This window comes from Lissotriton vulgaris, chromosome 4_1, assembly GCF_964263255.1.
Source record: "Lissotriton vulgaris chromosome 4_1, aLisVul1.2, whole genome shotgun sequence".
Lineage (NCBI taxonomy): Eukaryota > Metazoa > Chordata > Amphibia > Caudata > Salamandridae > Lissotriton > Lissotriton vulgaris.
In genome coordinates this window covers 514,003,560-514,075,648 of record NC_141691.1, presented here as the reverse complement: position 1 = coordinate 514,075,648, position 72,089 = coordinate 514,003,560, and positions in this window count along the sequence as shown.

Genomic DNA, 72,089 nt, shown 5'->3' with positions numbered 1-72,089 from the left:
AGTAGCGTTTCTAATGTGACGCCCCTAGTGAGAACGCCCTAGGTGCACTTCTCTCAGTGAGACCCCCTAGTGTGAACGTGCTGGGTGTGCAGCTCTCAGTGCGGCCCCCTCTGTATCCAGAAGTCTGTTGGATAAATTAAGACAATGGTCAAGCATTAGTATGCTCACAAACGCAATATGGTACAATGCATTGCACTTGGACAAACCGGAATGCTTACAGGTATGATCAATCCTACACAAAATGACCGTAACAGAAGTTTATTTGGTCGTAACCTTTGTAGGAAAGAAAAGAAATGTTACAACCACACAAATTTCTATTACGGTCTCATTATGCAGGATTTATCATACCTGTAAGCATCACGGTTCGTTCCAGCTTGATACACCTGCATGTTCACTTCACCCACACTGCGCAAGAACAGCTGGTGACCAAGCATGGTAACCACCCCTTAGCAAGCTTCCTGCACGTGTTGGGGCAATTGACTGCACACATATACTACTTGTGCCCCCTGCTCACACTGCACACAATCACCCCAAAAGAAACCACATGCATTCCAATAATGTGCGGGCAAAAACTGGACCACCGGGGCCTGTACACTAATGTCATTGCAAACTTCTCAGAAAGTCTGCATGATTCCTACATCTTTTGCAAGCATCCCAGACCTGGTACGAAGACCAGTCCACTGCCCAGTGATGACTGCCCGACCCTGCTCACCCAGACCTCAATGCTCACCTGCCGACACCAGCGTGTCTCCAAGAGGGCCTCTCAACGTGCTGAAGCAACCTCCTCAGCCGTCACTGGATTCCTTGGCACAGGCCCCCAGGGCATTCTACTGCACCGCGCTGAGCAGTCATGTCTGTACAGTCAGCTGCATTTAGCGTACACGCGGTCCAGCTGAACTCACAATTCAAATCGGGTCTTGATTGCCCGGATGGCATAGCAAAGCCTAAGCATCATCGCAGGCTGCAGACCCGTTCAGCTCTGGTGGCACTAACCCAGTGCAGCTCGAGTCATCACCATATGATGGAAGGCCTGTGCCAGCCAAAATGCCTTGGCTTCCACCAGCTCTGTGTATCTCAAGTCATCACCTCGTTGCGTGAGGCCCATGTTGGCCAAAGTTCCTCGGCTGCCACCAACTCTGTGCCCCTCAAGTCATGGGCCCTTTATGATTAAATATTGTGGTGCAGACGCCATCATGTCACCTCTGGCAGTGGGGAATGTTATGTGGTAGGTCCCTAGGTGTAAGAATCCAGATACATTTTGGATCTAATAAAAGTAGGTTTATTCTAAGGTAAGTATCCCATCCATGAAAGTCCTGTCAACAGCATAACATCCAGGCTCCAACTGCAGAGCACAGTAAAAAGGCATTCACAAGATAACATTTTGGGGCAGATTTATGTTAACTGGCGCATCCCCAGGGATGCGCCAGTTAACATGCGCCACAGTGCGCCACAGCTCCGCCAGCCATGGTGCTCCGCATTTATAATGCGGCGCACCATGGTGCAAAAACGGCACAGATGCGTGACGCATCTGTGCCGGAAATGTGGCGCATTGCTGGAGCTGCGTCGCAAGCGCGACGCAGCTCCAGCAAGGCTCGGGGGTGCCCCATTTTAACAATGCTGCGTCAAGACCTACGCCTGCTTCAAGCAGGCGCAGGCTTTTGACGCAGCATTGGCTTAAAAGTGACTTAGTGAAATCTCATAGATTTCACTCAGCCACTTTTGGCGAGGCGGACCTGCCCGGAACGCCCACCCTGCGCCGGAACGCCCACAAGCGGCGCAGGGCTTTACAACGTTACGCATCTGCCTAGATGCGTCACGTTGTAAATCGTTCGTAGGGATGCGCCATGTTTACGCCGCCTTGCGTGACGCAACAGCGGCGTAAACGTGGCGCAAGGGCCTCATAAATCTGCCCCATAATGTCACCTGGCACCACATAGAATACAGAGATGCTATACATAGAAAGCAAGGATTCCACACATCTCCCTTTTTTACTATTAAAAAAACTAATTAAATCAAGGAATAAACTAACATTAACAAATGTAATGAAATGCAAAACATGAAGACCAGAGCTTAACAAATATTTTAAATACAATATATGTGGACCACTAATTAACAAAGTCTTTTAAGTAGATTAGTGGGGATGAGATTCTTAAAGATTTTTGTACTTCACTTGAAGCATCAGACTTAACATCCATTTTTCCAGGAGATTTTTCTGAACTCCTTCGTACATTTTGTGGAATATTAGAAGCATATCCCAGATCACCAGAGGATTCTTTCGATCTAGAGACAAAATCTTTTCTAACTACAACAACTCTGTTCAAATTCCAAATGCGATGGTCAGCAGTTTTAATGGCATTGGAAAAGATTTTAATGGCTCGAATAGGTTTCAGAAATGCATCTCAAGAATTACTCTTACAAGGATTCTTAATCAATACCCAGTGACCTACATTTATGATAGTTTTCTTTACACATTTTTTATATCAAGATGTTTCTTTCTGGCATCAATCCTTCTAGACTCTGCCAACTTCCAATCACTCTTATCCTTTTCAATGAGTTTATTAGGCTGTAAGTCATTCACTCAAGTAGGTGTTACAAGAGTGTTGGCACACCCTCCTCTAAACAACTCAAAGGGAGTCCTTTTGGTGACAGCATGAGGAGACAACCTATAGACTTTCATTTTTTTAAACACAATATCTAAACCGACTTCTTTTCATGGGCCATCAGGGTGCTCTCATATGACCATGGGTTAAACCTTTGGTTTAGCTACTCTCTCACTCAGGGTACACTGCACATAATCTCTTATTTTGCGTTTCACCTGTAAATCCATCCCTGACCACCAATAAGACAATCTCAATAATTCTTTAGTCTTGCAAATTCCTAGATGACCATTGTGTGCTATAGAAATAAGCTCTTCTCTAAGAGAACTAGGAGCATCTAGTCTCATCCCTCTGACAAGTCAACCACTTTGTTCTGACAGCTGGTCCCTAACATGCCAACATTTATCAACTTGTTCATCTTCTTTATGTTTAAAGCTCCAGCCTGTTTTGATGTACTCAAGAACTTTTGACAAAACACTATCTTCACTCAAGGCTTTTAACCATTTTTCTTCTTCAATGATACAACCCTCAATGATGCGCACCATTTAACGATCATCTTCACAATCATCATCAGTTACAGTATCAACATCAACTACCAGACGCGATAAGGCATCAGCTACTTTATTTTGAACTTCAGGTAGGTACTTAACTTCAGAATTATAGTCCTGAAGAGCCACTACCCACTTTGTTATTCTGCTGGAAACGGCATTAATACCTTTTTTAAAAAAATTCGCACAAAGGTTTGTGATCCGTCCTAATATCAAAACTCCACCCCATAACACATTCTTAAGTTTCTTGATTGACCAATAAACAGCCAGAGCTTCTCTTTTAAATACAGAGTAACATGTCTCAGCTCAAAGAGGGCCATAATTAAGGCCCAAAGGAAAGGGAGGCTTTCCCAGGGAGGGTGTGTGTCTCCCCATCCCTCCTTTTTTCTTTTCTTTTCTACATATTTTTTTTTTTTTTTACTAAAAACTCACCAACACGAATGGCTTTCAGCCATTTTAAATGGGGAGGAAGGTGTTGGGGGGGAGCACATGGGGTTTGGGAGCAAACTAGGGAAAAAAACAAAAAATGTCCTCATCGCAAAATAGAGAAGAAAATCGGGAATCAGATGATCAATAAAAAGCGCCATAAACCTTACAGAGGGGGATGGAAAAAAATCTAATCTGAAGAATATAAAAATAATTACCTGGAATGTTAACGGGTTAAGAGTCAAGAGCAGAAGAAGGAAAATCTTTGAATACTTAAAACTTGTCGATAGCGAAATACTAATCCTACAAGAAACTCATCTAATGAAAAAAGAATGGGAAGAGATTATTAAAACTCTTTATTGGGTTGAAGATTACGTCTGTACTGACCAACAATGCGCCTCAAAGGGGGTTGTTATTCTTATAAAAAAATCCCTGAAAGCTAAAATACTATCCTCCGAGATAGACCCTAAAGGGAGATGGGCCATGGCCAAGATAACTTTTTTCAACAATACCTTTATTTTAGCCGGATATTATGGCCCTAACATAGACGACCCCACCCCATTACAATCTTTATACTCTCAATTAATCGCGGTAAATTTTCCTGTGATCCTAGGAGGTGATTTTAATATAATCTTAAACCCAAACACAGATCGGATACCAAAAGGGAAACAAAACACCTTGCCCAAAATGAGAGAATGGCTGTCAATATACAAAAGAGATTTAAATCTCATTGATGTATGGGATCAAAAGGGCTCCAAACAGGATAGATTTACTTTTAATAATAAAAAATTGAGAACACAATCAAGAATTGACTTTTTCTTAATAGATCAGGGTCTGGTAGAAAATACCTATAAACTGACTTGCCTTCCCGCCCATCTCTCAGACCATTCGGCTGTGCAAATGATATTAAAAATAAATGATGTTAAAACTATATCAAGATGGACTTTAGATCGCTTGACCCTCCTGGATGCTACAATAATTGATTTACTTATACAAGAGACAGATCAGTATTTTCACGATAATACTGGGAGTACTTCACCCCAAATGATCTGGGATGCATATAAGGCTGTAATCAGGGGCAAGATCTGTAGCCTGGCAACACATAAATCAAGAGAGAGAAATAAAATAAATTACATTCACCCAACAGACAACTCTCAAAATGGGTTTGAAGAGAAAATAATAAAAGAAGAATTCTCGGCTTTCTTTACTAAACTCTACACTGAGGATTGTAACCCAAAAATTGAAGAAATAACTAACTTCCTGCAAACACAAAATATGCCAGTTTTAACCCCAGAGGAAAAAATAACTTTAAATGGTGAAATAAAACCAGAGGAAGTTGCCCAAGCGATTAAGGAGCTGAAAAGAGGAAAAGCAGCAGGGCCTGATGCCCTCCCCAACGAATTCTATTTAAAGTTAAAAGACACGCTTGTCCCCCATTTAACTACACTAGTTAACCAGATTTTCATAAACAATGCTAAAATCCCGGAGTCATGGAATGACGCCATCATCTCAGTCATACTAAAACCAGGAAAAAATCCAAAACAAAGCGAATCTTACCGCCCAATATCTATCTTGAATTGTGATTACAAGATTTTTACTCAAATCCTGGCAAAAAGGTTAGGGAAAATAGCAGGGACCTTAATAAACTCTAACCAGAAAGGCTTTATGGCAGGAAGGCACTTACAAGACCTCACTCACGAGTTAATCGCAGCAATTGACATCTCCATAACAGAAAAGATTCCTCTATCAATAATTACAATAGACGCTGCTAAAGCTTTCGATAGAGTAAATTGGTCCTATATAAATGAAGTACTAAAGAAATTCAATCTAGGGGAAAACATCGTAAAAGCAGTAGTTAATATTTATAACTCGCCCAGAGCTAAAATATTAATTAATGGTCACCTTACTAACAACATCCTGATAGGTAGAGGTACACGCCAGGGTTGCCCACTCTCCCCTCTGCTCTTCAACTTTTATATTGAGCCGATTGCAGAACACCTTAGGAACCTTCCTTTAATCTCCCCATTCTCTTACCAAGGGTGGCACAAGAAAGTCGCATTATATGCGGACGATCTCATGATCTTTACCGCAGACCTAAAAGAGGCTCTCAAAACAACAGAAGAGACCTTGTTGAATTTCGGTAGGATATCTGGTTACCAGATAAATCAAACAAAAACTGAAACCATAAGCTGGAATGAAAACTTCGTATCCCCCTTTAGTAAAGACAAAATAAGATACCTGGGTATTGATCTGGTAAAGGAGATTGATAAAATTACACAAATAAATCTACATAGGGTAGAGGTTGAAGTAAAAAAATTACTGAATGTCTGGAGAGCTTTGCCCTTAACATTCCTAGGGAAATCAAATATCATAAAAATTGCAATTCTACCAAAATTCACCTTTATTTTTAATGCTATCCCGCTTGAGTTCAATAGAGATAAGATAAAAAAGATCCAGGGAGACTTATCCAGCTTCATATGGTCATCTAAAAAACCAAGAATTGCATGGCGTAAATTAAGAAGATCAAAAGAGCAAGGAGGAATAGCAAGCCCAGACCTGTTAGAATATTGTAGAGCCTTCCAATTTAAAAGTAGTAGGGTATTGTTGGGTCCATATGAAAATTACCCACTATTCTTATGTGCATTAACAAACAACACCAGCCACTTTCTATACAAATTCGGACATCCAAAGTTCTTCAAAAAAATTAAACTAAAGGTCCTGAAATCTGCCGCAAGAGTATGGTACTGTATCAGATCTACGTTGGATATCCCCTTTTACAGTGAAAAGGCCCCGATCTGGGATTCTCATACTACACCAGACTGCCTCAAGGATAGTTTAGCAACATCACTAAGATCAGCAGGAATAAAGGAATGGGGTCAACTTCTGTTTCAGAATAACTTGCTTGACTGGGATATATTATCTCAGAGCACAAACTTCACTCTTTCTAAATTTAAATACTACCAACTACAGAGTTGGAGTAAGTCTCTTAAAGAAACTAGAAAAGGTAATATTACACTGGAGATGAAGATGTGGACGTCTAAATCATTTTTGAAAGAAACTTCCTACAGGTATTGGGCCTTAATCTCGGCCGGGGAGGATGACTTCCGAATCCCAGAAGACATCTGGGGAAAAGATCTACCGACGCTGGATACAAGTAACATATGGCAAGTATCTATGAACATGTGCTGGTCAATTGTAACATCTGCCGCTCTTAAAAGAAACCATTTGCTCACTGTACACAGAGCCTACTGGACTCCGAAAAGATTATCCAAATTTAACGGGGCCACAGTGAAGAACTGCCCAAAGTGCGGTCTGCAGAGGGCTGACGATTTACATATGTTTTGGCGTTGTCCCAGCCTGGATGCCTTCTGGAATGAAGTGGGTACTACCTTAGAAGGGGTATTTGGAAGACAACTCCCTGTAAGTATGGACTTAGTTAGTTTTTGGGATCTCAAGAACAATTGCGGGAAGGCCTCTTACTAAAGCCCAAGAGAAGTTACTTTTCATTCTGATTCTCTTGGCAAGGAGGGAGTTCTGTGTAAAATGGATAACTCCGGTTGCCCCTACTCATAATGAATGGTTGACCTCAATCTTGAAAGTGTTTAACTTAGATAAAAATAAGAGGCATACCTCAAAAAAATATAGATTCTGGGACCTGTGGGAAGATTACCATAAGCATTGAACTAAAGGGTGTGGTAAATAAAATGTCTATTTGAAACTTGAAGGCATTACTACTGGCTCTCCAAATCACCTCCTCTGTTTAAGGTCCAATGATTACGCTATCGCAACAATGATGAGAAAGGCTTGTAAGAGTAGCAAAAATGGCTAGCTCAACCCACTATGAACAACTATGCCTCCTCCCGATAAGTATGTGGACGTAAGGGGTTTCCTCTCTCAAGGGTGTCACGAATATCGAGAAGGATCCCTGAAAACTCCTGACTTTTAAATGTTGCGTAATGAGGACTAAAAAAAATAAAAAAAAAAAAACATGTCTCAGCTCCTTTTAAGATCCTAGACCAGGGGTCTCCAACAAGTAGCTCTTGAGCTACTGTAGCTCTTAAGCTAACTCCTGAGTAGCTCACCTGTGTGCAGCCCATCTTATTAAATTGGAAGGATTTTGCTTGGTTGAATTAATATACATATAAAGAAATTGAAATTATACTGCACTAATAATATTAGTATCTGGTAATGTGTTTTATTGAACATAAGTAGCTCTCAATACAGAAAAGGTTGGAGACCCCTGTCCTAGACAAAAATAGTATCACCTAATCATGTCCATTGTTTTCCTATACCAGAACAGCTCCTAAGCCCTTCATGCTAGCATCAGTTATTGAAAAGGATTTCTTTTGAGGATCAAAGCTGCTCAATTTAGGTGGCAATTTTAATTTTTCCTTTAGAGTGCAAAACTCCCGTTCACATTTCTCATCTCAAATAAACTCACAACCTTTGTGTAATAGAGCTCTCATAGAAACACATAGTGAACCAACATTTTGAATACAGTTACTATAAAATTCGGATATTCCTAAAAAACTTAACAATTCTTCTTTGTTTTTTGGAGAAGGCATATTTTGTATAGCAACAACCAATGTCTCTTTTTGTGAAACACCATCTTCACCTATTGTATGGCCTAAATATTCAATAGACTTTCTTTTAAATTTGCATTTATCAATTTTGACTGTTTATCCAAAATCATTGAGGTTATCCGAAATGCACATCAGCCTCAACTCATGCTCCTTGTCATTCCAACCAAAAATCAAGATATCATCTTGATACACTCTTACCCCATGTAATCCCTAGTCCCTTTAGAACAGTCTCTAATGCTCTCTGAAAAACCGAGGCTGCCGAAACTATGCCAAAAGGTAGCCTACAGAAACAAAACATCCCAAAAGAAGTTACACATGCTGTCAAGTCAGTCAAGTACACTTTATTCGATTTGTTAAAAATCATAAAAGGGATAAAACAAATCATAAAAGGGATAATTCATTGTCTGAGTTCAGTGAAAATTTCCAATATGATAAGATACATAAGATACATATAAAAACATATAAAATGTAATTCTTCAAAAACAGTCCGTGCAAGAATGTGCATAGAAAAAGTGCTTTATAGTACAGTTGTAATCGCGTTTTGTAGTTTAATTCTCGAAGCTGCCACCAGAAAATTGGCCACACTTAATATAATGTAAGGGGTGCTCAAGGACTGAAGATAAACTAAAGCTGGCCTCACATGAATGAAGCCAGCTGCCCTTAAAAAGGGCAACAGATATGTTTTTCTTATTTCTGCAAAATGGACGCAAAACATGATAAAATGCATTGTATCTTGGGATGAATATTATCACAATTACATGGGGCCCCACCCTCTGGTTTTGCCCATGATTGATAATTACCCAAATAAAAATGGATCAGATTAAATCTGAACTTCGTCAACAAAAACCTGTGGAATGGCCTGGAAAAAATCTTAAGGTATGGCTCAATTGCAGGGGAATACAATAAAATATAGTGTGCTTTAACTGTGGGTTTCAGTAATTCCCGTTCCTCAAGTACCATTCCCGCCCTATCCATGAAGTGCGTTCTGGTCCAGGTGACATCCTCTCTCCTGATACTGGATGGTGATGAGAAGAGCTCAGGCCGACCCAGCTGGCCAAAGGTCTTTCTCAAAAATTCCAGCCAGGGGACTTTTTTAGCATGATCTAATGACAGGAGGTCAGACATGATTGCATGATTGAACGTTAATTCCTCGTTGAGCCATGTCTTCAGCCAAAATATTAAAGGGGCCAAACTAAGTCTGTTGGTGACATGGGCCAAACCCACCTCTGCATGGATGGAAAAAGTCGGGGTGGATTGGGGGAAAGACAAAAGTGAGTGCAAAAACCTATGTTCTGCCCTCTGGATCGGATTATGATGTGTGTAACCCCACAGGCAAGAACCATACAAAGCAATTGAGATGCACTTAGAATTATACATTTTTAAGAGTGCCTCCATTGGCCTAGCCCCCAGCCTTTTTGCAAACCCCAGTTAGGCACAAGAAGATCTAGCCACCATCAACCCTGATGCCTTGATTTGGGGGCCCCTGAACCATTCTCGTCAAACAGGACCCCCAAGTAAGGGAAGGTAGCTACCCTGGAAACCACCTCACCCTTTAACGAAAAGATTTTAGACGTATTCTTGTTTTTATAGCGACCAACCATCGTGTGGGATTTTTTTGCATTTATTTTCAAATGCAGCCTGTCCATAAAAATCCCAAACGCATCCAGCAATCGCTGGAGGGCCACACCAGCGCGAGCTATTAGGACTGCGTCGTCCGCGTACAGGAGAGCCGGTATCCTTGCTTCTCCTACGCGCGGAACGTCCAGATTCACTGCCTCCAGATGGATTCCGAGGCCATTTATATAAATAGGTAATAGGAGGGGGCCAAAATACAGCCCTGGCGTACTCCTCGCTTAGATCTAAAGCGGCTCGTGCACCTTCCCTCTTTGGTGACTCTAACTGTAGCGAATAGCTCCTGGTGAAAAGATGCCACGTCAATCCCAATTTCCAATAGCATGGCCCATAATTTGGCCCTATTCACCAGGTCGAAGGCCGAGGAAAGGTCCATAAAGGCCAAAAATAATGACCCCTCCATGGCTACAGTATATTTCGCAATCAGGATATGTAAGTTAGAGCATTGCTCCAAAAGTTCCTCTCCTTGCTCTAAACCCGTATTGGATATTTGATAGCCCCACGCTTTTCTCAATGCTGTCCCTTAGTTTTGCCATCAAATCTCTACCTAGTATCTTAACCCCCGAGTCTAGGAGTGAGATGGGTCTGTAACACCCTGGGTCTTCTCACTGACCTTTTTTAAAAATAGGCACTATAATTGAGGTAGCCCAGGAGGAGGGGAAATGTTTACCATTGGCAGCAGAGAAGACGTTTGTTAGTATCCTAGGCTAGAACTTTGGTAGATGGCTATAGAGATCGGATGGGACACCGTCCGGCCCAGGGGCCTTGTTTTTTGAGGACTCCAAAATGGCTCTCTCAACTTCTGTTTGGTCAAATATTAGGGGGGCAGACTCCGGTGCTACAAAAGGGGGGTCTAGGTGTTCCAGGTCCATATCTCCATATACCTCTCTAAAATGGCACAACCATTTTTCATCAGGTATAACACAGTCCATGGCTGTGTTATCTACCTCTGAGAAGAAAGGCTGATTAATTATGGCCCAGAATTGGCCACTGTCATGTAAGACGTCAATAAACTGTAAGTTATCCCAGGCGGCTTTCTTTATATCATTTTTCCTACCCTTAATAATTTGCTTATACTCCTTCCAAAGGGAGGCAATGGCAACCTTGTCTCTTGGGGATTGTTTTAGGGCTCGAAAAAGTGCTCTATGGGCTCTGCAGCAGTTTGAGTCAAACCATCTATGCTGCTTTTTACCTCCCTTCCCTGCTGTGGTCATTCGATCTTTGGAGATTTGTATGCATACGGATTCAAAGGCCCCCATTATTTCATGGGAAGAGGAATTTGAATCCTGACAAACCATGTTATCCTCCCTGATTTTTGGCAGTAGAGTTTCCATAAAGTTCTCAGGGACTACATTTGACCATTTCAACCTTCTCCCTTGGTCCACAGGGCGTAATGCTGATCTTGGGTTAGCAGGGCAGAGTTTATGAACCACAGAGTCGCCCCATAACACCTCGAGCAGCACGGGATTGTGGTCACTGTATATGGAAACAATTGCTCTGTAGGAAGCAGCCCTATATAAAATGCCTGGGGACAATAAAATATAATCTATTATTGATCCTGGATTAGAGCCCTTATAGGTAACTGTTCTGGCTCCCCCCTCAGACTGAGTTGGTTCAAATAAATTGAAATTCACCAACAGCGATTCCTGGGCCTCCCCAGACTTAGCGTGCTCGAAATGGGGAACCTCCGCGCCACAAGGGCCTCATGCTCTTCAATGCGACACAAATCGCTGCAGGGATGAATATTAAAATCACCCAATAAAATGAACTCAGGATTAGTGCAATTATTTCGACTGACCATAGATAAGAAATTTTCCAAAATGGCAATATGGTCATGATTATTCTGGCTTGTCCAGGAATTATAAAAATTAATCAGAATTGTTTTACGGGTAGGGGATACCACCCATACCACAACTAGGAGGTTAAGTTTGAATGAAAAAAGAAAGATAAGGCCTCCCTTTGCTCTGCCGGCAGAACTGGGAACAGCCAGGATACAGAAGCTGGTATAGCCATCCATCCAGTAGCTAAAGGAAATATCCGATGATTCCTAGAATGCTATAATGTCATGACTACTAATGAATTTAACCCATGCATCATCTGCTCTTTTGGCTCAGATTCCGGCTATATTCCAACTGATGATTTTACAGTCTGCTATCCCGTTTGTAATGGGTGCCCTAGCTGAGGGGGATGACATAGGGGCTGGAAGTCAATCAATTTCCTCGATGTCTGACAGAGGGGAAAAACGGTTACTCAGGGCCAAACCACCACCCTCCTCAAGTCTGTGTACTAGTTGAGAGTAGGGTGCAGCCTGAGGTACTTGCTTTCTCCTTAGGGATTACAAAGTGGGTTCCTACCTAAACTTTCCCTTCTCGTAGTTTGGCTTGTCCCTTGCCTTATCATAGATAAAGGGTGGTCACGATAGTTCTTAAATGGGGGTGGGTAAAAGAAACCCAAAGGGACCAGTATCATTTGGGATGTTTCCAGTATTTCCGAACCATCCCAAAACAAACTTTCTGCCAAATCACGACTATCAAAGTTTATTATCACGCAATCCCCCTGTACAGACTTCACTTGCTTACCAATCCAGCCCACCCGCCTAGCCATGATAATCCTGTTTGAAATATTAACCCCGCCGCTACAGGCATCAGCACACCAGGATCTAGCCTTTGCTATTAGGTCTAAGGTAGGTTCACACTCTCCCTCTTTGAGTGGAGGAATGCCAATAAAAATTGCTACTAAAGGGGCAGCTTCTGGAGGTAGATCTATTTTTGCTCGGCATCCCACCGCCCCTTTGTTGGAAAGTAGGCCGAGAGGTTTGGCCGGCCTACCGGACCTATCGTGTTAGGACGATTTGTCGCTGAACTGATAGGGGCTGGGTGTAGGCTCCCTAGCCCAGCATTTGCAGCCTCCACCCCACTACTGGGTAACACAGTAACAGATGACCTAGCGTCCTTTTGGGTACTATTCCCTGATGTAACTGTACATGCTCCTTGATGTTCTGAGGAAACAGTATGTTCGTTGACAAGTCTGTCAATTAGGGCACATTTCTTTAATAGGCCCGCAAGGCAAGTGTTCATAGTGTCCACAATGTCTTTTGCTATCCCCAATAACAAGGGCTCAAATCTTGCGACGAATAGTGCCTCCAGCTGTTCACCCAACAAATCGTTATCCCTCGGGGATGCAGCTACAGTATCCTTCATTTTTCTCCGCTTTTCTCTGTTCTTTGTTGGGACGTAATCATTCAATTGGGCCTTCGTTGACAGATGTAACCCTTGAGTGGAACCCAGAAGAGGAGCAGTGTTACCTTGTGTGGGTTTTACAATAGTCACCACGGGCTCTAATGGGATCTGGGCCACAGGGACAATAACCTGGGAATCCTGGGGGTTAGGAGTGATTGTAGGAGGAGAGGGTTCCAGGCCCAACTCTTGCTCAGCAGTTTCGATTTCCTTAGTAAGGGCCCCCACAGCTGAAGAAAGATAGGAAATAATGCTCTCTGAATGTCTGGTGACCTTTGCCCTTTTCCCCCTCTCCTCTATATTGGTTGGTTTCTTGCGCTTACCCATGGTTCGGCCAATGTCAGAGGGTTAGCCCAGCCCTGCCTCCTCCTGCCTCAGACGGCCACAGACGGCCCGCCCTTTGCCCGGGCTCAGCCCGGCGCCCGCCCGCGTCCCACGTGGGGGGAAGCCATTGGTGCCTATAAGGATGTGACGATGTTGGGGCAGAGCTACGATGCTGGTGTTGGCCCTGCGGTCTCCTGGGCCTCAGAGTCCTGCTAACAGCCACCAAACGTTGTGCCTGTCCTCCTAAGCGAAGTGTCTCTCGCGAAGCGGGAGGCGCAAGCAGTAGTGAAAGCCCTGGTGATGTGGGGGCAGAGCTACGATGCTAGTGTTGGCCCCGAGGTCTCCTGGTCCTCAGAGTCCTGCTAACAGCCCCCAAACGCTGCGCCTGTCCTCCTAGGTGAAGCATCTCCCGCGAAGCGGGAGGCGCGAGCAGTAGTTAAAGCCCCGGTAATGTGGGGGCGGAGCTACGATGCTGGTGTTGGCCCTGCGGTCTCCTGGTCCTCAGAGTCCTGCTAACAGCCCCCAAACGTTGCGCCTGTCCTCCTAGGTGAAGCGTCTTCCGCGAAGCGGGAGGCGCGAGCAGTAGTTAAAGCCCCGTGATGTGGGGGCGGAGCTACGATGCTGGTGTTGGCCCCGCGGTCTCCTGGGCCTCAGAGTCCTGCTAACAGCCCCCAAACGTTGCACCTGTCCTCCTAGGCAAAGCGTCTTCTTTGAAGCCTCATCTAATCTGATCTGATGGTATGCAGATTTGAGATCTATTGTGCTAAAAACCTTTGTACCTTTCAAGAGCATCAGCATATCAGCAATTTTCGGAAGAGGATACTTGTCAACCACTACATTTTTGTTTCACTCTCTAAGGTCCACACACAACTGAAGAGACCCATCAGCTATTTTCGCGCCCACAACGGAGCAAGCCAACGAGTTACCTCCACCTCTTCAATAATTCTGTCATTTTTTAAACGTTCTACTTCAAATTGTACCTGTTCTTTGACAACCACAGGAACATTTCTAACTTTGCAACAAACAGGCTTGGATCCCTCAATCAGACGAATATGATACACATAGTTCTTTAGGCAGCCCAAGGTTTCACAAAATACATTTGGAAACTTTTCCTTTAACATTAATGTAAAACTGTTCACATCATCAGTATCAACAGTAGCAATAGTTTTAGAAATAACGTTTTCTGTAAGCAAATTAGGAGGAGATGCATTAGGGTCTAAAATTACACCTAGATCTCTCTGGTGGAACCAACTTAATATACTATCACTTTTTTGTGATATATATATTTTAGCACTTGCTAATCTTTTTTTGTAATCAAGTAAACCCCAAAAATATCCATTTAATTAGATCGGTTCACCATTGTAAGCAAAGGATCTAATATAAGGGGAGTAACCCTAAATTGTCTCCTTTATGTTTTTGAGGTAAAAATCTTTGGACATTATGGTGATCTTAGCATCAAAATCAAAAAGAACCTTTGTAATTTTCCCATCAACAAAAATTTCATCGGTTGGACAGTTTTTGCTTTTTTCATTTTGAATTACCTGAACTTGTATTTGACCTCAATCAACATCATCACTAGATTAAAATGTATCACTCATATCATAGTAAATTTTGCTGACTTTTTTTCCTTTATAATTGCTACCTTTACAAGCAGTCCTGAAGTGACCCTTTTTATTTACATTTACTGCAACTAGCTTTCAACTGAGGACAATGTTTGTCGTTAGCCAAATGACCTAACTTACCACAGCGAAAACATTTTGCTTGAGATAAGTTGAATCTAGTGCCACTTTCAGGAAATTAACCTTTTTTTAAAACTCTTTCTGCCCATTAATTTCCTTACCACTTTGTTTAATGACTTGTATGGAACTCTTTTCTTTTTTCTCAGAGTCTTTTTTTAATTACCTCTGCGCACTTTAAAGAATGTTGTATTCTTTTTAGCAATGACTAGTACATCATCGAGAGTAGGTTCATCTTTTTGCCAAAGTTCCTCCCTGATGCAATCAATACTGCATCCTAGCATTAACTGGTCTCTAATTCTTTTATCAAGAGTGGGACCAAATTTGCAAGATGACACAATAATTCTCAAAAGTTTCATCTTCTATCTGTAATTTACGACCATAGTGGTATCTCTCAAGAATGGTACTAACCCTTGGCAAGTAATGCTTATCAAGTTTAGCAATGCAAATTTCATACTCATTGAGGTTATGGTCATCATAGTCCGGAAGATGGTCAAAGACCTCTTGGCCTCTGAACTTAAGCAATGTAAAAGCAAAGCTGTTTTTCTCTCTCCATTTAGAGAAGATCCACAAACCCTGGCGTACCTCTCAAACGCTTTACGCCATTTTTGCCATTTTATAGGAGGATCCCCCGGAGTTGACAAGAAGAACAGAGGTGCGGTTACATTTTGCATTGTTGAAATATGTAAAAAGTGAAGACCTGATATTTTAACGAAATAAACACCAGCTAATCTGTAAAAAGTAAGTTTCAAAGAAGGTATATTTGTAGCTTACAATATAATAATGCCATCACATTGTACTAAATTACAACCCTACAATGCATAAAAACAGTTTAAAATGTAGATGCTAGATTGAATTTAAAAGAGTCTTGCAGAAAATAAAAGTGTCACAGTCTTAAGAGTAAAGTGTGCGCATCACAGACAAGAAACACTAATGATGGAAGCCCCAAAAGTGTGCTTGTCACCGATATTATATCTTTTATAATTATTTTTCAAAGTGTGCGTGCCACTGAAATGCACGCTGTGAAAAGCAATTGAATTTTATATAATTATTCAAAGTGTGCATGCCACAGAAATGACACACTGTTGATAGTAAAATAGTGTGCGTGTCACTGCAAATGCACACTGTTAATAGCAATTGAAAGTGTGCCTGTCACTGGAGAGACACGCAGGCAGTTGTATGACATGCAGTTGTCAATTAAATAGTGTGCGTGGCACTCAAGAGACATGCAGGCAGTCGTGTTTTATGTGCCGCAACTGTAAACACACTCATTTAATAGAAATAGAAGGTGTGTGTATCACTGGAGCTATACACAGGCAGCTGTGATTCCGTGTTATACGTTTTTCACAAATTCTATTTCAAAATGGCCGCTACGTTTTGCGCTATGACTAGGGTAATACAGAAGCAAACGCGTTTAGGAAGGAAGAAGGAACCACGGTTATCTTGGACGAGTGATGTGCTCGATGAGCTACGGAGTCGAACTCTCAGCACTTCATGAGGCAAACGCACTCGGGTAAGACAAATGATCTTCTTTAACTTGAAAGAAGCTATATGAACGATAACCCTTATGTTATGGCAGCTCAAATAATAACAAACTTCCAATGGTGGACATATCCGTAGTCAAGCACGTTAACAGTCACAAATCACCACTGTGCCACTTAAAACAAAGTACACAGCACTGACTTTGCCAAAAATCCATAAAAAAAGCACTCCAGCTGATCATGCAAGCGATCACGTTAATTTTAAAGTGCTTATTTCAAGTAAAGGTTCAATTGCCCTTTCCAAATTCTAGCGCTTACATCGATCGTCAAGCGTTTAAGGTAATATTAATCATACATCCAAAGTGTCACTTTTAAAAGTAACTAAGGATTATTCTTCACTTTATACACACAAGATGAGAGTATTCCTTGAAGAAGTTAGATGTTATGGTCCTCATAAAAAAAAGAAATTCACACAGTCATTATCAAAAATTAAAAGATAATACCTTACAAAAGTAGAAGTAACTTTCCTTTGAAGTAGAAGTGGCTTTCTTTTCAAGTTTAAATGGATGTGATGTTGAGATCCTTCCTAATTCTCCCTTAGAAGGGTAGAGCCATCCCATCCTTCATCGCAAAATGTAAGAATCCAGATACACATTGGATATATTAAAAGTAAGTTTATTCTAAGGTAAGAATCCCATACATGAAAGTCCTGTCAACAGCATACCATCCAGGATCCAACTGCAGAGCAAAGTACAAAGGCATTCACAAGATAACATTCTATGTAACCTGGCAACACATAGAATGCAGAGATGCTACACATCGAAATCAAGGATGCCACACTAGGCCCTCATGCATAAACAATAACCACACAAACCCACCCAGATAGAAAGTGGAAATGGCATCGAGCACATGCACCAGGCCATTTTTATTGGCAGGGTCACATGTTCTGTGATGCCTGTACTGGATGGGTGTGGTTTTAGTGTAAACCAGCCCTGAGGGAGTGGCAGAGGCATGCTGAAAGCTAGAGCTGTGATCACATGATCACTACAGGGCAGACCTGGACCATGTAGTGTTGTAGCTCCCTCCCTGTAGGCGTAAGCAGAGTGAGCTGGCTGAAACGTGCATCCTTCACGAATTTACCATTATGGTGGTTTGAATCTGCGCACCGACTAAGATAGGTACCAGATGGGTGCGCGACTCCACCTTTTTCTCAAAATAAAAATAAAAATATATATAAATATTAAAGAAAACAGAAGATATTCTATTATTTTAATAACAAACAAAAAAAATTACAAAAACTATTTTTAGGATATTAAAGTTACAAAATGTTACAAAAAAAATTCAAATTACTGAAAAAACAATAGGTTTAATGAACATTATAATTTGAAATTAGCATTTAAAAAACCTTTGAAATTCACAAAAAAACATTGGTTTCGGGGAAGTTTTAGTTACAAATTAGCATTTAAAAAACCTTAGAAGTTCACTGAAAAAACCATAGGTTTCAGGCACGTTATAGTTAGATGGAAATTTCACTCATACAGAACCAGTGAAATTCCGCTGTTATGCTAACTATAACTTGCACCCCTTCAATGCACTGCTGATGAGGTCACATATTACATCATTCATGATATGGTCAGTGACATCCCTGATGACAACACTGATGACATCTCAAATGACATCACTGATGATATCACTGATGACATCATCCATATGATATTCTGATGCACCTCCTCATACCCTAATATAACCTTTCATATACCCACTCTAAAATACAGACTACCATTTTTAAAAATATAGACAAACAAATACCAGTTACTACATACCCATTCACTGATTCCTAGGTCTACACACACACATTCACTCATTCATCCATTCAGTCACTCATACATGCAGTCACTCATCAATACAGCACTTTCATGTGCACTCATAAACCGATAAAGACACTCACACACCGCCACTCATCCATAGAGTTACTCACACACCTAGTCAGTCATGCAAAGAATCAATCGCACTCATATTTACTCACCTATTCAGTTATACCCACTCCACCTCACTTATTCATACTAACACATACTTACTCTCTTATACAATCACTGATACAAGCACACACTCATCCATACAGCCACTCTCATAATCACTCACTCTCACATTTAGTCATTTATATACTCCAACACTCACATACATTGCCTTTCACATACATAGTTATTCACAAATGTACAACTGAGACAACTGAGACTTCCATTCACTCACCAAAACACAAATACACACACCCACCCACACATACAGCCCTTCATACATGAAGTCTTGAACCCATACACCCAGTGAATCACCCACTCACACTCCCCACCCACCCACACTGACACTCAGGCATCCATACAGATACTCAGACATCCTATCAAAAACCCTTATAGACACTCATGTGGCAACTCTCCAACCCATACAACCGCATACAAACCAACTAACAGACTGATACTGACATTTACACAGTTTAGTCACTAACCCATGCATTCCATAAGACATGTTTAATCACTCACTCATACAGTCAGTCACTAAATCATCCATTAAGACACTAATACACCCACTCATTCTTCAATACAATTTGGCATATATTTAAAACATTTTAAAACTTTATAGAAACATAGTCACTGGATGATGTCATTAGTGATGTCATCAGTGATGTTACTGTTCAAAATTGGAGAGGAGCCTGCCCAGAGGTTTAAGAAATTGGCCTATAATAGATCCAAGTTTAAGTAGAACTCTGAACCCTAAGTGGATATCTCATAAATGCATCACAAGTAGGTTTGTATCACAAAAGTTGACTATGGGTTATTATAATTCATTTTTTTCCTTTTCTTTTTTAGTGTTTTTTCAATACAAGTAAACATGTGCAATAATGGCAACAATAAATATACAATAAAACATTAGGATTATTTCCTAAACAAGGCCCATATTTCCACAAAAACTATCACCAAGCATACAAACAGTCATTCTCAATGATTCACTTTTTACTTCACACAATAGCCATAGATGAGTTTGTGACAGATGACATGCAGTCCCAAACAGGTTATTTAGTGGGTTCCGAGGATGGAACAAACGCCAAAGCGCGTTTTGGTATATAGCCCGGACCGGGCTACACCTTCATCAGGGCGGAGGTGAAGAGGAGGGAAACTGGGGCCACAGTAGAAAGGAGATTTTCTGTAAAGTAAATTTAAAAAGGCATTTATTTAGAGGATATCCAGGAAAGGGTATTTCGAGCTGCATGAATTCAAATAGGGATATTTTACACAAAATATACAATATCAAAACAAGGACAACCAGGAGTTCCCGTGATCAGTGTGGCCAAGATGAACATAGTGACATATTATTTACATGGAATATTAACACATTCAAGGGGTATGAGGGTCTCCTTCCTAGCGGGTGTTATACCTAGATGGAAAAGGAGAAGGGCTAATTAGATCTTCCAATTCGCTAGGATCAGATTCAGGGGGAAATTAAATAAGGAGCAGAAATGAAACTCTCAAGGCTAGTAACGGAGTTCCCTTCAGGTTATAGTGCCTAGGATGGTAACAGGCAAGCTCGTACCTGGACAGATATATGGGGCTTCAGACAGTGGGCAGTCCGCCGGCTGATTCGTATTCAAAGTCCGCTTTTAAAAGAAATTAGAATTGCTGAAAGCAAAGGTCTAACGATTAGTATGGGAGTTCCCTTCAGATTATTATGCCAAAGATATTAAAGGGCATATTTGTACCTAGAAGAGTCTGAGAGGTTTCAGATAGTGGGCCGTCCGCCGGTTAGGTTGGTATTCGAAGTCCGCTTTAGAGAAGAATAAGATAGCTGAAAGCAAGAATATAGGTATCAGTTAAGGAGGATGGATAGGATAGCAAGCCAAAGGAGGGTCAAGCAGGCAGAGCTCTTTTTCAATTAATACATAGACAGATGTAACAAAAAAATAGCGAGCACGCATTTACGTCGGATATTTAAATGTATCTATTAGCTACGGGATGTATAGCTCAAAGAAAACTTTCTGGGACAGACGATTTCAGAAGAATAGGGGGCAAATGGAGGGCATACATTTAGTGGTATTTACCTGTTTAATAAGAGGAGCACCGCTCTGCGAGGGACTTTCAGGGGCCGTCAAGATTAATGAGGTCAGGGGCGATAAAGTCCCAATGATAGAGAACCGCAGGTGAATGGGTTGCTCTCCTACGGGCTCCCGAAGGGATCAAAAAGAGAGGAGATGGCGGCTCCTACAGGGGTGGGGGAGAGGGAAACGTAAACACGGGTAAGACTCAATCTGAATTTAAAGCGCTAGAGTAAGGGTGCTACAATAAAGCGTGGGGGTGGACTCTCTTACCTGTGGGTAGTGTCACGGCACGTTTCTTAGGATTCGGTGAGCGGATAAGATATCCGGGGCGGGACAGGAGGCTGGAACTCAGATAAGACGGAGGTCCTCATCCTGGGCTCCTCGCCCTCCGCCTGGGACGACTCCTGGTGGCCCCCCGCCCTGGGCACCGCACCCAAACCAACGGACCACGCACGCAACCTGGGCTTCATCCTGGACTCCTCCCTCTCCATGACCAGGCAAGTCAACGCCGTCTCCTCGTCGTGCTTCAACATCCTGCGCATGCTGCGGAAGATCTTCTGGTGGATCCCCACAGAGACCAGGAAGACCGTCACCCAGGCCCTCGTCACCAGCCGACTGGACTACGGCAACGCACTCTACGCCGGAACCACCGCCAAGATCCAGAAGAGGCTCCAGCGCATCCAGAACGCCTCGGCTAGACTCATCCTCGACATCCCACGACACAGCCACATCTCCGGACACCTAAGAGACCTACACTGGCTCCCGGTCAACAAGAGAATCACCTTCCGCCTCCTTACCCACGCACACAAAGCTCTCCACGATCAAGGCACAAGCTACCTCAACAACCGCATCAACTTCTACGCTCCCAAACGCCACCTCCGTTCTGCCAGCCACGCCCTCGCCGCCGTCCCACGCATCCGCAGAGCCACCACAGGAGGAAGGTCCTTCTCCTACCTGGCCGCCAAGACCTGGAACTCCCTCCCGGCCGACCTGCGCCTGACCCAAGACCACCTCTCCTTCAGGAAGAAGCTCAAGACCTGGCTGTTCGAGCATTAGCGGCACCCCCCCTCCCAAGTGCCTAGAGACCCTACGGGTAGGTAGTGCGCTCTATAAATGTCTTGATTGATTGATTGATTGAGTGACCCAGAAGGGAAATTACACAACAAGGGCAGGTCATAATAGGCAGATAAGGGCCACGGACAGAATGTGTTGCCGGGAATGGATAAAGACCCGGCAATATTGGAGTGTAGTTTATAACTGAGTTCCAGATAAGACAGGCTGAATTCAGAGTGGGATATAAGAAACACCCAAACGGAAACGGGATGCCAAAAAGAATAAGCAGTGCTTCGGCCATAAGCTCACAAGGTAGAGCCAGAGCAATTCTAGATTGAGTGCGGTTTTTTATAACATGAACAGAGCAAGTCAGGGACATGATGTAGAAAACAAGGATCTAAATGGCCCCGAATCTAGTCACACAGGGATGTCTAATCCGTCTCAACAGGACGGGGGAATGCAGATCCTCACAGAGGAGAGATAAGGAAGTTTAGATGGCCCAAAATATACTCAGATAGAGCGTCTCACCGCTCTTAAGGGGAACAATAAAGTGGGGAGGGTCTGGAGAATATAGGAGAAACCAGTAGTCTACATGAGGTCGTTAACCCAGGGGCATTCTTCATTCAGGCCCTTGGTAACGCTATTGAGATAGACAATCCAAAATACCTCTCTTTTCTTCCGTAGGGAGGCAGGATTTACCCCAGGATCCGCACCTATTTTCTCCAGAACAGACCATCTGAGGTCTTTTTCCATATGATTCTTAGTGATCCAATGTTCCACCAGGGGGGCAGCCCTCTTTTCAGTTCTTATATTGGATTTGTGTTCCACAATGCGGAGTCGAATCTCTCTACCTGTTTCCCCAACATATGGGAGGTTGCAGGGACAGAGGATGATGTACACTACATTGGATGAGCGGCAGTTGGTCATTTTGTTGAGGTTGATAGTTCGAGAAGGAATGGAGATGGTGGGGCCTATCATAGCATTGGGGCAAGCTTGACAAGAGCCACATTGGTGGTTACCAACCACAGGGTGGGGTCCAGTTGAGGAGCTTTGGGTAGCGATTCCTTTCTCAGGTAGTTTACCTTTGAGTAGGTGGTTTTTGAGATTTTTGTTTCGCCTAAACGCAAAAATGGGTTTAGGTAGGGGGTTCTGTTGTTTGTTTAGATTAAGTAGAAACCAGCTAGAACTGATGGCCTGTCGTAGTTTGTTTTTAATACTAGAGTGTTTGGTGATACAAACAATCTTTTCCTTGGTGTTGTTCTCCTTGGGTTGGAACATAGATTCTCGATTGTAGTAGCAGGCTCATTTGAAGGCATCCTTAACCAGCCGGTAAGGGTACCCCCGTTATATCAGTTTGTCCTTAAGGATGTCTCCCTGGGTGAGAAAATCACACATTTCGGTACAATTCCTCCTGATACAGAGGAATTGGCTGAAGGGGATGCTATCTCTTTGACAGAGCGGGTGGTAGCTGCTGTATTGGAGAAGGGTGTTCCGGGCGGGGGGTTTCGTGAATAAAGAGACAAGTATTTCATTGTTGAGGTGTTCCACCCAAATATCTAGGAAGGCAATCTTATTGTTGCTAGAATGGCAGGTGAATCTGAGGTTCGGGTCTGCTGCATTGAGCCAAGCTACATATTCCACCAGGGAGATAGGGTCCCCCTCCCAGATAAAAAAAACGTCATCAATAAAACAAGACCAAGCTCGTTCATGTTCATGGAAGGGGGCCACTTCATTGTAAATATGGGTTCGCTCGAATGCACCCATATATAGGCAGGCAATACTGGGGGCACAGGCAGCGCCCATGCTAAGTCCTCCGACCTGATGGAAAAACTCATGATTGAATTCGAAATAATTCTCTCGTAGGACAACTTCCAGACATTGCATGATAAATCTGGAGTTGTCAATTTCAGGGTTAGCGGTAAGCACTTCCTGGAGAACTTCAATAGCCCCATCCTGGGGGATGTTGGAGTATAAGGACTCCACGTCCAAGGTAACCAGGAGTTCTCTATTGGGATGGTAAGGGGTTCCCTCAATTTTGGCTATAAAATGACCAGTGTCTTTAATAAATGAGTCCAAGGAAGAGACCAAGGGTTTTAGGAATTGGTTGATGTATTTCGACAAGGGCTCAGTAGCGGATCCTATTGTGGACACGATGGGTCTCAGCGGAGGATCAAATGGGTCCTTGTGGGTTTTTGGGACCCCATATATGATGGGCATCCTGGTGAATGTAGGGGTCAAGAATTCGACCTCCTTGTCGCAGATATTTCCCTCCTCCACAGCTCTTTCAACCATTAGTAGAATGCAAATTTTTAGCGCCGGTTCAGGGTTTCTGGAGATTTTTTGATAATACTCAGAAGAGGCTAAGAGGGAATTCATCTTTTGATATATGTGGGGGTGTCAAAAATCACAATGTCTCCACCCTTATCACAGGGTTTAAGGGTGAGTGCATTGTTGTTTTTAAGAGATCTCAGAGTCTCTTCTTCTGTTCTGGTAAGGTTAGCCGATTCCATCGGAACAAATTTCAACACTTTGTTGATTTTAGAGGTTACCGTTTTTTCAAATATATCAACCTAATTTCCAATTTCCTCCAGATTGGGAGTAAATATGGAGGGAGGTTTTAGACCGGATCTGTTCGCGGTGGTGTCCATGGAGGGTGGAGTCAAGAACATTTTTTTGAGTCTTATTTTTCTGAAAAATAGGTGCAGATCTCTGAAAAATTCAAATTTATTGAAATTGGAAGTGGGGACAAATGACAATCCTCTGGATAGTAATTCCACAGTATGGGCGTCGATTTCAATGCTGGATAGGTTGAAAACTGGGATGTTGTTTACCTTGTCCAATACTGACGTTGTCTGGTTTGGACATATATTTGTGGTTGACCCTGATGGTAGTTCCCTCCCTGGGGGTTCTGCGTCCTTGGTCTGTTGTTCCCCAGGCAATTCCCTAAAAAACGATTAGGACGGGTGGATTGATCAATATTTTGCTGCCTAGCAGGTTGTTGATGGCCATAATCAAAGTTGGAATCATAGTGTAAGTCAGAGAGGTTTTCACCATCCGAGTCAGTAGTGTCGGAAAATGTGGTTACCCGTCGGTTACCCCATCTCAGGTTGGGGTTTTGTTGTTTAGGGCCTTCTTGAGAGCTATAAAAGTCACTGGTGAGATAGGGGTAAGCTCTTTCTTGAGAGAAAAGGTGAATGTCTTTGCGAAATGTCTCCATTTTTCTTTTTAGTAGGTATTCAGAGAAGGAGTCAAGATCTGCCTCAATCTCTTCCAGCTTTTTCTTTCCAAGCTCTACAGAGTTGTCAGATTTGAGCTTTTCCTCAAGGGCCTCAATTTCTTTATTGAGAATGGCTATAACCTCCCGGGCGGTCTCAATGATGAGCATAATCAAATCCCTGGAGCAACGGTTGGAAATAAGGGCCCATTTCTCCAGGAACTGTCTGATCTCAACAAAGAGGCCGGGGATGTTACGTACCCTTAAACCAATGGGAATGGTTCCTGCTCTGAGGAAATCAAGAATGAACTTGGCATGGAATTCCGTTCGTTTGGATTTTTTTCTGAGGTTGAGTAGCTTGGTCCATTCCCCTTCCAATCCTTTAGATAACGTAAAGGTAGGGCCATTACTAGTGGGGACCTACCATATTGGCGAATTCTTCCTCTCAATAACCAAAGGTTTTAATGCTCTCCATGATCATAGGAGGTGGCCAGTGATTTTTTTTGTGAGCTGATAGATAACTAGTATCTGAACGTATTCACTCTGATGGAAAAGGGATAAGTAGAAAATATAAGGTACAAGGTTAGTCACATACATATACACAAAGGCCAAAAAGATCTAGGATCAATTCTGGAGTCAACAGACAAAGAGATACAATGGATTACAAAACCACCCCCACAGCACAGGGCTGTGAAGAAACTTCAAAAGAACGGGGGAGCCCACATCAAATAAAGGGCAGGTAGATGGGGAAAAATTACAAGTCAAAACAGGAGAGGAGCCTGCCCAGAGGTTTAAGAAATTGGCCCATAATAGGTCCAAGTTAAAGTAGCACTCTGAACCCTAAGTGGATATCTCATAAATGAATCACAAGTAGATTTGAATCACAAAAGTTTTGTTATGGGTTATTATAATTCATTTTTTTCCTTTTCCTTTTTAGTGTTTTTTTCAATACAAGTAAACATGTGCAATAATGGCAACAATAAATATACAATAAAACATTAGGATTATTTCCTAAACAAGGCCCATATTTCCACAAAAACTATCACCAAGTATACAAACAGTCATTCTCAATCATTCACTTTTTACTTCACACAATAGCCGTAGATGAGTATGGGACAGATGACATGAAGTCCCAAACAGGTTATATAGTGGGTTCCAAGGATGGAACAAACGCCAACGCGCGTTTCGGTATATAGCCCGGACTGGGCTACACCTTCATCAGGGCGGAGGTGAAGAGGAGGGAAACTGGGGCCACAGTAGAAAGGAGATTTTCTGTAAAGTAAATTTAAAAAGGCATTTATTTAGAGGATATCCAGGAAAGGGTATTTCGAGTTGCATGAATTCAAATAGGGATATTTTACACAAAATATACAATATCAAAACAAGGACAACCAGGAGTTCCCGTGATCAGTTTGGCTAAGATGAACATAGTAAAAACAACAGGTGATGGACCGAATGTGGATCAATGTCACACACTCACCCCAGTCCAAAGATCTGGGACCAAATCCATCGTTTTTTTGCACTCCACACCACCCTGGGTTAGACAATGGCGATATGCAAATCAGCTCTGACCCTGTGGCCCATGGGAACAGTCCAGTCCGAACTACAAAAGCCATGTCCTTCCCAGAACGGAATCAAGCATCCGAGGACCGGACCGGTTTCGAGGTAATACCTCTCATCAGCCCGGCTAGCTTGACTCCAGTGGTGTGGAGTGCCTGGGACCCACGTCTGGGAATCCCCAGCGCACTTAGGGCGGAATATGCAAAAACAACAGGTGATGGACCGAATGTGGATCAATGTCACACACTCACCCCAGTCCAAAGATCTGGGCCCAAATCCATCGTTTTTTTGCACTCCACACCACCCTGGGTTAGACAATGGCGATATGCAAATCAGCTCTGACCCTGTGGCCCATGGGAACAGTCCAGTCCGAACTACAAAAGCCATGTCCTTTCCAGAACGGAATCAAGCATCCGAGGACCGGACCGGTTTCGAGGTAACACCTCTCATCAGCCCGGCTAGCTTGACTCCAGTGGTGTGGAGTGCCTGGGACCCACGTCTGGGCATCCCCAGCGCACTTAGGGCTGAATATGCAAAAACAACAGGTGATGGACCGAATTTGGATCAATGTCACACACTCACCCCAGTCCAAAGATCTGGGCCCAAATCCATCGTTTTTTGCACTCCACACCACCCTGGGTTAGACAATGGCGATATGCAAATCAGCTCTGACCCTGTGGCCCATGGGAACAGTCCAGTCCGAACTACAAAAGCCATGTCCTTCCCAGAACGGAATCAAGCATCCGAGGACCGGACCGGTTTCGAGGTAACACCTCTCATCAGCCCGGCTAGCTTGACTCCAGTGGTGTGGAGTGCCTGGGACCCACGTCTGGGCATCCCCAGCGCACTTAGGGCGGAATATGCAAAAACAACAGGTGATGGACCGAATGTGGATCAATGTCACACACTCACCCCAGTCCAAAGATCTGGGCCCAAATCCATCATTTTTTTGCACTCCACACCACCCTGGGTTAGACAATGGCGATATGCAAATCAGCTCTGACCCTGTGGCCCATGGGAACAGTCCAGTCCGAACTACAAAAGCCATGTCCTTCCCAGAACGGAATCAAGCATCCGAGGACTGGACCGGTTTCGAGGTAACACCTCTCATCAGCCCGGCTAGCTTGACTCCAGTGGTGTGGAGTGCCTGGGACCCACGTCTGGGCATCCCCAGCGCACTTAGGGCGGAATATGCAAAAACAACAGGTGATGGACCGAATGTGGATCAATGTCACACACTCACCCCAGTCCAAAGATCTGGGCCCAAATCCATCGTTTTTTGCACTCCACACCACCCTGGGTTAGACAATGGCGATATGCAAATCAGCTCTGACCCTGTGGCCCATGGGAACAGTCCAGTCCGAACTACAAAAGCCATGTCCTTCCCAGAACGGAATCAAGCATCCGAGGACCGGACCGGTTTTGAGGTAACACCTCTCATCAGCCCGGCTAGCTTGACTCCAGTGGTGTGGAGTGCCTGGGACCCACGTGTGGGCATCCCCAGCGCACTTAGGGTGGAATATGCAAAAACAACAGGTGATGGACCGAATGTGGATCAATGTCACACACTCACCCCAGTCCAAAGATCTGGGCCCAAGTCCATCGTTTTTTTTGCACTCCACACGCATTTCGCCATTGTCTAACCTAGGGTGGTGTGGAGTGCAAAAAAACGATGGATTTGGGCCCAGATCTTCGGACTGGGGTGAATGTGTGACATTGATCCACATTCTGTCCATCACCTGTTTTGTTTGCAAATTCCGCCCTAAGTGCGCTGGGGATGCTCAGACGTGGGTCCCAGGCACTCCACACCACTGGAGTCAAGCTAGCCGGGCTGATGAGAGGTGTTACCTCGAAACCGGTCCGGTCCTCGGATGCTTGATTCCGCTCTGGGAAGGACATGGCTTTTGTAGTTCGGACTGGACTGTTCCCATGGGGCACAGGGTCAGAGCTGATTTGCATATCGACATTGTCTAACCCAGGGTGTTGTGGAGTGCAAAAAAACGATGGATTTGGGCCCAGATCTTCGGACTGGGGTGAATGTGTGACATTGATCCACATTCTGTCCATCACCTGTTTTGTTTGCTAAGATGAACATAGTGACATATTATTTACATAGAATATTAACACATTCAAGGGGTATGAGGGTCTCCTTCCTAGCGGGTGTTATACCTAGATGGAAAAGGAGAAGGGCTAATTAGATCTTCCAATTCGCTAGGATCAGATTCAGGGGGAAATTAAATAAGGAGCAGAAATGAAAGTCTCAAGGCTAGTAACGGAGTTCCCTTCAGGTTATAGTGCCTAGGATGGTAACAGGCAAGCTCGTACCTGGACAGATCTATGGGGCTTCAGACAGTGGGCAGTCCGCCGGCTGATTCGTATTCAAAGTCCGCTTTTAAAAGAAATTAGAATTGCTGAAAGCAAAGGTCTAACGATTAGTATGGGAGTTCCCTTCAGATTATTATGCCAAAGATATTAAAGGTCATATTTGTACCTAGAAGAGTCTGAGAGGTTTCAGATAGTGGGCTGTCCGCCGGTTAGGTTGGTATTCGAAGTCCGCTTTAGAGAAGAAAAAGCTAACTGAAAGCAAGAATATAGGTATCAGTTAAGGAGGATGGATAGGATAGCAAGCCAAAGGAGGGTCAAGCAGGCAGAGCTCTTTTTCAATTAATACATAGAGAGATGTAACAAAAAAATAGCGAGCACGCATTTACGTCGGATATTTAAATGTATCTATTAGCTACAGGATGTATAGCTCAAAGAAAACTTTCTGGGACAGACGGTTTCAGAAGAATAGGGGGCAAATGGAGGGCATACATTTAGTGGTATTTACCTGTTTAATAAGAGGAGCACCGCTCTGCGAGGGACTTTCAGGGGCCGTCAAGATTAATGAGGTCAGGGGCGATAAAGTACCAATGGTAGAGGACCGCAGGTGAATTGGTTGCTCTCCTGCGGGCTCGGGAAACATACAGTCACTGGATGATGTCATTAGTGATGTCATCAGTGATGTTACTGACCATGTCATGAATGATGTAATATGTGATGTCATCAGCAGTGCATTGCGGGGGCACAAGGTATAGTTAGCTCAGCTAACTATAACATCCAAATTTCACTGGTTTTGTACGAGTGAAAGGTGGAACTAACTATAATGTCCTGCAACCTATGTTTTTTCATTGAATTTCTAAGGTTTTGTAAATAATAATTTCTTTAGTTCATAACATTTCCCATTGTAACAGTTGGAAAACGTCACCCATTTTAGTCAATCTCTGTACTGCATTTGATGAGACAGACCTCTTCTGCTTAGAGAGCTTTTTTCTAAACTTTTTGCACATATTTTACACTACACACAACAGGCAACCATGATCTTCATCAATATTCATAGTCTGTAAAGTAGCCTTCCACCTGTGATAGCCATACACCTACAAGTTACATAACCAAAGTTTTCTCCATATCCAGAGGTAACATGGTCACCTACGCTGTCCACAGTACAATGTCTTGTAGTACAGCCCAGGGGCAGTATCATGCATACATAATGAACACAATGACACAGATAGATAGTGGAAGTGGGTATAGGCACTTGCGCTTAACACCTAGTTATTACCAGGGTCACATATCCAGTGGCATCTGTGCTGGATATGTGTGGGGTGAGTGTAAAGCAGCCCTCAGGGAAGAGTTGCTGCTACATCAACTGCGAAAGTAATCATTGGATCACACACACAGATTCAATATTATAAGAATCGATAATGTGTGTTGCACTAAGATAGGGACAGTAAAATTCTGTTGTCAAAGAACCACAATTTGTGGTATACTGAGACACAATCAGTAGATCTGGAATAATACCCAAGAAAATTATATCATACACACTCCATCATGTGCGAAGCCTGCAATGATGCATATGAGTGGTGCAGACAGAGCGCACTGGAGCAATATCTTTTCCTGCAGGACTGCGTCATCTACAATTCCCACTCAATCTCAAATGTGAACACTGCTGTCTCCAGTGTAGGCCAGAGAGAGCGTTCAACAAGAGCCCACAGCCACGTGGCATTGACTTGAGCTGCCCAGTATGACATACGCTAAGCAAAGAAGAAGCGTGTGCGGAGCCTACAATGATACGTATGCGTGGTGTGGACAGGGCACACTGGAACAATGTCTTTTCCTACAGGACTGCGTCATCTACAATACCGACTATCTCGAATGTGAACACTGCTGTCTGCTGTATAGGTCAGAGAGAGCGTTCAGCAAGGGCCCACAGCCAAGTGGCATTGACTTGAGATGCCCCGTTTGTCATATGCGAAGAAAAAAAAAAGCATGTGCGGAGCCTGCAATGATGTGTATGCGTGGTGCGGACAGAGCACACTGGAACAATGTCTTTTCCTACAGGACTGCGTAATCTACAATACCGACTCTATCTCGAATGTGAACACTGCTGTCTGCAGTGTTGGCCAGAGACAGCGTTCAGAAAGGGACCACAGCCACGTGGCATTGACTTGAGCTCCACAGTTTTCAATCCCTGAAGCCACAAGGACCATGTGCAGAGTAGGCCTGGGCGGTAAATTCTGTTCCACACGCGGAATTTGCGGAATTTGGGTAATTTTGCTTTCCACGAGAATGCGAAATTGACCAAAATTCTGCGTTCCGCGACTTCGCAAATCTTTTTGCTTGTTCGCGATCACAAAATGCCTGTTCGCAAGATAATTCCCCCAAGCACGCAAACAGCGATTCCAAACAGTAAAAAAGCATTGCGAACAAACAATTCCGCATATTTTTGCGGAATTTCTGCATGTTTGCGGAGATTGTTTAGCGTTTCGCTGAGATTTGCTAAACACGAGTACTTAAATTCTGCCCACCCCTAGTGCAGAGCCGGCAATGGTGTGTATGAGTGGTGCAGACAGAGCGAACTAGAGCAATGTATTTTCCTACAGAACTGCTTCAACTACAGTAGCGTCTTGATCTGAATTGTGAACACTGCTATCTGCAGTGTTAATTGAAGGCAGTACTCACACAAACAACCATGAATACTTGTTCTCACTGCCGCTTCACAAAAAACAACACAAATTACAGAAAACTGTGCAATAAATAAATCGAAACAATTCGAATTGCGATTTCATCTGTCCACAGTCTACACTATTCACTGTTACCTTTAACTTGCAAGATGAATTTGGTCACTTTACTAAACCTATAACTCATCTAAAAAAAGTTCTTCAAGCAAGTATACTAAAACAATATTGTGTATATTTCAATAGACGTAGTAGTTACTTGACTACTGGATTCCATAATCAAACAATCACCATTCAATCTAAATTGTGAACCCTGCTAACCACAGTGTAAGCCAGAGGCACTGGTCATTAACCTCTACCGCGCTAGAGGGTTTTCCTGCTGTGCGCTGAAATTTGAAAATCGTGCGGTTTGTCATCCGCGTAGCGCAGTTAACGCCCATGACGAGCTGGCTTTGTCATCCGCATCTAAGGGGTAATGCCTCACAGCCACGTGCTGTTGGATTTGAAAGCACAGACTTGGTTGCAGCTGATCGGAGGTGGTACACAGAAATCAACACAGACTTTAACTTATGACATCCTCAATCATAGAATCAAGACCCTGTTTCACTGTTCGGACCTGCTGTACTGTGGTGTACTCCACCAATTGGTGGCAACTAAGCACAATAATCATGTGCAGCGGTTAGCTACGCAAGCACAGAGTCTGATTCACCTCAATGGAGGGAGTTCTGTGAAAACCAAGCAGAAGGTAATATCGGATATCTTCCATTGTGGGATCAAGACACCGTTCCACTGTTGCGACCTAGAGTTGGTTGCACCTGGTCAAAGGGAGTACCTTCATCTCCACTCTCAGATGCAGTTCTAACATCGTCCATTGTGGGATCAAGACACTGCTCCACTGTTGGGACCTAGAGTTGGTTGCACCTGGTCGAATGGAGTACCTTCATCTCCACTTTCAGATGCAGTTCTAACATCGTCCTTTGTGGAATCAAGACACAGTTTCACTGTTGGGACCTAGAGTTGGTTGCACCTGATCGAAGGAAGTACCTTCATCTACACTCTCAGATACAGTTCTAACATTGTCCATTGTGGCATCAAGACACCGTTCCACTGTTGGGACCTAGAGTTTGTTGCACCTGATCAGAGAGGGTAGACAGAAATCATCACAGACTTTAACTTCTGACATCCTCAATCATAGATGCAAGACCCCGTTTCACTGTTCGGACCTGCTGTAAAGTGGTGTAGTCCAGTGACTACACTTAATCAAGCCCAATAATCATGTGCAGCAGTTAACTATTGAATCACAGAGTGGGATCCACTTCAACGGAGGGAGTTCCATCAAAACCAAGCTGCTCACCTCACCACCACCTCACTCTGGGTAAAACAGCACTTCAACACCGGTAAGGGTAAATACTTCCCTTCACACTCCTTCTATAGCACACCCTAACCACCATACAGAGCTCACAGCGCTCCTACCCTCCTCTTTCCTTCTCTTTTATCCCTTTTTTCCCCTTATTTGCTTCAACTGAATCACAAAATGGCGATCACCACTTCCTAGTTGCAACTGCTCGCAGCTAATAAGCAGAAAGCTCGTACGCGTAATGCCTCAGCCAATTAGATGGCAGAATTTCCAAATATCGATATCTGTAAATGTTGATATTTCTCAAAAGCTACTAAACGGATTTACACCAAAGAAACAAAAGCGTGCTTTCTAGTCCAAGACCCTTCTCCCTGCCAAATTAGGGGTAATTCCGTTCACCCGTAAGACCTGTAGCCTTGTCTAAAGTTTACTGTGTAAATTAACATGGAGAAAACACGTTTTGGGACCCCCTTTTATCTCGGCCCCCCGTTGACAAATCACCCCAAACCTTTAACATAGGAGCTGATCTGAACAAAGAATTAGTTTTGAAAATTTCATGAAGATTCATCAAATGACGCCAACTTTATAAGAAAAACAAAAATGCTCTTCCTATGGAAACTTGGTCCAACTACCTACTGGTGACCACCAGAAGTTAATATATATATATATATATATATATATATATATATATATATATATATTCACAGAAAAAAACCATAGGTTATAGACCATATATAGTTAGGAATTTGCATTTACAAAACCTTGAAAATTCACTGAAAAAACCATAGGTTATAGACCATATATAGTTAGGGATTAGCATTTAAAAAACCTTATTTTATTTGCACAAAACCATTGAAATTCCATATATAGTTAGTTGCACTAACTATATATCGCGGACCCGCAATCCACTGCTAATGATGTCACATATTACATCATTCATGACATGGTCAGTGACATCACTGATGACATCACCGATGACATCTCAAATGACATCACTGATGACATCACTGATGACATCTCAAATGACATCACTGATGACATCACTGACATCTCATTTGACATTACTGATTACATCACTGATGATATCATTTATGTGATAATACATCTTCAGACTCTAATATAACCTTAGATACACTCAGTGTAAACAGGCATTCACAGACTGTCACACATCCATGGAGTTACTCACACACCTAGTCAGTCATGCAAAGAATCAATCACATCTCCATTTCCTTAACTATACAGTTATACACACCTTACTTATTCAAACATATACTAACACATATTTACTCTCGTATACAATCCTTGATACAAGTTCACAATGATTCATACAGCCACTCTCACATTCACTGGCTCTTATGTTCAGTTATTTATATATGTCAACTCTCACATGGAGTGTGTTTTACATATGTACTTACTTTGACATGTAGAACTGAGATATCCATTCACTCACCAATATACTCATGCACACAGTCAACTGTCCATACAGCTGTTTCTACATGCACTTTTGAACCCATACACCTAGGGAATCAACTGCTCACACATCTATGCACAGAGTTATACACCTCCCAGCCACCCACACACATACTCAGTCTCCCATACAAATACTTGGGCAACCATTCAATAACCCATATAGTTACTGATATAGCTACTGATTTAAACATGCAGCAGTTTACAGAAGAACATAAATAATGATTGCCAAATTAAGACACTTTAATCACTAACCCATGCACTCAGTGAGACACATTTAATCATTCTCTCATACAGTCAGTCATGCACCTACTAAATCCTTCATCCAGACACTTATACATCCACTCATTCTTCAATATGTAAGACATATTTTAACTTTACAGAAACATACAGTCACTGGGTGTTGTCATCAGTGATGTCATCAGTGATGTCATTTGAGATGTCATCAGTGATGTCATCAGTGATGTCACTGACCATGTCATGAATGATGTAATATGTGACATCATTAGCAGTGGATTGCGGGTCCGCGATATATAGTTAGTGCAACTAACTATATATGGAATTTCAATGGTTTTGTGCAAATAAAATAAGGTTTTTTAAATGCTAATCCCTAACTATATATGGTCTATAACCTATGGTTTTTTCAGTGAATTTTCAAGGTTTTGTAAATGCAAATTCCTAACTATATATGGTCTATAACCTAAGGGTTTTTCTGTGAATTTCATTGGTTTTTTAAAAGCTAATATCTATAGCTGTAAAATATATTCTTTATTAAGTGACGTATCACGTAGCCCGTGAGACGCCTCATGATGCATCGCATAACCGTGACGTATCGTCTCTGCAGCGCAAACCAAACCCAAAACGTAAGCGCGCCAGAACACGCTTAAAGATATATATATATTTTTTTTAACCTTAATTAGACAAAATCCACACGTGCACATATCACAAACGTTCAAAAAACACAATATGTCGGACTCCCGTTACGCTGCCGGTTAGCTGCCTGGTTAACGTACCAGGAAGCACCTTTACCGCGAAAAATCGCAATTTTTTTTTTTTCACCCCCCAGGGAACTTTAATAGCCCCCTCATCAATCCTAGGGGTTCAGGAGGGGTCTGCCTTACCCCTTTCATTCATTTACACCTTTTTTTTTCCACCTCTTGTCTCTCGATCCCACAGAGAGACAAGATGGCGGCCGCTCCAGACTGTTTACAATGATAACAGCCAATCAGCTTCTCCTCAGACTCCCGTTACACTGCCGGTTAGCTTCCCGGTTAGCTGCCCGGTTAGCTGCCCAGTTCGCGTACCAAGACGCGTCTCTACGGCGAAAAAATCAGAATTTTTTTTTTTTTTTTTTTGGGCCCGGCGTGGCTCTATAATATCCCCCTCATCAATCCTAGGGGGTCAGAAGGGGTCTACCTTGCCCTCTTTCCTTTATTTCCCCCTTTGTTTTGGCCTCCACTTGTCTCTCGATCCTACCGAGAGACAAGATGGCGGCCGCTCCGGACTGTTTACAATATTGACAGCCAATCAGCTACTCCTCAGACTCCCGTTACACTGCCGGTTAGCTTCCCGGTTAGCTGCCCGGTTAGCTGCCCGGTTCGCGTACCAAGACGCGTCTCTACGGCGAAAAAAAATCAGAATTTTTTTTTTTTTTTTGGGTTACACTGCCGGTTAGCTTCCCGGTTAGCTGCCCGGTTCGCGTACCAAGACGCGTCTCTACGGCGAAAAAAATCGGATTTTTTTTTTTTTTTGGGTTACACTGCCGGTTAGCTTCCTGGTTAGCTGCCCGGTTAGCTGCCCGGTTCGCGAACCAAGACGCGTCTCTACGGCGAAAAAAATCGGATTTTTTTTTTTTTTTTTTGGGGCCCGGCGTGGCTCTATAATATCCCCCTCATCAATCCTAGGGGGTCAGAAGGGGTCTACCTTGCCCCCTTTCCTTCATTTCCCCCTTTGTTTTGGCCTCCTCTTGTCTCTCGATCCTACCGAGAGACAAGATGGCGGCCGCTCCGGACTGTTTAGAATGTTGACAGACACCGGAGAGCCAATCAGCTTCGCTTCGCAAAGTTCCGATACGCGAAAAGTTCGCGAACCGGAGCGCTGCCCGGAGCGCTGTTACAGATATATATCTTGTTTTAAACGTTAATTTCTCAAAATCCACTGAAGCACATATATTGAGACCTAGCAAAGGCACATCGGGCTAACAGTCCCTACAATTTTGCCAAGTTTCGTGGAAATCCATTCAGCCGTTCGGGCTAAAAGTGAGGCCAACCGCCCTATGGAAATTAACATGGGAAAAACGTGTTTTGGGACCCCCCTTTTTTCTCAGCCCCCCCTTGACGAACCCCCCCCAAATTTCCAGGAGCTGCTCAGAAACAAAATGTGCCATTTTCCTGAAAATTTCAGCCAATTCCGTCCACAAACGCCAAAGTTATTAGGCATAGAATTTTCAAAAGTTCCATAGAGAAAAAATCCTAACTATATATACCTACTGGCTATCGCCAGTAGGTAATATATATATATATATATATATATTAGCCCTGGGCGGAGTTGGCGGAGTGGGGCTTCGCGGAGCTACGCGAAGTGGGCGAGAAACTACGCCCACCTCCGCACTCCGCGTAGCCCCACTCCGCAAAACCACTGGCCGCCAGCCCCGCCACCCGCCTCCCTCCCGCCCTCCCTAAATACTTTGAAATAAAGGAATGAAATAATTTAAAAAGCACTTACCTTGCCGCCGCTGCCCGCCGCGTCCCCGGGGCTCGCTATCATCCGTCTTCTTCAGTAATGCGCATGCGCGGGCGGCCGCGCATGTGCATTTTCTCGTGAAAATGCGCATGCGCGGCCGCCCGCGCATGCGCATTACTGAAGAAGACGGAAGATAACGAGCCCCGGGGACGCGGCGGGCAGCGGCGGCAAGGTAAGTGCTTTTTAAATTATTGCATTCCTTTATTTCAAAGTATTTAGGGAGGGCGGGAGGGAGGCGGGTGGCGGCCAGCTACGCTCCGTCTGCGGAGCGTGCGTAGTGCCGCCTGGCTCCGCCAGCTCCGCAAAATGCGGAGTAGGCGGCACTACGCACACTCTGTGCACGGAGCGTAGCTGGCCGCCCACCCTTAATATATATATATATATATATATATATATATATATATATATATATATATATATATATATATATATATATATTCACTGAAAAAACCATAGGTTATTGAACATATATAGTTAGGAATTAGCATTTACAAAACCTTATTTTACTCACACAAAACCATCGAAATTTGCATATATAGTTAGTTGCACTAACTATGTATTGCGCACCCGCAATCCACTGCTGATCATGTCACATATTACATCATTCATGACATGGTCAGTGACATCACTGATGACATCTCAAATGACATCAATGATGACATCACTGATGACATCTCATTTGACATTACTGATCACATCACTGATGACATCATTCATGTGATAATACGATGAACCTCTTCAGACTCTAATATACCCTTCGATACACTCAGTGTAAACAGACACTCACAGACTGTCACTCATCCATGGAGTTACTCACACACCTAGTCAGTCATGCAAAGAATCAATCACACCTCCATTTCCTCAACTATACAGTTATACACACCTTACTTATTGACACATATACTAACACATATTTACTCTCTTATACAATCCCTGATACAAGTTCACAATGATCCATACAGCCACTCACACATTCACTGGCTCTTATGCACAGTTATTTATATATGTCAACTCTCACATGTACTGTGTTTTACATATGTACTTACTTTGACATGTAGCACTGAGATATCCATTCACTCACCAATACACTCATGCACACAGTCAACCGCCCATACAGCTGTTTCCACATGCACTTTTGAACCCATACATCTAGTGAATCAACTGCTCACACATCTATGCACAGAGTCATACACCTCCCAGCCACCCACATACACACTCAGTCTCCCATACAAATACTTGGGCAACCAATCAATAACCCATATAGTTACTCATATAGCTACTGATCAACACATGCAGTAGTTTACAGAACAACAGACATAATGATGCACAAATTAAGACAGTTTAGTCACTAACCCATGCACTCAGTGAGACACATTTAATCACTCACTCATACAGTCAGTCATGCACCTACTAAATCCTTCATCCAGACACTTATACATCCACTTATTCTTCAATATGTAAGACATATTTTAAATTTACAGAAACATACAGTCACTGGATGTTGTCATCAGTGATGTCATCAGTGATGTCATTTGAGATGTCATCAGTGATGTCAACGACCATGTCATGAATGATGTAATATGTGACATGATCAGCAGTGGATTGCGGGTGCGCGATATATAGTTAGTGCAACTAACTATATATGCGAATTTCAATGGTTTTGTGTGAGTAAAATAAGGTTTTGTAAATGCTAATTCCTAACTATATATGGTCTATAACCTACGGTTTTTTCAGTGAATTTCAATGGTTTTTAATAGCAAATATCAAAAGCTGTAAAATGTATATTTTATATGTATTTAATATAATTTTTTTATGTATATACATTTTTTGAGGGAACGAATTTATCAACTATCATGCTGAAGAAGAGTGTGGAGAAAAAAAACCAAAGAGGAGGACTAAGAGGAAAGAACAATCAGTTCAAAAATACAATTGCTTTAAAGCATGAAGTGCTTTTCCACACATTTACATTTAAATAATTCATATTAGAACATACTAAATATCTACAGAGGAGACGGTGTACATTGGATTTTAGACTCTTCATTGGTACCTACATGTTGGTACTTACATCACCCACACAACACAACAGCTCTATTTAGAGCTACCCTACCTCAAAGCACTCTAAAATATTATTTTACTATTTCCCTTGGTTTTCCCCTTGTTAGGCTTTCCGGAACGCTACCCGGTGCGCGGACCGGGCGCTAACCGTGCGAAAATTTGAAAAAAAATGTTTTTTTTTACATATATGGGCCTCCTCAGCCACCCTCAGAAAACCTAGGGGGTCAGGATATGTGTCCCGTGCCCCCTAATACCCATTCCCAACATAGTTTATCCTCCATCTTGTCACTAAATTCATCCAAAACGTTTGCGTAACGGGTAGCGCTTCCACCGCAAAAAATCGAAAAAAAAATATTTTATTTTTTTGCCCCGCGGGGCCCTTTAATAGCCCCCACATCAATCCTAGGGGATCAGGAGGGGTCTACCTTCCCCCTTTTCATTCATTTCCCCCTTCATTTATTTCCACCTCTTGTCTCTCGATCCTATCGAGAGACAAGATGGCGGCCTCTCCGGACTGTTTAGAATGTTGACAGTCACCAGAGAGCCAATCCGCTTCTCCTCGCGAAGTTCCGTTACGCGTCTGGTACGAGAACCGGGGCGCTAACCGGGACGCTGTCACGGATATATATATTTTCTTTAACGTTAATTTCTCAAAATCCACTGGAGCACATATCTTGAGACCTAGCAAAGGCACATCGGGCAAACAGTCTCTACAATTTTGCCAAGTTTCATAGAAATCCATTCAGCCGTTTGAGCTAAAAGTGAGTCCAACCGCCCTATGGAAAACTCAATGTTAAAAACCCGTTTTGTGACCCCCCTTTTTTCTCGGCCCCCGCTTGACGAAACCCACCCCAAACTTTCAGGGCACGCTCAGAAACAAAATGTGCTATTTTCCTGAAAATTTCAGCCAATTCCGTCCCTCAATGCCAAAGTTATTCAACATAGAATTTTCAGAAATCCCTATTCAAAAAAATCCTAACTATATATACCTACTGGCGACTGCCAGTAGGTAATATATATATATATATATATATATATATATATATATATATATATATATATATATATATATATATATATATTACCTACTGGCGGTCGCCAGTAGGTAGTTATAGTTAGGATTTTTTTCAATGTTAAATCTCAAAATTCTATTTGGAATAACTTTTGCGCCGGTTGACGAATCTGCCTGAAAATTTCCTGAAAATGGCCTCGCGGCGTTCCGGTCCTTCCCTGAAAGTTTGGGGGGGATTTGTCAAGCGGGGGCCGAGATAAAAGGGGGGTCCCAAAACGCGTTTTCCCCATGTTAATTTCCATAGGGCGGTCGATTTCACTTTTAGCCCGAACGGCTGAATGGATTTCCACCAAACTTGGCAAAATTGTAGGGACTGGTAGCCCGATGTGCCTTTGCTATGTCTCAAGATATGTGCTCCAGTGGATTTTGAGTAATTTAGGTTCAAAAAAATATATATATCTATAGCAGCGCACCGGTGCGCGCACCGGGGAGCGCTCCAGGCGCGCCACGCGAGGTGCGCATGGAAAGCTGATTGGCTCTCGGGTGTCTGTAAACATTCGAAACAGTCCAGAGCGGTCGCCATCTTGTGTCTCGGTAAAATCGAGACATAAGAGGTGGCTAAAACAAAGTGGGAACTGACCATAAGGCGTCAGGGATAGACCCCTTTGACCCCCTAGGTTTGATGTGGGGGCTATAAAAGGGCCCCGCGGGGCATTTAAAATATTTTTTTTTTTTCGTTTTGCGTGGGGGAAGCGCACGGTGCGCGCACCGGGGAGCGGCCCTGGGAGCGCACTATGATGAAAAAAGGTGACAGAGTGTTTAAAAAATGAAGTTTTGATTTAGAAATTGGAGGTAGTTCTAAAAAGAACTTTTTTTTTTCTTCTTTTTGTTGTTTTATATTTTTTTTGTGTTTTTTGAACTTTTTGTACTTTTTTTGGCTTTTCAAAACAGTTTTATATATTTTTTTGTATTTTTTTGGGGGAGAAACAAAAAAAGGGAATTGAAACTGGCTCAACTGGAGCAAAAAAACAAAAAACCCAAAAAATTACTTCTTTTTGGGGCACTTGTGATTATCACCTGCAAGGACGATGAGTTTCACACTTTGTTCCCCATAGGAGATAAGTTTGCCACAAGCTTTGCAAGTAATTTTAAAATCAGCAAACCTCGGCTGAATGCAAGGCATCACCTCAGATGTTTCTGGTTGCGAGGAAGTGGGTTGGTTTCTTTGGGAGGGGGTCCTTGATGAATGGGGGAGGTTACTGGCCAGTTCCCGGAACTCTGCACGAGAGTAGTTGTTTGGATGCTTTCTTGTCATGTGCCGAATCATGGTATAGTTACCAAAAGAATATTTCTTATTTGGGTTGCCCCGTGAAAGTTCATCATTGCAGATGAGGCAAGTGACTTTTGGCGCATTCACCTTTTTTTTCCCCTCTGGAATTGAAAAAAACTCCCAAATGAAGTGTGGTTTGGGTTTATAAGGTGTGTTTTCTTCAGGCAGCCATCTTCTTCTCCCCTCCTCCTCTTCCTCTTCCTCTTCCTCCTCCTGTTCTTGACCACCAACATAATTTGGAGCTGGTCCTCTTGGTGGTTGTGGTGGTGGTGGTGGGGCAGATGCACCAGCTGATGCTACTAATGAAGCCATTTTATAGTACAAAATATTACTCAAAGAGCAAAAAAGTAGACAGAGCAACAAACAGGTCTTCCTCAGTCAAAGGACAAAGTCAGAATAAGGAAAAAAGGTGGGGTCTTTCATCATTTAGAAAAAAAAACTGTCCTGAACCAATGAGAAGTGTTATTTTCAGGTCACAAGACCAGGGGCTTCATCATTATGAAACCAAAACTGTTATGAACCAATGAAAAGTGTTATTTTCTGCTCACATGACCCGACGCGCTTACGCTACGCGCCCGGGGCGCGCCCGGGGGCGCGCCCCGGGTCGCGCAGCGTAAGCGCGTCGGAAGTTTACGTTGTGCGATCGTATTCGCTCGAGTACTTCCGGGTGCGCTTACGCCGTGCGTATCACGCGGTCGCGGCTACGCGATACGTCACGATTATGTTTTCGTTTGCGATATTGGCGCTTACGGGACGCTCCCCGGAGCGCGCCCCGGGGCGCTTTGTAAAAATACGCTTTTCGGGGCGCTCCCCGGGGCGCGCTCCGGGAGCGCTCCCCAAAATAATTTTTTTTAAAAAAATTGGGAAAATTGTAGGGACAGGTAGCTCTATTCTGAAGTGGTTTGTAAAAAACATTAACTTTAGAAAAATATGTATTGTGCTACATTGGGCTTAATATATGTTAGAGCCAAAATGTAGCCCAAATGTAGCCCAAAGTAGCCCAATGTAGCCCAAAGATGGCCACCAGAGATCAAAAATTGAAAATGTAGCCCAAAATTCAACTAGATGTAGCCCAACTGTAGCCCAATGAGAAAATGTACCAGAGTGTTAAAAAGAACAACTAGAGTGCTAACAGTCTTATTTATAAAGTGAAACTTATAGTTAGGAATTAGCATTAAAAAAACCTTTGAAATTCACTGAAAAAACCATAGGTTTCACACCAGTTATAGTTAGGAATTAGCATTTAAAAAACCTATTAAATTCACTGAAAAAACCATAGGTTTCACACCAGTTATAGTTAGCTGGAAATTTTACTGATATAAAACCATTGAAATTCCCACGTTATAGTTAGTCGGACTCACTATAACTTGCGCGTGCAATGCACTGCTGATGACATCACATATTACATCACTCATGACATGGTCAGTGACATCACTCATGACATCACTGATGACACCATCCTTGTGACACAGTCACAGACCTCCTCTCAGTGTAAAGTAACCCTTGAGACACATATTCAAAAATAGAAACTGAAATTTTTAAAAAATGGACATACCTATATCAGTTACAACAAGCAATTCTGTACTTCCACTATCTATATACACATCCACTCATTCACCAACAGTTCTATATAGTCACTCATACATATACTCACTCATCATATGAAGAGATATACCTATACATCCTGTTACACACCGACATTCATCCAAAAGTTACTCACACACATATTCACACGTGCAAATAAACTATTGAACAACCATTTATTTGAATATAGAGTTATACACACACTTCCACCTTACTTTTATTGAAAATTACACATATTTATTCTCTTAAACAATCACTTATAGAAACACATACTTATTTAAACAGGAAATCTTACAATCTCTTACTCTCACATATACTCACTTATATACATCAATATTCATATATACTAGATTAAAACATATGTAGTTACTGATAAAGACACTAGTGAGACAGTCATTCACTCACTAACAAACACATATAGACACTCATCCACCCATACAGTCCTGTACATATGCTGTCTTCAAAACACATACAAACAAAGAGTCAGTCACTCATGCATCTATGTGCTAAGTAATACCCCCACCAAACCATATAGACACTCATAGTGATACTAATAAAAATATCAAATAACCCATATACATACGCATGTAGCTACTTATCAACACATGTAGTCACTTATACACAAAGTGAAACACTAATATATGTATTTAAATATTTAAACATAACTCACTAATATTTATTTTTCAGAAAGACACATATTCACTGGATGGTGTCATCAGTGATGTCATGAGTGATGTCACTGACCATGTCATGAGTGATGTAATATGTGATGTCATCAGCAGTGCATTGCACGCGCAAGTTATAGTGAGTCCGACTAACTATAACGTGGGAATTTCAATGGTTTTATATCAGTAAAATTTCCAGCTAACTATAACTGGTGTGAAACCTATGGTTTTTTCAGTGAATTTAATAGGTTTTTTAAATGCTAATTCCTAACTATAACTGGTGTGAAACCTATGGTTTTTTCAGTGAATATATATATATATATATAACATTTCTATGGCAAAATGAAACCCCTCATTTTGTTCTTTTTCAAATTAAATGTATTATGTGTTACCACTTTATTCCAATCAAGATGACTTCAGGTGCGCCATACTTTTGTCATAAGTAATTATATTAAATACATATAAAATATACATTTTACAGCTTTTGATATTTGCTATTAAAAAACCATTGAAATTCACTGAAAAAACTTTAGGTTATAGACCATATATAGTTAGGAATTAGCATTTACAAAACCTTGAAAATTCACTGAAAAAACCATAGGTTATAGACCATATATAGTTAGGAATTAGCATTTACAAAACCTTATTTTACTCACACAAAACCATTGAAATTCGCATATATAGTTAGTTGCACTAACTATATATCGCGCAACCGCAATCCACTGCTGATCATGTCACATATTACATCATTCATGACATGGTCAGTGACATCACTGATGACATCACTGATGACATCTCAAATGACATCACTGATGACATCACTGATGACAACATCCAGTGACTGTATGTTTCTGTAAATTTAAAATATGTCTTACATATTGAAGAATAAGTGGATGTATAAGTGTCTGGATGAAGGATTTAGTAGGTGCATGACTGACTGTATGAGTGAGTGATTAAATGTGTCTCACTGAGTGCATGGGTTAGTGACTAAACTGTCTTAATTTGTGCATCATTATGTCTGTTGTTCTGTAAACTGCTGCATGTGTTGATCAGTAGCTATATGAGTAACTATATGGGTTATTGATTGGTTGCCCAAGTATTTGTATGGGAGACTGAGTGTGTATGTGGGTGGCTGGGAGGTGTATGACTCTGTGCATAGATGTGTGAGCAGTTGATTCACTAGATGTATGGGTTCAAAAGTGCATGTGGAAACAGCTGTATGGGCGGTTGACTGTGTGCATGAGTGTATTGGTGAGTGAATGGATATCTCAGTGCTACATGTCAAAGTAAGTACATATGTAAAACACAGTACATGTGAGAGTTGACATATATAAATAACTGTGCATAAGAGCCAGTGAATGTGTGAGTGGCTGTATGGATCATTGTGAACTTGTATCAGGGATTGTATAAGAGAGTAAATATGTGTTAGTATATGTGTCAATAAGTAAGGTGTGTATAACTGTATAGTTGAGGAAATGGAGGTGTGATTGATTCTTTGCATGACTGACTAGGTGTGTGAGTAACTCCATGGATGAGTGACAGTCTGTGAGTGTCTGTTTACACTGAGTGTATCGAAGGGTATATTAGAGTCTGAAGAGGTTCATCGTATTATCACATGAATGATGTCATCAGTGATGTGATCAGTAATGTCAAATGAGATGTCATCAGTGATGTCATCAGTGATGTCATTTGAGATGTCATCAGTGATGTCATCAGTGATGTCACTGACCATGTCATGAATGATTTAATATGTGACATGATCAGCAGTGGATTGCGGGTGCGCGATATATAGGTAGTGCAACTAACTATATATGCGAATTTCAATGGTTTTGTGTGAGTAAAATAAGGTTTTGTAAATGCTAATTCCTAACTATATATGGTCTATAACCTACGGTTTTTTCAGTGAATATATATATATATATTCACTGAAAAAAACATAGGTTTCACACACGTTATAGTTAGGAATTAGCATTTAAAAACCCTTAGAAATTCACTGAAAAAAACATAGGTTTCACACATGTTATAGTTAGCGTGACATTTCAGTCATACAAAACCATTGAAATTCCCCCGTTATAGTTAGTTCAGCTAACTAGAACTCACGCTCCCGCAATGCACTGCTGATGACGTCACATATTACATCACTCATGACATGGTCAGTGACATCACTCATGACATCTCAAATGACATCACTGATGACATCATCCAGTGAATGTGTGTCTTTTTGAAAAAAAATATTTTTCTATATGTATATCTAACGGTCGACGGAAGAATAAATGGGTACATAAGTGTATAAATAGATTTTTTTTGTAAAATTGACTGTATAACTGACTTATTAATTTTATCTTAGTGAATACATGTATTAACGAGTAATGTTTAAATATTTTAATATCTGTATCAGTGTCTCACTTTGTGTATAAGTGGCTGCATGGGTTGGTGAGTAGCTACATGAGTGTGTATATGGATTATTAGTTTGAATATCAATATGAAAGTCTGTATGTTTTTTGAAGACAGCATGTGTGCAGGACTGTATGGGTGCATGAGTGTGTGCATGGGTGTGTTAATGAGTGAATGACTGTCTCAATAGTGTCTTTATTAGTAAGTGCATATGTTTTAAACTAGTATATGTGAGTATTGATGTATATAAGAGAGTATATGTGAGAGATTGGAAGAGTTCCTGTATAAATAAGTATGTGTTTCTATAAGTGATTGTTTAAGAGAGTAAGTATGTGTACGTTTCTGTAGAAGTAAGTGTAGTGGTGTGTGTAAACCTGTATATGCAAGTAAATCGATGTTTGTTTGCAAGTGTGAGTATGTGTGTGAGTAACTCTATGGATGAGTATCAGTGTGTAACAGGATGTATAGGTGTATGAGTGAGTACATGTATGAGTGACTATATAGAACTGTTGGTGAATGAGTGGATGTGTATGTAGATTTTTAAATTACTGAATAGGTTGTTGTAGCTGGTATGGGTATCTCCATTGTTTTGAAATTTTTAGTTTCTATTTTTGAATGTGTGTATCAAAGGTTATATTACGCTGAGAGGAGGTCTGCCACTCTTTCACAAGGATTATGTCATCAGTTATGTCATCAGTGATGTCATTTGAGATGTCGATTCAGAAAAGGGGGTGGTGATGGACAGAGTATCTGAATTAAACAGAACACTCGTACCCAGTCAACAGATCAGGGTTTGATCCATCACCGTTTTTTAGCTCACTGCACCATCCCAGCTCAGAACCTGGCTACATGCAAATTAGTCTGTCCCTGGCCCAGTGCATCATGGGAACAGGGCAGACCAAACTACCAAGCCAATTCTTATACTGGGAAGGAAACAAGCTAGTCATTTGAGATGTCATCAGTGATGTCATGAGTGATGTCACTGACCATGTCATGAGTGATGTAATATGTAAGTATGGGCAAAATTTGCGAGTTTGCGGTCCACGAATTTGTGCGAAAGCGAATTCGCGATCCGCAAAATTTGCGAATTTGTGCGAATTTCCGGATTTTTGGGGGGGCGTGTTCGCAGGGTATTTTGCGTATTCGCAGGCCTTTTGCAGCGCACTGACGGCGAAGTTACCCATGCGGTCACACATGGGCGCGGCCATCTTGTGCGCGTTGCGTATTTCCGTTTTCGGGCGCTATTAGCAATCTTGCGTTGTGGCGGCGTGGTATTACGAGTTTGCGTGTGTTTTTTCGTACTCGCGGAGAAAATATCAAGCGAACTTACCCACGCGGTCCTCAATGGGCGTTGCCATCTTGTTTTTCATTCATTTCTATGGTTCTGGGCATGCTTTTCCTGTCCAGCTTCAATCTTTGCCATCCTTTGTTTGTTTGAAGTTTTTTTTAATCTTTTTTACTAATTATCTATCCCTCTATTTTTCTAGATCTATATTTTGTGTTTTCTTCTACTTTTGGTTATTTTAAAACTACTTTTTTTGCCTATTCTTTTATTTACTTTTTCCCTATTCTCTTTCCTATTTATTATTTCCATTCCTGTCCAGGACCATCGCAAAGGGAGCCGGGAAGTAGAAGGGGAAGAGTCCTGCACCCCGTACCCGGCTCCCATCCGGGCGATTGCAGGGGGAGCAAGTCACAGCCCGGGAGATCTTCAGAGTGGATGAGGAGGCCGCACAGTTTTATTATGTGCAGCGCCACCTCCCAAAGACCATTGTGGCAGGCGGCAGGATCGCTAGCGGGTACGGGCTCCGATAGCGTCGAAAGTTGTGGGAGAAGGTGTGCCGGGCCATGTATAAACACTCTTGGGTTCAGCGCCCCTACAACCAGGCCACGCACCGGTGGTCCAACCTCCTGGACCGTGAACACGACCTGCTCGACCTGCTAGGCGTCGAGATCCCTGGGCTTGGTGAGTTGTAGTAGCAATTTGCTCACTACTCTGTTTTCTCCTGCTCTATGTGTTATTATATTGCAAATTTTTGTTTTTTTCCGAAGAGCAATAATCCTGCCCATTAGATTGTAGGTAAATTATGTTTCAAAATGTTCTGTGATTGCATTTCAGGTGCACCGCTCTCCTGCTCATTTGCGGTGCTACTATGCTTATTTGTATTTTATTTTTTGTGCTCATTTCATTGGCCTGAGCAATTATGTATCAGTGTACTTTACAGAACTGCGTAATGCTACACACTCAGGGGCAGATTTACAATTACTGGTGCATCCCTGCAAATTAGCAGGGATGCGTCAGTAATTGTGCGCCACGCCTCCACCACCCATGGTGCGCCGCATTTACAATGTGGCGCACCATGGGGAAAAAACGACACCGAAGTGTCATGCATCTGTGCCCTAAAGGCAGCGTATTGCTGGAGTTGCGTCACAACCACGACGCAGCTCCAGCAATGCTCTGGGGTGCCCTATCTCCCCAATGCTGCGTCAAGCCGTACGTCTGCTTCAAGCAGGCGCAGGGCTTTGAGTGACGCAGCATTGGCCTTAAAGTGACTGAGTGAAATCTTGTAGATTTCACTCAGCCACTTTTAGGATGTGTTCCTGCACAGGAATGCACTCCCTTGCGCTGGAACGCCCCCTGATGGCGCAGGGCTGTACAACGTGATGCGGCTCCCAGATGCGTCATGTTGTTTAATATACTCCGCACCATGACGCCTCTTTTGCGTTGCCGCTGCGTCACAAAAGTCACACAACGACAGAGCAAAGCAGCCACAAGGGACTTGTAAATCTGCCCCTAGAGACTCAAGTCCAGTCCTTCCTTTGTACACCTACCACTAAGAAGAGATAGTGGTGGTGGATTGATAGTTTGAGTATTTTAATGACTGGGTATGTAGTAGGAAACTTACTTTTTAGTGTTCTCACTGGTCTGCAATCACAATGGACTTTGTCTGTCACTTCGCATGCTGCGGAGTACTGCCTGCCAGTCCTAGTCGAACCGTTTTTGTATTTGGTTTAGTGAGTTACAAAACTTTCCAAGTTGACGGTCCGCGAATTCAGCAATACTAATATCCTAGTAGACCACATCAGATAGGTCAATAAATGTAGTGCAATTGTTGTCTATTTTCCTAAAATAATTTGTTATTGTTCTTTTGAAATGTTTGATTTGTTTGACAACAATCCATGTTTGGGTCTTTCTTTCATGCTGTACATCAGCTTCCCCCAGGGGCAAGAAGACAGAGGAGGAGGTAGCAGCGCCGGTGGAGGAGGAACAGGAAGGCCTGGATCGGTCCGGTGAGGGCTCCTCTGCTGGCCCCAGTAAGTTTTCATGTTAATATTAATAATTATACTTCCCTATCTTTTAGAGTACCTCTTTTTTTACTAACGTTCCTCATTCGATTTTTTCTAAATGCTTATCCTGCCTCTACTATGACTCCCTGTGGTACTACTAGATTATTATTATTAGTCTGTCTGTGTAGCTAACTAAGCTTGCACAGTTGGCAAAAGGTGTTAAACTAAACTCCCATTCTATTCAGCAATAGCTCTATGCACTGAGTGCAATCCTCTGGGTTGTCCATAATGTCTTTTGAAGTCTTCCAAATGTTTATGCTTTAACAATTCCCAACAATAAAATGTCAATGACCACCAAGAAAGAATAAGATACTAGTTTAATTTTTTATTGGATAGGAGGACAATCCCTACTACTATTGTTGCAGGGACCATTCTGCACAAACAGAACTATGGACACTAAATAGTGCATTGTTTATCAATTATAATAGGCGCAGTCAGACTTTCCACATACCTCAGTCAGAACAGAATTTGAACTCCCAATCTCCTTACTGACTAGCTAGTATGACAGAGTCATTTAGCTCCCTAATTCATCGATGATTGGTCCCCAATGATGATTATACAACACAGGACATAAGACTGCGGAGTCAGAGTCCAGAACTGTCAGAGCCACGGACTCATGCTTACAAATTGCAAACCCTTTCGCTCACTCACTCATGACTAAAAACCACAGAGTCTATGTGAGTTTTAAAGCTTTATTGAAAGTCAACACATTTATTAAAATCAAGTTCATCATACAACATAAACGCTGGATTGAAAATGGAAAAGTGCTTAGTGATTTCACACATTAATTGTGGGCGAGCCCTCACCTGGTTGGAATTCAAATCTTCTTTGTAGTGCTGAATCGTTGCTGACTCCGTCCTAGTGATGATGATCTCATGTTGCTCTTGTTCCCTAGAAAGGAAGCTTCTGTCTGTTATGAGAAAAATGGTGCGTGTTAAAAAGCAAGCATTCATCAGTTGTGAAAAAAGTATAGCAAGACAACACCCTTTCCTGAAAAAAGTGCAATTTTTAGTTTTGACTAGACAGTCACAAATTATTACATTTGTTTGTGTAGTCATAGTGACATTTTTTTAATTCCTAGACAAAATACTAGGGAGAGGTGTATATGGCATCTAAGAATCTGAAATGTATTTTCTAGGCGGAACATAGGCACAACCATCCACCGGTGCCGGGGCCTGCACGGAGGTGGGCACTCCTGGGGCGGAGGCGGTGCAACAGCCAGCCGAAACTAACGTTGGGGATGCCACGGTAGTGGTGGACAATGGTAAGCTATTATATTCCTCACTTATTGAGATTGCAGACTGCAGAGTGTGCTCTCTGCACTGGTGTATATGTTGTACAGTACAAGTATACTATACTGTTAAGAAGACTTACAAATTTAGAACTAAGTTTTTATCAACCAGGTAGTAGCCTCCTCTAAATTGACTTCAACTCAGCTGTGAAAGTTTTTTCGAGAATCCAAGTCAGATAAGAGATGAACTTAATGGATGGGATGAACGAAAAGGGAAAGAAGGGTGTGAGTAAGTGTGGAAGGATGAGTGAGTTAAAAGTAATGATGACTGGCAAAGAATGATACATGTTTTTTAATGCTGCCCGAGATGGCTGGGAATATGATGCATGGCTGGTTGAAGGATGAAGCAAGGATGGGTGGAAGGAGAAAGGGAAGAGGATAGCCTGGGTGGGTGAAACAGAAACTGTATGTGTGCACAAAATATCCTTTGGTGAAAATTCAAATGCAAGTCAAGCACGGATGCATGGCTTGCGGTTTCCAAAATAAAATGAAAATGTTGTTTTCCCGTGAGAAAAAGTAAGGTTTGTCCAGTTGAGAAATTAAGAAGAATGATTGACATTTACTTTGAATGGATGGATGCCTGGATCATGGTACTATCTGACTCATAGATAGCATATGTGTATGTAGAGAGAGTAGACGGTCACTGGATGAACTAAGTGTTACTTTGAAGAGCATGTAACACCACACCCGCACGTCCGTTCCAGTGTAGGAAAGGCAAGAAAACGAAGTTGTAATTTTTCCGAATACTACCATGAATAGTAACAGTAGTTTGTATTGCAAGCACAGCATATATCCGGCGATTACAGGGGCCACTCACTACCTCTTTTAATAATTTTAGTACGACTCTGTCATTCATGTGTGGCCTATCAGTGTTCACTCAATAAAAAACAAAGCATCTAAAGTCATCCCATATGTAATCAAATGCATATCCTGTGAAGGGATAGATAATCATATTATTTATCTTCTTCATTTTCCTTTTCTAGTAGTCATTGGCACTGTAGGGTGAAAGTTAAATTAATTAAGAAGTAGCCCTTTAAACAGAGGATTCTCAGTGCCACCCGTAAAACAAAAGTAAGAGATTCACCACTTGCATCTACTTGACTGGAACAGTAACGCAAGTGTCATCATGGCGTTCGTCTGTTTTTCTTGGGTGCAAGTTGACTGCGATGGCATTATGCCGACTTCCAGAAGTTCACGTATCAATTTCGCTAAACAAGAGAGAAGAAGAAGAATAAGACTGGTGTACTGTCATAGTCGACTCTAATGTAATGAGTCCATAGTGCTCGTAGAATTGATTCCTGAAACTCCTACTAATGTTAGAGCAAGGCTGAAGAAGTGGGAGGTTAGATAGATACAGGCCACAAATGTTATGTACTGTGCTTGCAAGTTGCTAGTTCTACTGTGACACAACATTATGCTGAATTATTTTGTGTTAATCTTAAAGAGCATTGGTTACAGACTATGTTTTTCTTTCTTCATATAGATGCTCCTTGAAAACTGTAATGGAAGGAGCTGGCTAGACGGGCCCGGCAACGGAAACTGGAGGTGACTGTCGCAGAATATCGGCGGCTGGTGGCCCAGGAGGAAGAGGACTCGCATTCGACCTCCACAACATCCACAGCAACAGCTGCATCCTCCTCTGCGCTCTCTGGGTCAGCCAGTCAGCGCAGGCCTCCATCGATACGGAGCTGTGGTACCGCAGCCACCCGCCACCGCCAAGCAGCCAAACAATCAGCTGCCCCCCACAGCTGGTGCAAGGCACGCGTGCACTGCCTAACCCTCAGGGTGTCCTACCTTGAGCAGCTGCAGAAGAAAATGAAAATCCTGCTCAAGAGCCTCCGCAAGGAGCATGACCACCTGGCCCAAAAAGTCCTCGGCATTAGAGGAGGAGAGACTGTCCCTTGCCCCTTTTTAAAAGACTTTTGGGGGGTGGGAATTGGGAGTTGGGTGTTTTGGATTTTGGGGACTTTTTATTTCACTGACATTCTATGGGGTTAGGTAGGGGGAGGTAGGTCGGGTCTTGCGGGATAGTTTATTTTTGTTAGGGATATAAATACATATTACTTTCAACATAGCATACGTGTTTTTACTGCAATTAAGGTTGGGGGAGTTTAACTGTAAATTTGTTTTCCTGAAACTTAAGTGGCTTCTTGATTCAAATTGTGTAAGTAATTGCCCAAATGTTTACAAAAGTAAGTGCCTCTCACAGAGTTAATGAATTCAATTGTCATAGGACTTTACTTATACTTATACTTAGACTTATACATTCAGTCAGGCACTTTCCTTGCAGAACTTTAATCATTCAGTCAGTATCCAAGTACTCGTGCAGCAAAGTAGGCCTTAGGGCATGGACTGCTTCGAATCCCTATGCACTATGCACACAGTCTTGTATTTACATGCACACTTGCTTTTTTTACCTTCAATTTCCCAGTCTGTATCCTTACACTTCCACCAAACACTCTGTCACTGTTGTTGCACTATTGTAGTGACCCATTCAGTAGTATGTGCTTATCCATTCACTGCGCTAAAACTGAAGCACTTATAAATTCAATCAGGCACTCTCCTTGCAGAACTGTAATCATTCAGTCAGTACCCAAGTACTCATGCAGCAAAGTAGGCCTTAGGGCATGGACTGCTTCAAATCCCTATGCACTATTCAGTCATTTTTGTATGTGCCTGCAAACTTGTCTTTTATACCTTCAATTCCCCAGTCTGTATCCTTACACTTCCACCAAACTTTCTGTCTTTGCTCTTGCACTGTTGTAGTGACCCATTTAGCGGTATGTATTGATTATTCAGGGCGCTAAAACTCAAACACTTATAGATTCACAGAGACACTCTCCTTACAGTACTGTAATAATTCATTCAGTCCCCAAATACTCATGTAGCGAAGTAGCCCTCAGGACAAGGACTACTTTAAACCCGTATGCTGTATGCATGCATTCTTCTATCCACGTGCACACTTGTCTTTTATACCTTCAATTCCCTAGTTAGTATCTATGATGTTGCAGCAAATACTCTGTGTCTCCCCTTGTACTGCTCTAGTGATGCATTCAGCACCATGTACTAATCCATTCACCTTTCCAAAATCCAACCGTTTATACATTCATTCAGGTACTCTTCTTGCAAATGTATTTCTTGAAACTTCTATGCAGTATGTATGCACTTCTGTTATCAGTTACACACTTGTTTTTTTATACTTAGTCATTGTAGATTGTATTTGTTTAGTAATAGCATAGTATATTTTATAGATTTATTTTTATAACATTATATATATTTATTATAACAGATTCTATTTATCAACACTAAAAGAAATTCATCATGCCTTCAAAAAGTTATTTCAAGAGAAGTCATCCACAAGATTTACCTGAACAACAGTCTGTGGTGAAAAAGAAAAAAACTCCAGTTAAGAGAACTAAGGATTTTCTAAAAAAAGCTATCAAACACTAGGAATAGTGAGGAGAATGTGAAAAATAAAAAGAATGAATCTGCAACAAAAAAGAAAAACAAGAGAAAAAACATAAATGATGGGGAATTGTGTTCTACAGAAACACTGTATAGTAAAAGGAGGAAGAATCAATTTCAGGAAATAAGAAAAATAATGTTTTATAATAGAGTTGTCTTAAACTTATTAAATGATATGAAGAAATGTGAAAGAAAATCAGCATTTTTATAAGAAGAAGAAACATATTGAAAGTATTGTTGAGAAGGCTTTTGAATTAAAAAATAAATTATTTATTTTAATAATCAATATAATTCGATCACTAGATAAACCAATCCATTTAATGAATGAAGGCAAAAAGTAAGTGGAGAAGACTAATAGAACTAATTTTTCAGATTTTTTTGGGGTGAATGGAAACACAGTTCAAGTTCTGAGCCTTTTTTTAATGAAGAGAGTTATTTTCAGAGTAATGATTTGTTGTATGCAGTTGACACCAGTGGTCGTGCTTATGAGGTTAGAAATTGTTGTCCTATCGAGAAAGAGAAAATAGTTGCCAGAAATGAAGAAGAGGTGTTAGCAGATGAAGTTTTAGGGAGACGTCCTAAATCTACAGTATACACTTGGAATTGCAGTAGTATTTGTAGATTACGACAGGAATCGATTGATTTTTTACTCAATTTCTTACGTAACTATACTAAGAAAAGTGTTAAACAAAAGATTAAGATGTTGCAAGGACTAGACCCTGCAGAGTGAGAGAAAATACTGGTTTGCAAGGTCATTCTCTGACTTGTCTTTCTAAAAAAGTATGTCAGGATGTTAGCAGTACATCATACTAAAATGAGGAAATTAGTCAGGGCATTGTATTATGCAAAAAGTCCTGCATTAATGTTAAACAGTTGATCAGTGCTCTTTCACGTGGATCAGTATCAGAGTTTAGTTACTTTGGAGCACAGCAAGACAGTGCAGAAACTGATACATTAACAGAAAGAAATGTGGAAGAGAATGTACAACATTCTAATACAAAATTATTTTAGCAAGAAATTACAAAGTTTAAGATGATTTCAGGTGAAAGGCCAAATTATTCTTGTATTTGTTGTCCATGAACTCATTATAAAAATCAGACAAGAACTGTTAATCTGAATTTAAAAAGTGAAAAAGAAAATAATAATGAGTCGAAGGAATTTGCAACTTATTTGTTGGTAGAGAATTGTTTTGATTTGGGTTCTGATCAACGTATTTGTAAATGTTGTTATAAAAAATTAGACAAGAACAAAATGCCTGCTAGAGCTGTGCATAATAATTTTGAGTTGGTAAATATTTCTTCTCAACTGATAGATTTAAATACCTATGAGTTTATTCTAATTCAATGTGTGCATCCATTTCAGGCTATTGCTCGTATTGAGCCTAAAACAGGGAAATTGCCTCCTTCTGATTTACAGAGAGGATTAAAGGGAAGAGTTGTATATTTGCCTCTAGATTTAAAGAACAATATTGAAACAATTGGTGTTGAAAATGTAGAAGATGAACCTCTAGTTATTTTAGTTAATGGTGTTCCTACTAAGAGTAAGAAAATCTGGCAAGAATTAGTGGATGTTGGGAAAGTGAAAAAGGCAACGTTGTATCTGGTAAAAAATAATCAGTATTAGAAGATATAACTTTAGAAGAAGAAGCTGACTCGTCAGCTGGATAAATTGAAAAAGTGGATATGTCCAGAACTGAAAAAATCTATGAACATTACAGTGTTCATCCACTTCATTCCAAAGAAGTGATGGGAAATACTGTTGAGTTATTCCAAAGGAAAAAGCTAAGGGAAGTCCCATAAGTGTATGGGGAGAAAGCTTGGAAGCTCATAGTTTCCCTCAGTTGTTTCTAACAGGAAAAGGAGGACTATATGATGAACGACCAGTGCAGATCCCTGCATCTGAATACCGGACATCAAGATTGTATGCAGAAGATGCATGATTTCGACAAAGTATTCTGTATTTGTTTCTTCTTTTGTTTGATAGTGACTTGTCTGGACTTTATTATGCAGTCAACCATATATTGAAAACAGATGTACATCTGAAAAAAAGTTCCGGCAAAGGAAATTATGGATAAAGTACACCAGAAAGTTAATGTTTTGGAATCTCAGCTGAATAATCTCATGGCATGTCTGCGTGGTACTAATGAGTACTGGTGCCGTCATCATGGAGAACTTAAATGTATGCTAAGGAACTTAGGAACTCCTACATGGTTTCTTACTCTAATCTGTGCTGAATATGCTTGGCATGATTTACTTCAATTTCTTCGAGAGGCAAATTCAAATATAGTGAATATTGAATACAAGACACCTGGAGAATTGTGCTCTTTGGATCCAGTAAATGTATGCTGATATTTCAATGATAGATTTGAAGCTATGATGTATTTTATCACCAATTAAAAAAATCCTCCTCTTGGAGAGGTTGTGGATTTCTTTTGGAGAAAGGAGTATCAAGCAAGAGGTGCATACATATGCTAATGTGGATCAAAGATGCCCCCAAATTCGGATGATACTGTGTTGTCTTTTATTGAAGAATATGCTAATGCTCCATGTGCTATACCCAAAAGCACAGAAGAAAAGAACTTAAGACGAAAAGTCTTACAATTCCAAAGCCATTGTTGTGGAAAATACTGTCATCGAAAGTACAAGTCAAAGGAAAAGTTTTATACCAAATGTCATTTTGGTTTTCAATGTCCTATAATATCCAAAGGAAGAGTAAACAGTTTTATATCAGCTATGGGACATACATTGACAAGAAAGTCTTCAAAGAATACTTATAATTTGAGAAGATGTGAAGAGTCAAAATATATAAATGATTATAATCCGGTTATTCTGTCCATGTGGAATGCTAACATGGATATTCGATATGTTGCAGACAATTCCATTGCTGTTGCTCGATATGTAACATCCTACATAACAAAATAAGAAACGACGGAATTGAAGGAAATGTGGGAAGAGATTTCCCATGAAAAGAGTCTAAGTAAGAAATTACACAGTTACAGTTTGAAGATGTTATCTCATCGAGAAATCAGAGCGCATGAATGCTCAGATCGCTTATCATCTGCAAGTCTATACTCCAAATCTAGAAGAATCATTTGGGTGAGTCTAGGTCTTGCCGCAACACGAAATTGAGTACTTAAATATGTACAAGAAATTGCGAAGCGCCACACCCCTTAAGGGCGTGGCGCCGTTAGTGGCAGCCAAAGGGCCGACCATCAAGGAGTCGCTTCTGGGGCATCCGACCCGGAAGTGAAAGTAATGGGGGACCAAGGGAAGTGCGTCATAGTAACGCCCCGGAAGCAGCTATGGGGCGCGAGGCTTAAAAGCCTGCGACCATCTTAGAGACCCCGGGCCCGATTCACAGAATGAACTTACTACTTTTGGCATTCACAGAATGCACTTACTACTTTTGGTATTCACAGAATGAACTTACTCATTTCGGTATTCACAGAAGTTAGGACTACTAACTTTAGGACTCCTAAATGCCTTCTGTGAATACCGAAAGTCTTAAAATTAGGATTTTTCTCAATTTAGTAGTAGTAAAGTTAGGACTACTAACTTTAGGACGCCTAAATGCTTTCTGTGAATACCGAAAGTCTTAAAAGTAGGATTTTTCTCAATTTAGTAGTAGTAAAGTTAGGACTACTAACTTTACTACTACTAAATTGAGAAAAATCGTAATTCCACCCGTGGGTGATGACGAGCTGAGCTCGTCATCAGCATCGAAGGGGTTAATAGCTTTACATTTGGTTTCCGCATCCCATCCACAGCTTCCCCTACTAAGGTCCCGCCTCGCAATCAAAGTTCAGTGCTCCAGAATATGGAGGCAGCGCAGAACAAGATCATGAAAGAAGTTGCTTTGGGGCGGGTCGCGGGTCCCTTTAAAACTCTCCCTAATCCTGATCTGGTCTGCTCTCCCCTGGGTTTAGTTCCTAAAAAAGAGGGGGGTAAATTCTGGCTTATACATAATCTATCAAGCCCCCCAGGGTTATCGGTCAATGATAAGCTGGATCCAGAACTGTGCACGGTGCGCTATACAACCTTCGACTCAGCAATTGAAAAACTACAGGCCTTGGGCGAAGGAGCCTTGATGGCCAAGGCCGATATTGAATCAGCGTTTAGGCTACTTCCGGTCCACCCAGAGGACACCAAGCTCTTGGGTTTCACCTTTAATGACAATTATTTCATAGATCTGTACATGCCCATGGGATGCTCTATTTCTTGTGCAGTTTGAGACTTTTGCCCGGTTCCTTGAATGGGCGGTCGACCAATTCCTGACCTCAGACAGATCCCACGCTGTGGTGCATTACTTAGACGACTTTCTATTCATGGACCCTAAGCGTTCTCTGTCATGCAGGAAGGCCCTGCGGGGCTTCCAGCACCTGGCCACAGCGCTGGGGGTGCCATTGGCACTGGAAAAAACAGAAGGTCCCACTACATGTTTGACATTTTTGGGCATTGAAATCGATACCGGAGCAGGCATGTGCAGGTTGCCAAGAACAAAGGTAGATGCCTTCAAGGCCGCAATTGATAGCTGCTTAGAAGCAAAGAAGGTTACTTTACATCAGTTACATGTCCTGTTAGGGCAGCTGAACTTCGCTTTGAGGGTCATACCGATGGGCAGGGCTTTCTCCAGGGGTATAGCGAGGGCTATGTGTGGGCTTCGTGCAAAGCACCACAGAGTCAGACTCTCAGCTGACGTGAGGAGGGACTTGTTGATTTGGAAGTGTTTATTGCAGGAATTCAATGGCACGGTGTTGTGGCGGGCAGCCAGCACCACAAATACCGACCTCGAGCTGTTCACTGATGCAGCAGGGAGTATTGGTTTTGGAGCAAGTGTGGGGCCTAAGTGGTGCATGCAGCATTGGCCAGAAGAATGGATACAACAAGGTTTGACCCGTAACGTCACTTTCCTAGAACTGTTCCCAATAGTAGTGGTGTTGAATTTGTGGGGGGATATGCTCGCAAACAGACACATTGTTTTCTGGTCAGATAGCATGTCGGTGGTTATGGTGATTAATAACCAGAGAGCAACCTGCACATGGGTGCTCAGTCTTCTAAAGGAGCTAATATTGCAATGTTTACGTTACAATGTACATTTCACTGCGAGGCATGTCCCTGGGGTTGAGAACCAGGCGGCTGATGCGTTCTCATTTTAAGTTGACAGAGTTCCGTGCGCATTGGCCGCAAGCAGAGAAGACAATGACAACTTTCCCAGCGGAGCTATGGAAGTTTGGTGCCCCACAGCCTCCGAGTTGATAGCGGCATCCTTGGCCCCCACGACTAAGTGTATGTATCAGAAGTCTTGGGAATGTTATAAGATATACTTAAGGGGTGCGGGCCTAGTAGATGCTTTCATACCTCAGAGTGTGTTAGGATTTATAGTACAGCAAAAGCAGTCAGGGAAATCAGTGGCTTGTATGAAAAGACAATTATCAGCATTGGCATTTTATGCAGGGTTAAAAGGTGTTACAGACCCGACGAAAGACCAGAGGGTGAGAAGAGCCGTTAAGGGGTGGGAACGTTTAACGCCAGGTGCGAAGGACTCCATGAGGCCCATAGACGTAGGGAAGTTGGTAAAGATCTTAGAGATGTTACCGCTTGTTTGTTTTTCCCCGTACGAGACTCAATTATTTAGGGTGGCATACGTTTTAGCCTTTTGTGGAGTGTTACGGATCTCAGAGTTACTCCCGGCCTCTAAGACAGATAGGGAGGGAGGTTTAAGGCTCACGGACATTATAGAGTCTGCAGATGTCCTGAGACTCAGAGTTCGGAAGTCGAAAACAGATTCTTTAGGGAAAGGGACCTGGCTACAACTAGGGAGAGTGGAGGGAGAGTCTTACTGCCCAGTTAGGCTGATGAGAGAGTACATGCAAGCCAGGCCTCGGATGGCCGATGATAGGGTGTTGGTTCACAAGAATGGTTTGCCCCTCACCGGGTTCCAGTTCAAAAGGGTAGTAAAAATGACCTTAGAAAAGATCGGTGTTGACCCAACCGACTTCACTTCCCATTCTTTTCGTATCGGTGCAGCGACCACAGCCGCTGGCCTGGGGCTGCCTGAACATACTATTAAGAGATTAGGACGTTGGAAGTCGACATGCTATGAACGTTATGTACGCCCACAATTAGTCTAACAGTTTTTACTAATTTTTCCCCCCTGCTTATGTCAAAAGACCATGCTTACCGTTCTTTCAATATTTACCCTAGGTACTCCCCCTCAGAGAACTCAAATATGTTGGTGCGGCCACTCCTTCATTCGCAGGGCGGGTGTGTTCTTCAAGGAGACACTCGGGAAAAGGGAGCACATGACACAAGGATGGGATCATCACTGGGTGGGGATAGGCGGGCAGGGCTTAGCTGACGTCCCGAAGGATTTGAGGACTGCCTTGGCCAGAGGCATGCCTTACCCCGATGTACTTGTGTTGCACTGCGGAGGCAACGATATGATCCCGGCCGGGAGGAGAGGAGTGAAAGAGTCCTTGTTTACCACCCTAGCAGCGGTTAAGAATATTTTGCCTAAAGCTATTTTAATATGGTCTGAAGTCATCCAGAGACAGGTATGGTCGCGGGCTGCACCCCCGAAGGCAGTAAATAGATCAGTGAAAAGGCTAAACCAGTCAGTCGCAGAAATCCTGCAGAAATCTAGCATTAGAACTGTTCGACACAAGCTGCTACAAGTGTCCAGGCCTGAGCTATATGCGAAGGATGGAGTGCACCTATCAGAGGATGGCACCGAGATATTTATACAGACGGTGCTAGGAGCCATTTCTGAAGCTCTGGAGTGCGGGGGGGAGGTCGAGTCCGCAAGTAAGCGCCTCGCCCTGTGGCGGGGTCCCGGACAAGAATATCACGGGAACTTCTTTGGGCAGTGCCAGTTTTTACCTCTGAACAGGTTTCTAAATCATCATGGGCTCCGGGCTGGCGGGAGAGTTGGGGCTGACCTGCTGGTGGCCCTGGCTTCTCTAGCCCTACCCCGGAAGCCGCTGCTTGCCACAAGTTGCGGCAGATTATTCACCTGCGGCTCTGTTGACTGGAAGGGGGTTGACTTAAGGAGAGCAGGCTATTTTGGTTGTGGCCTGCTGGCGCAACCGAACTTAAAACATGCCCATTGGAGAATGGGCGGTAAAAGAGTACATGTATATAAGTGTGAGTTTCTTAATACTGTGATGTGTAAATAATTTTACTTTAAGAATAAAGAACTGGAGGCAATGAAGTAATAATTGACCTAAGAACTTTTAATAAATATGCACACTGCGAAAAATCATACAAGCCTCCCGAGTTTAATTGTTGAATGGGGGCCTGTTAATGCATTGGGGGGAGAGTGCACTTTGTCTGACATCTATGCGAGGCGCCACCCCCCTTAAGGGCGTGGCGCTGTTAGTGGCAGCCAAAGGGCCGACCATCAAGGAGTCGCTTCTGGGGCATCCCACCCGGAAGTGAAAGTAATGGGGGACCAAGGGAAGTGCGTCATAGTAACGCCCCGGAAGCAGCCATGGGGCGCGAGGCATAAAAGCCAGCGACCATCTTCGAGACCCCCTCTTTGTCTGCTGACCGCCCAGGAGTCGGACGTAGCTGGAAGAAGTCAACTACCCACCCACCCTAAACTTAGGTATTCGGGCAGGGCAATAGCGGGGTCCCGGACAAGAATATCACGGGAACTTCTTTGGGCAGTGCCAGTTTTTACCTCTGAACAGGTTTCTAAATCATCATGGGCTCCGGGCTGGCGGGAGAGTTGGGGCTGACCTGCTGGTGGCCCTGGCTTCTCTAGCCCTACCCCGGAAGCCGCTGCTTGCCACAAGTGGTGGCAGATTATTCACCTGCGGCTCTGTTGGCCGGAAGGGGGTTGACTTAAGGAGAGCAGGCTATTTTGGTTGTGGCCTGCTGGCGCAACCCGAACTTAAAACATGCCCATTGGAGAATGGGCGGTAAAAGACTACATGTATATAAGTGTGAGTTTCTTAATACTGTGATGTGTAAATAATTTTACTTTAAGAATAAAGAACTGGAGGCAATGAAGTAATTGACCTAAGAACTTTTAATAAATATGCACACTGCGAAAAATCATACAAGCCTCCCGAGTTTAATTGTGAATGGGGGCCTGTTAATGCATTGGGGGGAGAGTGCACTTTGTCTGACATCTATGAATATTTAGCTGAAAAATAGCCAGAAAGTACAGATATTGTGAAAACAAATATGTTGGATACATATTATACAAATAGAAGTCATCATCTTAAGAACATTTGTCTCTATGAAGTGCTGCAAAACTATACTTTTAATCGGAATATTACAGAAAACATCAATAATGGAATATATGCTGTGATTGGTTCTGAATGGTGTTTGGTGAAAGAAAAAGAAAAAACATTTGATTATTCACCGAAAACTGAGTTGCGATACTCCTGACAAAAGAGAATTTTACTATTTAGCTCTTTTGCAACTCTTCAAGCTGTGGCGTTCAGAATTGGAATTACTTGGAGATTTTCAGAGCAACGAAGATTCGCTCAACGCACCTAAAGATACTGTAGAAGGTCCTGTTAATGCTAATTATGTGAAAATGTTGAATGATGAAATTGAGCAAGAAGATACAATTGCAGCTGAGATTGCTAGAGACAGTTCTCAAGATAGTCAAACTTCTGCTTTGTTGAGTCAGGATCCACTAGGAGAACCAATTGTTCAAAATGAAGCAACAATTGCCGTGGATGAGGTGGAAACAGCAATGTATCAAGCTGAAGAAGATATTATGGACTTAGCAAACTTGGATGAGCAACTAAATCTTGAACAGAAAGAAATATATCAACAAGTGGAAGAACAGATTGACCATGAGTTACTTCATGAAAAGAAAATGTGCACAACCAGTCTGAATGGATGTGAGTGGACAAGCTGGAACAGGAAAAAGTTTCTTAATTAAAGTAATCACCAGTTACCTACAGAAAAGAACTGAGTCTCATTTGTCTTGTGTTATAACTGCTCCAACTGGGTTGGCAGCACACAACATTAAAGGAATTACATTGCATTGTTTACTTATGCTGCCCGATGAGCATGAAAACAAATTGGAATATCACAAGCTATCTGGAGAAGCTTGTTGTGAAGTTTCAAGAGTGCTTAAGAAAATGAAACTTCTTAATATTGATGAAGTAAGCATGGTCTCAAACTTAATGCTTGCTTCTGTGCATTTACGAATGCAGCGAATTCTTAAAACAGACTATGATGTGTTGTTTTTCAGGAAAACATGTGATAGTTTTTGGAGATCTACTACAACATACTCCTGTAAAAGGACAGCCAGTATTTAAAACACTTGCACATGAAGATACCAGAAAGTCTTTGGGTAGCATTGGAAATGTTAACGTTTGGTCATATTTTGAATATAAGGAACTTATTACAAATATGTGTCAGGCAAATGATGCTGATTATGGAACTATTCTTCAAGATATAAGAATTGGAAAAGTGACTGAACATGGCAAACAAGATTTACAAAGACGATTAATTTCCAATTTGTTTACAAATGAAAATATCTACACATGAGAATTGCAGAATACAAATCTGTAATCTGCTTAATGCCGACACTGCGTGAATGTTCTATATTCAATGAAGAAATTTCAAAGTTGGAAAATGAAGAAATTATAAAATTGGAAGCTATTGATAAAATAGAGCATGAAGGAATCACATTATTTTGACATAAAAGTTGAAGAGAAAACTGGATTCTTTAGAGAAATCAATATCTAAAACTGCTGGTTTAGAAAAGAATCTATGTGCACATATAAACTGTTGGGTAATTTTACAACGTAATTTGAATGTGGAAAAAAGGTTTAGTAAATGGAGCAATGGGTAAAGTTGTTGATTTTGTTAATTATCTAAATAGAGATGGTATTGAATTTTTGAAAATCAAATTTAATCAAATGGAAGAAGTACAACAATTTAGTTGTTGTTCAACTCGGTTTTTTCTTGTAAAAGATTTATATGATTGCAGAAAACAGTTTCCTGTTTCTTTGGCGTATGCGGTGACCATTCATAAATCTCAAGGTTTAAGTGTAGATAGTGCTTTGGTGAATATTGGAAGTACCGTGTTTAAAGAGGGTATGGCATATGTTGCTTTGTCTCAGGTCAGAATTTTATCTGGATCGTACTTGATTGATTTTGATTAGAGAAAGATTAGTGCAGATGCAAATTGTGTGAAAGAGTATAATAGGTTAAGAACAGAATACGCTCCCAATTTAGGTCAATATCCAGTATTTGAAAAGTGTGTGGTAGGTCGAAAAAGAAGATATGAGAATATCTGTAGTGAAGGTATAGAGAAAGAAAAAAACCAAGATAAAGTTATGATTGCACGCAAAAAGAAAAAGGACACTGTTGAAGAGATTGTTGGTTATCAGTTTGAAAATCGTCCTGGTGTTAACTGCTAAGCTAATGTTGTTGTTAATGTTGTTTATTTCTTGAAACTTTACTACAGCAAATTGTTGACAATCTTGAAAAAAGGTTTTATTCGTTGTTGTATTCTGTTTATGAGAAATGTAGGAGTGATAAAAGTAAAATACACAGTGTTTCTGATATTTGAAATCTATTGGACATATGATCTGGTTGTACTCAATTTACGCAGAATATTCAGCAAGATTGTCAAGAATTTTTAAAGTATATGCCTGTTGTATTGGAAGATGAAGGTATAGATATTGAAAATCTTATTGGCCTTTCTTATAAATGGCAACATGACTGTGAAAATTCTTTATTTACATGTAGCACTAACATAGACACTGAAAGATTTATTTATTTGACTTTACCAGACTGTGAATCAGTGCTCTTTAACAACCTAGTTAGAGGAGCAACTCAAAACATGGAGTGTAGCCAATGTAAATCAAAAATGGCATCAAGATTATTTATACAAAGAAATGGACAGTATGTAATTTTAATATTTCAATGTTGTACAGCTGATGGAATAAAATTGGAAACTTAAATAAAAAATGTTGTAGCCACTCAAGTATCAATATCAGGAAGAACGCTTGTAGCAATTATTTTTCATGATGGTCCTTCTACAACATCTGGACATTACACTGCTTATTTAAAATGTGATAATGGTTGAATACATTGCAATGATAGTCAATTGGTTTTTAAACAAAGTTTGCCTAAAGAATTACCAAATTCTTACCTAATATTCTTAAAGCCAAAGTTTTAGGAACAAAATTTGGCCTTTCAGGAAAACTATTGGACAACTTCCAAACAAAGAAGTTGACGCATACTATTTGGCCTTGAGGAAAGGTATCTTAAACAATTAAGGACTTTTTGTTGTATATTGTGTCAGCATATATTTCTAAACAACATTATTTACAGTGTATGGAAATTAATAATAATGTTTTGTTATTTTATCATTGTTTGAGTTGCTTCATATTTATGTAGAAAGTTCTCTTAGAAAAAAAACATTTAACATATGTTTTATTTCTATTTTTTAGATTGGTATTGAGAATGTTGAATGGGTTTTTTGAAGATAATCCTATTGATTGTCTTTTTTTCGCCTGCTGTTATGTGATGAGTACAATTGAAATCACTGTTTCTAGTGAAATTCAATATATTCTGAGAACAGCAAAAATGGTAAATGAAATGTTTTACAAATTATTCTGTGTTGTAAAATATATATTGTAACTGTATTTTTTCTTGTTTCCACAGATGCTAATTTTATAATATATACATTTTTTATTATTTATTATTTTTATGGTAAGTATAAGTAACTATAAAAAATGGTCAATGTGCGGTGCTTCTACACAGCTGAAGAAACAAGAAATGGATGGAGTACATATCTGTGCAAAGATTGTTTGTATCTTTTAAAGATATATGATAAAGTTAATATGCATACTGAGTGTCCCTGGGGACCTACTATCTTAGAAGATGTATTCAAAAAGTGCCAGAGAGTTTTATTACAGAGATGTATAAAATGGAACATGGCTTGAAAACAGCTCTCTGCAACGCACCTGTATGGTATTGAATAGAAAGACATGCTTGGCTAGTAGAGACATGGGACTTTCAGAATTAAAACACACCAAATTGGTCAACGTAAAATTCGTCACAGAGTATGTTTTCAAATACTCTTTCATATTTAGAAGGACAGGATAAGTCACTGTGTGTAGCTTTTCTTCTCTATGTACATATGTCCTCATCATACACAATACTTTGTGTTGAAGGTGTGTTCTATAGCTGTTGCTGTGAGTATTTACGACTTATATAAGCAATGACTAGTTTCTAATTATGTTAAAAGGTGAGTACTGGATAGGTCTTTAAGGATTGATGTGTGTGAAAACACATGAAGTATTAAAAAACTAGTGTGAGAAAGGTACCTAAATACACTGAGATTCACAGTGTTATTCTAGACAAGCAACAGTATCCCTTGCATTTCACTAAAACACATTTACTAGTTTGGAAGGGGTAAGGTGAATAGATATATTCTACATTTTTAGCACTGCATTTTAGTATAAGAGCCTGAGTCATTTTCCATAGTCATAAGCAGTGACTGGCTTCAAATTTTACAAAAACTTAAGAACAGGACACATTTATAAGCAATTATATTTATATACCCTTATGAAGTACCAAATCTCTACTGCTGGAATGTTATTAGACAATGGTATTTACATAATAATTTTTTGGGGCTAAAATAGTTGATAAACCTACTTTTGTATTATGTACTATTAAACTGTTCAAGTGAAGTGTTTATGTTTTTGTGCAAGGACGTAGAACATAACAGATTTGTTATGGATAAAGAGGAGAATATTACCAAAGACATATTGAAAATGAGCAACAGTTTAATTGAAGTACAAAATCTACCTATAACAGGCAGCGAGACTGAATCAGAGGACATCAGTTCTGCAGATATCACCTGTGATTTTTTAATTTTTTATTTATTGTTCAGTTCATAACATACAAAAAAGCAAAAAGAAGAGAAGACAATGACATTTAAAAAAATTCTAAAGTAAATGTAAATGTCATAAACAACATTCTCACAGTGAAAGTTCCAAATGTTGGAGCATTGGTTGCTATATCTTCAACCCCAGTTGTTTTTTTCTAATAGATTTAATGCGGTATAGATAAAATTCAAAATGGAACACATTATAAAACTTAGCTCTCCAAATTTCAAAGACAGGGGCTTCAGGTTTCAGCTACATTGTGGCGGTGCATAGCCTTGCTACCGCCATTGCCATAAAAAAAAATATCGGTGGGGATAATAATTCTGTGCACTTCCCATGTTTATTCCCACCCCAAAGAGCAGCAATTCACGACTATAATGACATTGCACCTTCGTTGTTGCAAACTGAAATTCTTCAATATTTAAAAAAAACTGAGAGAGTACATTGCAATCAAAAAATACATGAACAATATCTGCTTCATCCCTTTGGCATCTAAAACATTTTCCATCATACATATCACCCCACTTCATCATTTTAGCTGGCGTGTGATATGAATTAAACAGTTTTATAATGTTGAGTACGTAAATTTGCAGATAAAACTGTTACTGCCGCCATATCAATTGAATCTTGTAAAAATGAGCCCGAACAGCACAGTCGATTTTGCCATTTAAAATCTTGTATATCAATATCGTCCGGTTGCTTTAAAAGTAAAATTTCATACAAGCCCCCAATCTTCGCCCCTTTTAGAAGACCTTCGATAAATTCAATATTAACAATTCCCTGTGGTTGGCGTTGTTTATATAAAAAATCCCGTAATTGCAGATATTTAAAAAAATCATTCTTTGTGATTGCATATGACTCCATTAAAATTTGTAAATTGAACCAGTGCACCATCCTTAAAAAAATACCCTGACGACAAATCCCTTTATCTCTCCAGATACACCTCTTTGAATCCCAAAATATAGACAGTTGTATACCCCTGGAATCCAAAGTTGTATTAAAGTTAATCCGCTGAATAGCCAGAATTTTCTGAAGCCACTTCCACCCCTTGTAAGCTAAGCTGTGGTCATAATTTTAAATCTGGTATGCTTGAGGTAGCTTGGCTCATAAAACTTCAGCAGGGCTTCACACGCCGGGTTTTCCAATGTCATCTGATAGATATTAGGTGACTCGAACTGCAGTTCAGTCCCCCCGATCACCATATACCTCGCTATCTGTATAAGGCATACTAAATATTATAAGATAAAATTTGGGACCCCCCATCCACCACGTGCCAGAGGTAACGTCATGTATTTCGAAGCACGATGGTGCTTCCTCCAGCCCCAAATAAACCTATCCATAATACCTTGCAGCTGCATTAATTGGCCCTGGACAACTCTAGAGGAACCGTCCGAAAATAACATAGCACTTTGGGGAGAATACACATCTTTAGCACGTTGTGACGATCAACCATTGACAAGTTTAAACATTCTATCCTTTCTAGCTGACCTTTGACAGCCCTTATTATTTCATTCCAATTAACATCAATTATCTCCTGTATAGACATCCTAATTTTAATCCCCAAGTATTTAGCCTCTTTCGTTACTCGTGGCTCACTCGTACACATCCCTGTTGTGCAAATAACTTGTGTTTTAAAAATATTCAATTTATATCCAGCAACCTGTACAAATGCTTGCGTCAGACATTCAACCTCCCTCAATGCTGACTCAGGATCTGAGGTCGCAACCACAATGTCGTCAGCATACGCGAGGACACGCACTTCATATTCACCTACCAACATTGATTTTATTAGATTGGTGTACTCTAGTAATTGTAGCAGAGGCTCTATATAAATAGCAAAAAGCTAAGGCGAGCAGGGACAGCCCTGCCGCATGCCCCGGGTAATATGAACAAGGGATGATTCTTGTCTTGTCCCATAGTATATATTTTAGCCTGAGGGTTCCTATACATAGTTTGTACAGCCTGCAAAAACAAAGGACCAAACCCCATTTTGTGCATTATGGCCCATAAAAACATCCATGTGACACGGTCAAATGCTTTTTCCGCATCCAAAAAAATAATACCCATATTCTTTTGAAGTGCAGTTGCGTAATCTATTAATGCTATTGCCCAATGGAGATGATTAATCGTGCTTCTACCAGGAAGATACCCGTGCATGAGACAAAGATGGCCGACGCAAGTGGGAGTGACTGGTACGAGCTTCGGACAAAGGCTCCACTTTAAGTGATTTCCCTGACCGGAGCGACCCCACCGAAGCCCCCTCGCTTGGAAGGCCCGATGATCTCCGTTTGACAACACAGAACAGAGAAGGCTCGATGATCTCTGCTGCCGAGGCTCGTTGATCTCCGCTTCAACTACGAGCCAACAAAGAACAGGAGACTTTAGGTACACGCACTGGAGCGCGCCGCCCTACTCGCTCCCGATCTGATGCGACGTTTCCCCTCTACAAACCGCCCCCCGGTACTCAATTACTCACTTACCAGGGCTGAGGGGTAGTCGACAAGCTCATCTGCGGCTCAGAAGGGCTCCGGTTGGTGCCTGCCCCTAAGATGGTGGCTCGACGCGAGTAAAAAGATACTCAGAGACTCTGTACATGCTGCTCATCCTCTGGGTCCCAGCAGCGCCTACATGATGCCGCAACCACTCGACTCCTGCTTTATCCCACAAACACTTACCCGGCACCTAGGAAAGCTCATAATCGTCTCTCGCCTTGTGATGCCTGGATCTAATATGGCCACCACGTCGGACATCCCAGCACTCTAAGAGATTCCGAACGTGAATCTCATCTCTTGGGTCCCCGCTGACACGACCTAAGGACTTCTCCTGCCTGACGCCAGGATCAGAAGGTGCATTAACAGCTCTGCAGGCACCTACCCGCCCACCACGCATGCTCCAGTTCATTTCCCTCTTGCCTAGGGCTGCCTGACTTCAATATGGCCGCCACTTAGGATATTACTGGAAATTAAAGGCTTGTCAGACCAAGAAGCACACTACCTGCCCCCAATATGGCTACTCAACGCTAAAAAAAAGACATTTGGAGTCTTTGGGCATGATTTTCATCTTCTGGGCCCCAGCTGCGCCTACCTGACGTCACGACCACTTGACAAACTATCGGATTCGCAGGCTCCTTCCCCGGCCCCTCGAGAAAGCTCCTACTTGCCCCTCATCTGCTGTAGGGATGCCTGAACTTAAAATGGCCGCCACTTCGGACATTCTAGCACTCTGAAAAGATTCCAATTGTGAATCTCACCTTTTTAGCCCCCGCTGACTTGTCCAAAGTACTACGCACGCCCGACGCCGTGAACAGAGAATACTTTAACTGCTTTCCAGGCACAATACTCGCCCCCCAGGCAAGCCCCAGTTCTTCTATCCAGTGCAAAGAGCTGCCTGGCACCTATAGGGCCTTCCCCTCGGACATCACCTCAGACTAAAGGAGCTTGGGAACAAGAAACACTCCTCTGGACCCAAGCTGCGCTACCCTTTGCCTCTGCCGCAACCTAATTACCACGCTTTAAGCAAGGAGCTTAACGCAAAAGCTGAATCTCCAATCATCAAGGGCACCCAAGCCAGCCTGCACGTTTTTCCCCCCCTAAGGCTGACGGCCCGCAATATGGCGGCCACCTGACCCTATCACTACTCTCTTTGCTTCTTGCTCAATCTAACAATCTCGCCTCAATGTAAGGAACCCTTTTGCTAGTGCGGACTCCTCTGACCTTAGAGGTGCATTGATGGCCTCAGGCCAAGCTCCTTCTCAGGATCCTACAGTTAGTCCTCCAACCTCCAACTACCCTGGACACTCCAGTAGATCAACAAACCCTTCCCCCTAATTGCTCCAGGATGCCTCCGGCCATGAGTTCAGTCATGCAGTCCTGCCCGTAACAGAATCTACTTTCCCCTCTTGGTCAGAACACCTACACCATAACTCTCCCACAAAACTTTCCTTCAAAGCAAAAAAAACGCTTCAAACAGAATCTAATTAGGCAACATCCCAAAACACTTATCGTGGACACCTACCACTGCTCTTCGAGAGGGCAAAGAAAAATGGACTTCATTTTTCACACTTCAAGACCTGACTTATGGGTTACCATCTTTAACTCACTCCTCCCTGTCTCAAAAACCACCCTCACAGAACACAACGGGAAACTAACTATCTCCCCCCTCAACCAACAGTCTCTCTCTGGAGACATCACCATCACCATTTTCCTGAATGGCACCATTCTTATTCATGCGAAGGATGAACACCTAGAGTTCTTCGACTCCCTCTTCCCCACCCTAAAGACGGTTACTGCTCACTGCCCTCACCAGCCACACACCTCCCCCCCAGTGGCTCCTGTCAAACCCCTAAGCCGCAGAGCAGGCTTCCACCACCTCTCCGTTCATCACCACCCATGCCTATTCACGTCGCCAGTCATTCACATCCCCCAGCCCCGGCCCTCAATTCCCCTCACCACCCTGGCCGCATCCACTTCCACCCTACCTCACAGAACTTTGCCCCCCCTCCTTCCCTTCCATCTCCCAATCCCCCACTCCAAAAAACACATAACACCCCAGGCCCCAATCAACTTCCTGCAAAGTTCCCAGACCCTCTAACAACCCCAAGTCACAGCCATGTGCGCCATCCCCTAATCCACTAAATTACACCATTCCGCTCAGTGAGGATAACCACCTCTTCCAAAGGGGCCGCAACCCTCCTACCTCTCGTTTCCTCGACCACCCAATATCGAAACCTGAACCCGATCCTCCCACCCCTATCCCCCAATCATTAATTCACCACAAACCCTTTCCCCCTCTCTAGCCCGCGCCCCTCTGAACCCCAATCCAGATTCAGTCCCTCCCTCCCCAACTATTCCTCCAAACAGCAACTCGCCTCTTTACCCCTCTCCCTCCCTATTCCTCTCTAAACCGGAACCAGTCCCTCCTACTTCTTCTCTCCCCCCCTAAGGCCCTGCCCCTTCACCCTTCTCACCTAAGGCCCAGCTCCCCCCTCCGTACTCCCCCCCCAAGCTCCCATGATGACACATCGCTTGGACCTTCTAG